General features: G+C 40.0%; 1 protein-coding gene across 1 annotated transcript; it reads left to right on the top strand.

Annotated features, from left to right (window-relative positions):
• Positions 1 to 24793: 24793 nt before the first annotated feature.
• TMEM200C (transmembrane protein 200C) lies at positions 24794 to 40595 on the top strand. Its single transcript, XM_060775075.2, has 2 exons — positions 24794 to 25319; positions 35928 to 40595. Exon 2 carries the CDS (start codon positions 35971 to 35973, stop codon positions 37642 to 37644), a length of 1674 nt encoding a protein of 557 aa, XP_060631058.2. The 5' UTR covers positions 24794 to 25319; positions 35928 to 35970; the 3' UTR covers positions 37645 to 40595.
• Positions 40596 to 72089: the final 31494 nt, after the last annotated feature.

Here is a 72089-nt window from a genome sequence, read left to right as displayed (position 1 = left end):
GATTTAAAAAAATCAGAATAAAGGAGAAAGCAAAATACTACGCTCTAGTTAAAGAGACCAAAAAGGCAGAAAAGGGAAAAGGTATTTCATGGGTATTGAAATGCTACAAAGTTAGGAGCCAGGGGAGTATCTAAAGGGAAAGCATTTCAAAGCTGTATAATTTCAATGATAACACCTTCTCTGATTAGCTGATCATTGCATCTCTTTGGGGAAGGGGAGCAGGGAATTCTGGTAGAATTGTGGTGTCCTACTGTTCACAATATGTATGAAATTTGTATGAGGCTTACACACAGAATTACTATTACCTTATGCATGAGCATTAATGGGCCTCGTTCCTTTAGAACATATCAATGTCCTAGGATGCTTCCAGGATGCTGGAAGCACAGAGCCTGCCAGAGCCCATCAGACAATGTAGGGCTACTTCTGACGGGGCTTTGTGCTTCCAGCGTCTTGGTCATATCCCAGGACACAGCCCAGAGAATAACAAGAGCAGAGAGAGCACAGGAGGAAGCCGGGTGGTGACGTTTCCCCCCATGGGATGGGTAAGGGGATGATGCGGGAAACAGAGAAATCATTTCTCCTGTTGCCCACTGGATTCACCATGCTACTTGGCAAGCGTCCTCCGTCTATCACCTGCTATCACACACTCTTTGGACCTCAGTGTGATAAGGTCCAATGATTTAAGTACAGTATGTAAAATGTATGTTATATTTTCAGGCCTTTATCAGATGGACCAAGGAGTTTCAGGAATCTGCTATAAACCATGAAGAGAAAGATAATTATATACATAAAACAGCTTCTACACAAATATCTCATAAATTCCTACCATTTCTCTCCAAGTGCCTACTCATTTGTGCACAGCAGTTTGTCATAGCATTATTTTTCTATGAACCATAAACAGAAGGAGGTAGCGGAAGTGGTAACAAAAACAACAGACTATCTGCATATTAAGCAAACTGTTCCACACTTGGAGACAGCTACCTGGTGGAGTCAGTTAAATCATCACTTTTTAACCAAAACAGCTAAGATAAAAACCAAAGGAATGGAAAGACATATTGTTAAGGCTGAGCTCATCAGAACAAAAGTAAGCTTCATAAGGTTTATACAGAAAAAGCCATATCACTTAGAAAGATTCCATTTGGTTAAATTTTGCTCCCAGAATTAAGGCAATGTCCATACCAAACTTACTGACAATGAAATGTCAAAAAGATTGGTAGATTTTGCAATGTCTACTAAACTGCGATATTCACTACTTCCCAATTGACTCCCATAAAATCAATGAGATCGTGTGTGAAGCTGAAGTAATACTTAATGGAATAGACTTGGACTGTTTAAGAAGAAAGCAATTAACTAATAGCCTTCAAAAGCTTTAACTCTTCCTTTGGTTGAGATTAATAAGACAGAGGTCCAGCCTGCTTTCAACAGAGAGTATGTATATACATACATATATTGTTCTTACCTCACATTGTGCTACATGCACAATGGAGGACCTCCTTGCAGCAACACCAGAGGCACTCCAAGTGGCCAGATACTGGTCAAAGGACATTTAATAAACTACCAAGCTTGCAAACTTTGTGCTTTGTCTGGTTGCTCCTGACACAATAAAAATAAATAAATAAATAAATACCTCACACAATGTCCTGCTTATTTCTGCAGAATAGCACACAAATCTTTGGGTAACATCTTCCACTGGAAGATTCATGTAAATCATTGTATTAAATTGCTATCCATCAAACAGGAATGAAATTTGGCAGACTCAGCAGCAGGTTTTTTTTTCCTTGACCATATCACAGAGTCATCACTTCCATTTTAAGAAAAGAGTTATCATTGTAAAAGTGTAATATAAGGGCAGTAAGGAAATAAAAATACTTTCTGAGATTTTGATCCAGCCTTCTTTTCTCACTATATTTGGGGAAAAGAAGCAAGGTATATCGATTTTCAAAAATATTACTCAGATTTCATTATACTATTTCATAAATAAGAAACTATTAAATGCAAGATAGGAATGAAAATAGGGAAATTCATATATTAAAAAATTAGACTGGAGGAGTCAACAGAGATGCACACTTTTCCCATGTGCTGTTTACAACTATTGGTCCTCCCAATTAATAATTTCATGAAATCACAGAGATCAAAGAAACCACAAAGACCAATCCTCAAAGAAACCATCCAACAGATGAGACTTGAACCCAAAATCCACGGCTCTGGAGGCTGGTGCCTTATCCATTACGTCACTGGACCAGTCCTTTTTTTTTTCTTTTTCACTAATGTATGAAATGTGAGATATAATTTATTTAGTACAAACAACTAGTTATAGAAAATATGACTGTTCAAAATGAAGTGTCGATATAAAAAAATTAATAAGCTGTGTCTACATTTCAAAGAAGGTGGAGTTCAGCCTAATTCTACAGCTATGGCAGATGAAAATATTTTCTGTCTATATTTCAGATTTCAATATTAATGTCAAAATACGTAGTATGATTTTACATAGGATTTGTGCTACATTAGAACAGTAAAGACAAATATCACTGAAGGTGTAAACACTAAACTAATCTGGGAATGTGCTATTGCAACACATCCAATGACATCCCTGTCTACTTGGAATGCACAAAGCTCATTCTAAGTAAGACTTACACAATGGTTTTTTGTAAGTAGGATCATACATTATATTAGAAGGCAATCAGAAAATTGTTGTAGCTTCTTAACTTAACACAACTATTCATGACATGATGGAGGTGAGTGACATAGTGTACCATTCGTTATATAATTCTCTCTAATGTTTTAGATCACCTTGTCTTGCTAACATCTAATTGCATGAACTTTACGTGTTTTCTAGCATTAAATTTGACAGGAAAAGCCTTCAAAGGAACTGAACATTCATTCTCCATTTTGATTATATGCTTCCCTCTTCCTCACAAAAAGTTGAAAAACAGTCCAACCACTGAGGCTGGATTTACACTGCCCTAAATCCCAGGATCTGATCCCATATTATCTGCTTTGAACTGAGTCTACACTGCCAGATAATCTGGGATAAACAGATAATCTGGGATCAGATCCTGGGAAAATGGACAGTGTAGATCCAGCCTGAGAATCTCACAAGCTCATTTGAAAGAGAGAACAGAAAATCTCTAAGCAGATTTTTGATGCAAAAACAAGAAACAAATTTCATTGGCCTTTCCTGCTTTTCTTGGGGGATAGTATTATGACGTTATGCTAATGTATCCATCCATTATTCAAGAAGCCTGATTTATTTTGTATTTGTGGAGGGAGGCAGCAAAGCAGCAATGCCAACCCCATTTCCCCTGTTTTTCAATGTTTAGCTTCAGGGTGTAGTGAACAGGGTTAAAATAAATAGAGGTTCTACAAATGACTGGCTTGGCCAACCACCAACATTGCAGAACCAGCAGGCTCTTCCTCCCATCACTTCTACCAACTTCTTTATTTTGTTCTATTTTCCCCTCCTTTTCCTTATTACCATTTTTCTTGTCACTACCATAGAGATAATTATGGCGATAAATCCAATGGGAAACCTCTCTCTCTTCCCCCAAAGTCTAGGGCCAATTCAGGATAGTGCCTAATACCTTATAAACCCAATTGGGGAATCTTTAGACTCATTCTCCCATTATTTCACAATATTTCACAATGACTTCTGAACAAATCATGTCCTCCTCCTCACCTGCTTCCTTTGTCTGCTTTTATGTAATATCCTGCCTGAGAAAGAGATCTGGGCTTTTGAATTATGTTGGTGATGTATACAAGTGCAGCCTCCCATTAGAGATGTGTTCTTGTGGTGGTGGTGGGGCAAGGGGAGTGTGGTCCACCAGTTATATAAACCCTTGTACCTCAATTTTGTCCCATTGGATTTTTTAAAAACAATTGGGCATAATTTATGATTCCTCAAAGTCCTCTAACTCCCCCAAACTCCCATGCCTTATCTTCTTTTCCCTTCAAGGGATGCAGTGTCATTTCCGGTCATTATTTTGAATTCAAGATATTTTGGAACGCTGATGGGAGCAACCTGTGGGAGGGAGGATCAGGAATGGAAAGTTAGCCTTTTCTGCTAATACAGCCTACTTTGGTTTAAGGCAATTGTGAAATGATATCTCGCCCCTGTGTAATCTGCCAGTTTCATGCTAATATGTGGCCAGAAGAAAGAGAGGAAAACATGCAGACAACATTGTAGAAGAATATATGAAGAAAGTTGAGATAAATCACCACTCTTATCACAGCTGCATTGACCTTGCATGGAACTTCTTGAAGGCATGAAGTTGGAAAAACACTAGACTCATCAATTCAGCTTTCAAAGTGGCACTGTATCTTTATTTACAAAATATGTACCCTACATTCTCCAGTCATGTCTGTTCACATCTCAGCACACTGCATAGAGCACATTGCAAGACCTTAGAAAGGTTATAGAGACATAAAACTTTGTAAATTTTCTTATGACCTGCCACAGTCAATAATGTTACCATTTTATTCTCATTGTAAATTGTTGGAATTCAACCCCATGCTGCCCAAGTCTGCAGTACTGAATGACAAATAGCTGGACCTTCAGTTCAGCTTTAAAATGGACTATATTCCAGAATATCAAGGCAGAAAATCCACAAAGTCTGCTTTAAATTGGGCTATCTGAGTCCACACTCAGATAATGAGGGATTTTCTGCCTTGATATTCTGGGATATAGGCCTGTGTGGAAAAGCCCCGAGGGAATCCCTTCCCTCCTGAATGACAGTTGGAATGTATCAATTTGTCCTCTTCTCTCTGCTCCCATTCCAGTTGGCTATGTGGAATGAATACTTTGCAGGTGCATGTCTTTTGTCTTTGACTTCTGCATTTACACAGTATGCATTGTGTGTTTTGGGACCTTTCCCTGCTTGTGTGCGTCAGGAGAGATGTGCTTGGAGATTATCCCCTCTCTTTTAAATCCTAGAAGAGATGGAGTATAGAGTAGCTCAGACCCGGTTCTTTACTATCTAGAAATGTAGTTACTATTTTGTAACCTTAAAGATTGAATTCTACTTCTTTGCCTCCTAAGTTCTAAATTATTTTTGGGGCACAACACATCACACTCTGCTTGCTGTGAGCTGAATGCTCAACTATAAGTATCCTGTTTATATTTTGGATGCTTTGCTGCATTTTGGGAGTTTTCCCTAACATAATCCACATTTCTGGATTTACTCTATCTCTGGATTTACACTACCAAACAATGAAGTTTGAACTGCATTCTACAGTGTAGGCCAGTGGATCCCAACCTTTGGGCCTCCAGGTGTTTTGGACTTCAACTCCCAGAAATCCCAGCCATCTTACCAGCTGTTAGGATCTGTGGAAGCTGATGTCCAAAACACCTGGAGACCCAAAGGTTGGGAACCACTAGTATATCATGTCGTTCAATCTGCTTTATTTTTCTGTGTAGAGCCAGCCATAGCAGAAATCCAGAACTGAAATCGTTCTTAAAGATTGATTTTTTATTATTTATTTACTCCACATATATAATTTCACAATGTCTAAATTTATTAAGTATGGCCCTTTAAATGACAGCTCCGTAGTACTATCATTCCACTTCAAATACTATGATTTACTCCTATGATCTTCTGGGACTTGCAGCTTATGGAGAGATGTTGTTTAGCATCCCCTAAAACTACAAACTCTTGAGTTTCCATAGGATGCAACCATGGCAGTAAAAGTGGAATCATAATGCTATAAAAGTGTAGTGTGAAAAAACCCCTACTATTATCTCAAAGTGTTCTCTATGTCAGAAATTACACCTTCCTTCAAAAACAATGACTCACAGTCCCTCTTGACTCTCACCTGGAAGGCATGCTATTTTCTTTGAAGTGATTGACAGTCACACTTTCTCTCAACATTTTGTCATGCTTGTGTTCTGAATGTTGATACAATGAGACTTTTTTATTTTATTTCATGCACTGAATGTAAACATCATGAAGAAGCCTAGATAGAAGAAATCTTTCAGAGTTAAATCCTCCCCCCCCCCCTTTTATTCTACCAGCCAGAAATCATTTTGGTGCTGTATTGTCGAAGGCTTTCATGGCCGAATCACTGGGTTGTTGTAGGTTTTTTCGGGTTATATGGCCATGGTCTAGAGGCATTCTCTCCTGACGTTTTGCCTGCATCTATGGCAAGCATCCTCAGAGGTAGTGAGGTCTGTTGGAACTAGGAAAAGGGGGTTTATATATCTGTGGAATGACCAGGGTGAGACAAAGGACTCTTGTCTGCTGGAGCTAGGTGTGAATGTTTCAACTGACCACCTTGATTAGCATATAATGGCCTGACAGTGCATAGAGCAAACTTTTGTTGAGAGGTGATTAGATGTCCTTGTTTGTTTCTTCTCTGTTGTGCTGTTGTAATTTTAGAGTTTTTTAACACTGGTAGCCAGATTTTGTTCATTTTCATGGTTTCCTCCTTTCTGTTGAAATTGTCCACATGCTTGTGTAATCTGGCTACCAGTATTGTTCAGATGGAATCTCCTTTCTTGTAGTTTGAAGCCATTGTTCCGCATCCTAGTTTCCAGGGCAGCAGAAAACAAGCTTGCTCCCTATGACTTCCTCTCACATATTTATACTTGGCTATCATGTCTCCTCTCAGTCTTCTCTTCTTCAGGCTAAACATGCCCAACTCTTTAAGTTGCTCCTCATAGACCCTTGATCATTTTAGTCACCCTCCTCTGGACACATTCCAGCTTGTCAATATCTCTCTTCAATAACAATAACATATATCATAACATCCACATATGAAAACCAAAGAAATAAAATATGAGTCTAAACAACAAAGGCAGTCAGGCATTTGTAAGGTAATAAGCAACCAATTCAATGCAACTGCAAGAATCAATATTTGATGAAATACAGCAGGGAATACAGCATAACAGTAGATGAAAGGAACTATCAAATACTTTACAAAAGCCAGCATGTTTCAACAGGATCCATCTTCAGTGGCCAGTAAAAAGCCCCTTGCTACAGAAATTTTCCCTGCTTTCATCAGAAATTCAACTGAAAGTCTGAATTCAGTCTTAGAGGAATAGCTTCTGCTTTTAAACCAGCAGGAAAAAGAAAACCCTCTCTCCATCAGCTGCAGCGCTTTAGATGGGCTGAAATGCATCCACTGGTTGAAGAGATGTTTACTTTTCACACTTCAGCTGTATCCTCTGAAGAGCGAAATGACATCTATGCACCACAATGAAGTATGAGCTGGCAGACATCTGACTCCTACACCCATCAATGTGTGAAGGAGGTGTAAAGCCATTCCTTTCAGACATTACACAAACTGTGATTATTTCAACAATCATTATTTATTCAAAGGATGTATAAATCACCTTTGTTCCCAGTCTGGGGTCCCAGGATATTGTACAATAGAATGACAATATAAAAAACATGAAACAGAAACAAACATTCCATAGGAATAAACTTGAAAACAATTTAAAAAGCTGAATACCTTACAACATAACAATATAGAGTATATAGAGTTCTGGTGTAGCTAGAACATCTAATTAAGGAGCAAAACATCATTGGTTCAAGATATAAAGTAAAAGCTTGATTGAAGGCATTCCATTAAAATAGGAAAGTTCTCAATGATGCTAAACTGGTACTTGTAAGGATGATAGGTCCTGCTATGCTGGCCTGTCATATGTTTTGTAACACAGAATGATGAGATATGCTACACAGGGTTGTTGTGAGTTTTCCGGGTTGTATGGCCATGTTCCAGAAGCATTCTCTCCTGACATTTTGCCTGCATCTATGGCATGCATCTTCAGAGATTGTGAGGTCTGTTGGAACCTGGGAACTCTTGTCTGTTGGAGCCATGTGTGAATGTTTCAATTGGTATCTTGATTTGCATTTAATGGTCCAACAGTTTCAAGGTCTGGATTGTTACTGCCTGGGGGAATCCTTTGTTGAGAGGTGATTAACTGGCCCTCATTGTTTCTTGTCTGGAATTCCCGTTTTTGAGTGTTGTTCTTTATTTACTGTTAAGATTTTAGAGTTTTTTAATCCTGGTAGCCAAATTTTGTTCATTTCATTGTTTTTTCCTTTCTGTGATATGCTACACAGCTGGTGATGCTAGGGAATGGAATTGTTTTGCAGCTTTGGATAATGTGAAAATGTGCTTGGAAGGAAAACTGAGCTGCAAAGTTGTTCTTATGAGAAATGTGGGGTATGAGAGGAGGAAGGTAAAGCCTGGGAATGCAGAATGCTTTGAGTTGTTGACAAGTAGCAGGAAAAAAACCATGAAAATGTTTAAACTGCTTTGTGCTTTCAGTATACTGTGTAGCTGAAAGGTTTTCGGTTCTGACAATTGTGTGCTATGATCAATTCTTGTTTCCTGGATAAAGCTATATGAATTTGTTGAAAACTTATGTTTCTGAACTGGAATTTGGCAGTTTTGGAACTAAGCTAGTTTGACTTTTTAAGAGGAAAAGCTTAGAGGAAAGAAGTAGGAAGAGAATGTCTCCAACAGTATCACTTTATCCCACAGATGTCAGGGTAGGCAAACATGAGAAGATATTTTGCTGCATTTAAACTATTTAATTCAGGCATGTAGCCGGGGGGGGGGGGTCTTGAGGGGCTTCAGCCCCCCCCCCCCCGAAATTCTCATGGTGGTTCGCAAAAAGGCCTTACTGGTGCATTATTTAAACTGTTATGTTTATTCATATCATGATCTGATCACCATACTCAATATATCCTATATGCATGGGGGTATTGGGGTCATGATACAAAAGGTTTGCTAGGCTAGACCCTCTTTCACTCAGACTCAGCCCCCCACCCCCCCTAAAAAAATTTAGCCCCCCCCCCAAAACGAAATCCTGGCTACGGGCCTGATTTAATTATATCATTTCCCCCTACTCTGAGATTCTCCAGTACTAAGCATTACTACTAATGCTTCAGGGTACGGGGTTACAGCCTGTGCTGAATGGAGTCACACTCTCCCTAAAGATACAGGTTCACAGTCTGGGGGTGCTTCTGGACTCATTCTTGACCCTGGAACCCAAGGTGTCGGTGATAGCCAGGAGAGCCTTTGTACAGTTAAAACTTATGCGCCATCAGTGCCTGTACCTTAAGATGCCAGACTTTGTCATGGTAGTCTACGCCTTAATCACATCCCACTTGGACTACTGTAATGCTCTCTACATGGGGTTCCCTTTGAAAATGGTTCAGAAACTTCAACTGATGCAGAGATCAGCAGCCAGATTACTAACTGGAGCTCCATACAGGGAGCACACAACTTCCATGTTGCAATGGCTCCACTGGCTGCTGGTCTACTTCTGGGCTAGATACAAAATGCTGGTCATTACCCTTAAAGCTCTTAACAGATCAGATCCAGGCTACTTGAAGAACCACATCTCCTCTTATAGTCCTATTCAAACATTGCGGTCAGTGGAGGAAGTCATACTCTCAATCCCACCCCCATCCCAACTATGGCTGGTGGGAACAAGAGAGAGGCCTTCTCCGCAATCACCTCCCACCTCTGGAATGCCCTCCCTAAAGAGATAAAAATGGTCCCTTCCTTGCTCTCCTTCAAAAACAATTTAAAACCCAGTTGTGTGCTTTAGAATATGGAGAGGAGGAGGACTAGGGAGCAACAATCAGTTAATTTATTTTCAGTTATTATCATTGCTATAGCTAACTTCAAATTTTAAATTTTGTAGAACATTCAGGTGCTCTTCAAGATGAGGCTCATGCTTTTATGGTTATAATTTTTTTGTGTTCATGGTGAGATTTAATTGTATAATGTAACTGTGTAATTTCGGGTTCTCTTAATAATTGATTGCTTGATGTTGAGTTGTTTTGGGATTGGATGGGTCAGGAATATATTTATGTTTTCACTTGTGGTGAGGCATTGAATGTTTGCCTCTATTTTTTTATCTATTGGAATCTGAGTGCCCTTGTAGAGATAGGGCAGAATACAAATAAAGTATTACTACTACTACTACTACTACTACTAAAAGGAAAAAAGCCTTGCATCTTATGTAGTTAGTAAATTCACCTCTAAGGTTGATGGGACACAAAATAGGGCTTCCACTGAAAGTTTCAAACATCTATGTGAACTTCCTAACTATCCATCTTCACCACTTTAGCATAACTTCCAATCAATCTGGTCAAATATTGAGTAATGGGGTGATGAATCATACTTGGCAGGGATATATTCATGTATCCTGAAATATTAAACACACTAGATGGTCATTGCAAATTGTGCCAAAAATAATTTAAACAGCAAAGTGGCAGAAAGAGCTTGACTTGACAGTTAGTGGCTCCCACTGAATTCCATAGGGCAAGTGGATCACCTGCAATCTGCGTACTAGAATATTAGGGGAGTAACAAAACCATTTTCCCCATTTTAGTGGGAAAGTAGCAAGCATTGCAGTAGTGTCTCTGTATTAGCATCATTATTACTCCTGTATAAAAATGTCTGCCATTTCAGTTGGGAAAGTATACCTGAGCAATGCCTCTGTAGATTACCTCCTCATTACCTACCAGGAGAGACCATGTGCTCAGACAAACCATCAACAGTTGTGTTACACAATCAAATTGGGCTCTTGCCGACTATACTGGTCCTGTTCCCTTTTTAAGATTCTTATTTCATATTTTGTCACCTTGACTTTCAAGCCACTCCTTGGCTTTTCACAAAAGTAACTGAGAATAGATTTTAATGCTTTTTATTATTTATTTATTTATTTGCTATATTTATATACCGCCGTTTCTCAGCCTAGCCGGCGACTCAACGCGGTTTACAACATAATATAATAATCAACAGTATACAGTTAAAAGCATAAAAAACGTAAAAAACATAAAAACACAATTCATACATCAATACCAATCCAGTTCGACTCTTAACTAAAAACGTGATCCAGTTCGTCATCCATGTTGCCAGACCTTTAGTCAGTTACCATTCGTTGCATTGGGTTAACCAATATGTTATGCTTTGCGCATAACATATTAGCTAGATGAATGTGTGTGATCCAACCTGCAAATTCTAAATGATTCCATGTGTTTTGGATAGACAACTCTCCAAATGTTAAATCACTTCTCTGCAAATGCAAATTTTTTTCTAATGACAAAGTATTTAAACAGAATATAGTATCAAAATACTTGGAATTTATTGTCACCAAAATAAGTATGAACACAATACATGCTTTGTTTTCCTGAAGAATGAGTTATGATAAAGTGATACATTAACTACAACAACTTTAAAGCACTAAAACTGCCCCCAGATTTGAAACATTTAAGAGAATGAAATGTTAACTGTATTATTTCTAAATCATTACAAGTCTAAGAACTGAAGATTATATAGGTTGAGTATGCTTTATTCAAAATGATCAATGTCAGAAGTGTTTTGAATTTTGTTGAATTTTAGTATACATGTACAGTAGGCCCACATATTATACAAGTTTGTGTTACATGGCTTAAGCATAAAAAAACACTCCTTAAACAAAGGCAAGGGTAAAGGGGGCACTGGGGGGCTGTAATGCACTCCCAAAAAGCAGCCTCCTCCCTGGTGGCCAAATCTGGTAGGAACCTTGGCTGCATGGAGTCATATACCTCTCTCCACCATCTCCATCAAAGAAGAATGTTTACCTCCTTCCTGCTGAGAGAAGCAATGGAAGTCCACCTGTGCTTCTGACCACATCTCTGGCACCCAGATGATCAAATTGTGAGTATTTTGAATTTTGGAATTTTAGACAGTGATGCTCAACCTATCATTCATGTATTGTTAATATTTTTCAAAATCAGGCATATAGAAGCCAAGTGGTGTCCACAGTCATAATTTTCAAGGTCAGTTATATGACCATATAGGCAAAATATGCTTAAGAATATATTATGTTCTGTTTTCAAGGAACATATTACTTTCCTCAATACCATTAAAATTTAAAATAACTGGCCTCCATCACAAATCAAGGGGCTTCAGTGGCACAGCAGGCTAAACCACTAAGCTGCAGAACTTGCCAACTGGAAGGTCAGCATTTCAAATCCACGGGATGGGATAAGCTCCTGTTGTTAGCCCGAACTTCTGCCAACCTAGCAGTTTGAAAACATGCATATGTCATGTGGCTGGCACTCCATGCAGTCATGCCAGCCACATGACATAGGAGGCATCTACGGACAACGTCTGCTCTTCAGCTTACAAGTGGAGATGAGCATCACTCCCCAGAGTTGGACTTGACTAGACTTAATGTCAAATCAAGACATCTTGTACAGGAAATCAATAAGTCTGATATGCTTCTGTTTTAATGCTTGGATAAGGGATGTTTTAAAATGTTTCATAGCTTTTGCTATTGTTATTTGTCACCTTGAACTCTCCCAGCTAATCTACTACAATATCAAGACACAATGTGGAATAAGTTTGGTGCAAAGGTTTTCACTTTAGAACTCACAGAAATCCCAGATGAAGGGATGTTTGTTTTCTTTGACACTTCTGCACTATAACTGCCTTTAGACATGCTTGTCTCTGTAAATGAAACCTAATAAAAGGCAAGTTAACCCTTGGTCATTATGCGGTACATAGTCTTTCACTCCTAGCAGAGAACAGTGTTCATCTTTGTAAAAATGACTTACATCTAGAGGGCACTTTCATGATCCTTCTAAGGTCTTAGGAGAAAATGAAGTCTTGTCATCTAGAGTCAAATGCTCCTTCTTCACTGCTCCCTGGGTCAGACCTTGCTTCTAATCATCCTAGCAAACTATATATAAATAGACATATACAGCTGTCCTAAACAATGGGTTATGCTCCTCTTAAAGCAAAAATACTTGAAAGCTGTGTATATTTTTTCCAATTATCAGCTGACCTCATATGAATGCCATTATAAAGGTTTTACCCTAATAATCTAAAAATGTTGTCACATTATAGAATGTGTAAATTCACTATCCTTACTCACCATTATAAAAAAAGAAATTTATTATGATAAACTGTAGAATGTTTTGTTTATCTTTCCCCTTTCGCCTGAAATCTGTTCTGCTATCTTCAGTTGTGCTGAAATTTTGTTGTTGTGTAACTTCAAATCACTTCTGATATATGGTGACACTAAAATGAACATATTGTCTGCTACATCAATAAAGGAAATTGTTCTTTTAGATAAATTACAATTCTAGTGCAGAAAAATGATCACATGCTGTACATGGACATATTGGTCTGAAGAAAGTAAAGATGATACAGGTGCAAATGTGAAACAGAATGCTGATGTTTACAGCTGGAGAAGATGCTGTGATGTAACTATCCCGGAGTCTAGCAGTGTCCTAGATATAGACTTGGAGACAGAGAAATTGATGTTGCCAACAAAGAGAACATGAACCAAAGCATCATGGTGAAACCAGAGGCCATGGGTATTTTGGACTCTCCAGTCTGAGACCCTTGAGTCTACCAACATCAGCCATTTGGGGGATTAACTCTAGCAGTCTACCAGGATCCTGACCTTAAAGACTTTTATAACTCATGGAGCCAGAGTGCCAAATCCCGCAGTGCAATTCTTAGAGAGATGAATGTGTGTGATCCAACCTGCAATTCCCATCTGCTCTCAGCAGCTCAGCTAAAGGTGAAAAGTTAGATGATTTATAGCCCAAACCATTGTAAGTCAAAGGTATTTCCTTTCACTTTGGAGATAGGGATAGAAAACATCAGGATTGGAGTATAGAGTCATTCAGAACCTCATCATATTGGAATAATGGTGAATCTGGCAGTGCACATCAGAGAACGTGGGGAACCCATCGCCCCATGACCCACATTGCCCGACTTACCAGAAACCCCATTCCATGGGGAAGGGTCTGCTGCCCGGCTTCCTCCCATTGTTGCCAATGCTACACAGGAAACCTCTTGTGTTGTCACCACAACGGCATATGCCAGTTCAGCTGTACTTTAGCCATGGAGTCCCACCAGAAGTAGCTGTATGTCTTGGGATGGGAGCTGGCAGATTCAGTGGCTAAACTACAGTTGAACCAGCGTATGCCACCAAAAATGCTCTGTCTGATGAGGTTGCATGTCTACTATCAAATCTTATAGGAAGCAGTAGTTCACTTACAGTCCCCCTTAGTACTGTGACATCTGGTCTGTCTTGTGAGCTCATCCTTCAGAGCTGAATGTGATATCTGAAAAAAAGAGTAAGTGGCGAGTAATTTCTGTGCTATCAGAGAATGGTGATGTAGCTAGTAGAGGGGAAAGCATTTTATGTGGTTGTAACAGGCATTAATGTCATCACAAAAGAAGGGACTAGAAAGGGTAAAAAGAGAGGTGAATGAACAGCTACAAAATAGAACTGGTGGGAAGTGCCATCCACAATGGGAGCAAGAGTGGTGTAAAAGGTCACAAATTGAGCCAACACATCATTGACTCGCTCTATCTCAATCATACCTGAATTGGCCAAGGAAAGGCTTCGTTAGGAATCACCCCAAGTATTAAATAAAATCTTGTCATATTATGTGTCTTTCAAATTAACCACTGGCCCATATGCTACTTATGACTTGGAAGTCTGGTGAAATAAAATGGACTGCTGAATATGCAGTTCTACTATTTGACAAGTAGGTAAAAATAAAGCATATTCCCCTATCAATAAAAGAAGGACATTCTATTTCTTGATAGGAGATTATGTTTGTTTTGCAGGTTTTTTTATTTCTTTTGGTAGTGGTGGTAGCTGTTGTTATTTAAGATGACAGCTCTGCCAAACACTCCAAAGCTTCTGGGTCTAACGTTACATACAACTGGAAGTCTGTGAAGGTCTGACCTTGAGTTACATTCATTGCTTGGAGGTATGTATCACTCAATTGTACATTTTCTTAGGAGGAGTGATAAACAAGGAGTGCTCTCCAGCCATGTTAATAGGTTTATTTTTCAGAAATGAAAAACATCACTGAGTTTCAACCTACTGGTTCAAAGCAGATCTGCATGATCCCTTTCAGTGAATTTAAATTATTCTAGTAGTTACACTTGGTGAGATCCTGGTGAGGGCTGGGAGAAAAAGTTTTGTCAAACTCTAAAATAATGTTCCAGCTTTTACATATATAGAGCCAAGTGGTGGTTGATTTTAATTTTGTCATTAGTGATATGTGTTAACTCACCCATCACAGTTAGAGCAAAACTAACAATTGCAATTGTATGGCCCACACTTTCCTCAGGCAATCTCATAATGCAAATTACGGTTGACAACTGCAAGCACCCATTTTCTCCTCTGTGTTTAACAGTGTATTTTGGGGAAGAAGGATCAACTCAAATAAAGAAAAAAAAGACAAGTTATTAATTAACTTACACAAGACCTCAGACATGGACTGAATGATAATGAACAAGCATAATGCTATAGATATTTGCTTCTGATTTGAACAATGTCATTAAAGTAGTTTTAGGAACATTGAGAGTATACTTTCAGCTCGAATCTCTGCAGCTCCTCATTTCTGAGGAAGGCAATGGCAATCTATCTACCTCAAACAAATGTCCCTTGACTGTCCCTGAACAAGTCTAAAAATCTGCATTCTAATTTACTAAAACAAAAATATTTACTATATTTTCCATTTGAATATTTTTTCTACTTTCCTCCTCACATAACTAATTTTAAATATTGTTGGGCATAAATAAGGCTTAAAACAATGCAAAAAACAGTAATAAAGTTGATAGTAATTCTTAACTTAGTCACGGAGCACTGAAAATCATTTAAGATATATCTTCTGAATAGTAAATTGATCATCAAAAGATAAAATAAGACTATTATGAAAAGGCTATATTACCATCATGATGTATATTTTCAGCATTACACACTTTCTATCTGAAATCAGATCTGTGATTGCAGCATTGATTTTCTTAGAGGGCACAATCAAAGCCTGCTGTGTTTAGATTCCCAATGTCTTATCTGTTGATGACATTTTCATCTTTGCCAGCACTAAAATACCCTTGCTTGGTGTGATCAGAATGATATCTGTGGAACGAAAGCCATTTAATATCTTGAAACACGGAGAAATAGAAGATGTCAAATGTTGAGGTGTCTGCAGAACCATTGCTTTGATCTAAAGGCAAAAATGTGATTGCTTAGCAGGTGCATCCCCGTAAACCTCTGCTGGTGCTCATCTAAGTCAAGAGCCCTATGGGAATGTCTGGCCATGCTGAATTATTAATGTAATGGAAGTCTCCTATGGAAACAGATGGTTCCAGTTTCTTGTTATATCCTACTCGGCTGAAAAAGAAGCAAATTAAAAACATTTGACGACTGAGTACAGTAAAGCTAGATTTGAAACATCATGTTGGAAAATAAACATGAAACTATGACAAAATACACTGATGTGTGAGACATACTTATTTTCTAAACCAAAGGATACTCAGCATTTTCCTAAGCTAACCATAAATGAAATTAAAACTCGATACACCTAAATATCACTAAAATATACAATGAGTCCTCCACATCCATGAATTCAATCATCCACATTTTTTTTAAAAAAAATAATTACCAAAAGTAAACTTTGGTTGAGGTGTACTGTTTACACTTGGGGAAAAAACAGTTATGGACGTAAGTAGATGAAGTCCTCAAATATATAATTAGATATGACAGGCAGAATGAGCTATAGAATACTATTTCCAGTTTCTATGTATTGTTGTCAAAGCTGAACAGTGAATAGTGTAGTTTTGAAAGATCTTTAATGCAGCTTGACACTAACTGGCACAGTGCAATGCTATGAAATCCTGAGATTTGTAGTTTTGTGAGGCAGCAGATCTCTTTAGCAGAGAAGGCTAAAGATCTTGTAAAGGTACAACTCCCAGTATTACATGACACTGAACCCTGGCAATTAAAGTTGTGCATTAATTCTACAATGCAGATGCACCCTAATTTTTTTCTGACTTTTTGGCCATATTATCCATTGTGATTAACAATTCAGCCTAGGTACACAAAATGGTTAACTATATCTTGTCTTCATTATCCATTTTAGAATTATGTAAATCTTCTTATGTAAATCCAATTTCCAAACAATTTCCTTATATTGTTGATTTAGACACCAAAAACTAGTTAAAAAAACAAAACAAAAAAACAGCAACATCTCATCCTTGTATGCTATAGGGATTTAGATTGTCAACATATTTCATTTGTTCATGTTAAAATTCAATGTTCATTTTTTCTCCTCCCTGGGCAAGATTACAAGAGTTTAAAAACATTTTTGAATTATTGTTCATGTTTTGTGTCTTTTAAAAACATTTTTATGAAAAATTGTGAAATAATAGTGGTTTTTCACTGAAAATATTGCTTTTGCATAAACTATTTACATAACAATAAAATGTGAAGTCAAGATACCTTCTCCTAATGCTTGTCATTATCTCTTGCTCAAGGATGAAAAATCTTGCACAGCTGTAAAATTCAGATAAGGATGCTGCAGGATGCTGACATTGTAGTTATGGTTTCTGTATCTCCCAAAGCAGTTACTCTACTCTCAACTCAAGAATGGAAAATGGAATGTTGGTGGACAGGAAAAGAGATTTAAAGATAAGCTTAAAGCTAACCTTAAAAACTGTGGCTTAGACACCGAGAACTGGGAAGCCCTGGCCTTGAGTGTTCAAACTGGAGGTCAGCTGTTACCAAGAGGAAGGGGCATCAAACCAACCTTGACCAGGACCGCCTACCACCTGGAAAGGATATCCTCATTGCAAAAGAACATGCAGGTCAAGAAGAGGTCTCTACAATCACCTACATATCCACCACCAAGACCCTAGACTTGGAAGGCAATGATACCTGGACACAAGGGATTGCTGATGATTTGTAGTTCTGTATTGCCTGATTCTGATAAATATGTGAGGAAACAATCTTGATCTGGTGCACGAAGAATCAAAAAACGCCAATATAGACATGATGGGTTGGGCACTTGGCTAATAGCTGGAGCTAAGCAATATCCTGGCAGTTGGGCTAAGTCTTCAACCAAAAGTCTGTCTTAGTAAAACAATTTTGGCATACTATGTCCTTGGTTAAACTTTGTATATGTTATTCATTACCTTTTAAATCAATTTCATAGCTCTGATGTATGCTTTAGTCCTATTATGTAAGATGTTGTATTTGCCTTTATGCACCTGATCACAATCACTTTATCACACATGCACACATTGTCCTTGCTAATGTTCTTGTGTTCCTTCAAGTCATTTCCAACTTTATGGTGACCTTTAGGTGAACTGATCACAGGATTTTGGTGGCAAGATTTATTCAGAAGGGGATTTCCATTTCTTTTGCTTTCCTCTGAGATAAAGCATCGCCCAAGGTCCCTTGCTGGATTTACATGGCCAAGTAGGGATTTGAACCTAGGTCACTCAGAGTCCTAATCCAAAACTTAAACCATTGCACCACACTAGCTCATACATGTGCATGGTACTGTTGTAAATTTGCCAGTGAATTTTAAAAATATATAATACAGTAATTCATTGAACTCCAGTGTCCAGGAAAGTGTCATCAGCTTGACATTCAAAGATAAAGGGTTTGTACTACGTTTCCCCATATTACGTTTTTCCATATCTTCAATTGACAGTTTACTAAATAATCCATGGCAGCCTTTCTTAAAGCTGAGTACTCTAAAAAGCCTCACATCCCAGGTGGCTGAATCACCGGCCTTGTGGGAAGAGAGTGCAATTGAACAGACTCTAGAAGTGATTGCTTTTCTATGCTGCAGTGTTTTGCAGGACAAAATGCCAATTTTATTCTTATGGTGCAGATTGTGAGAATTTGGAGGACTTGAAACAGATGTGATTCCTAAAGACTGTTTAAAAAGGCAATGTTGGGACCTCCTTTCTGAGGAACAGATGACCAACACTACTTTAGGTATGAGCAAGTGGTTCTGCTGTTTTGAAATACTACTCCACAAAGTACCATTTCTGTTGATGATACTGCACCAAACAAGCACAAGCAAGCTTTGGTAATTGATCCAGGTAGCCCTGGGAATTTTCAACCCCCACCTCATTAAAACTCTTCTTTCTCCAACAAAAACAATCCAATTTGGATCTGTAGGCTGCACTATTCAATTGGAAAAATCTTGTAGGAAAATCACATGTCAATCTCCCCTCCTTCTCCTCTCGATGCTCTGTGTTCCCCACTTTTTGTTCAATCTATGGTGCTAACAGTGTCTCATCTCTAGGTGCTATCTGGCATTGAATAGCACAGCATGTTTAGAAGCAAGATTCACAAGAGACAGAAAGGAAAAGCAGCCAGAACAGTGGCCTGGATTCTCATCCGTCTGCATGGAAGGAAAATGCAGCCAGCTCTTCTATCTTTTTTTTTTCCCCCAGGAAGCCCTGCTGTTCAGAATAACAGCATAGTGTTTATGGAGATAATCACTGTTCACCTTGTAGGGATCTGTATTTTGCAGGTCAATCAGATGGGCTGGTTAGGCTGCAAGCAATAAGAGAGAAACAATGTTTTCCCATCCCCATCCTATGCTACTGAATCACACTGTAGCTCTAATGAATCCAATCCACTATTACCCTGAAGACTTACTGTATTTGCAATAAACATAAAGCAGCAGCTGTTATGGCCAGTATTTTGTTTCATGAGAGAAATGCTAGCGAACATTTGTTTCAAGAAATCTCCAAAGTAGGTTTCCTAGTGCCTTTATCCCACCGCAAAATAAACTGCACATAGCCCTGCATAAATAAGAACACTCTCATTTTCCAGACTAACTCTCCATCCATTTCTGTAATTGAAGTGCTATTAATATGGTTGTAACTATAGTTAATCATTTCTATAATGATTAATCAGCATCTTCCCGGCATGCAAAGGGTTTTACATTTTTAATCACTCATCATTATGATATGTAGCGGGCCCATAGCTAATTGGGAAGACTTCATGGGGATGCGGGGGAGGGAGGGGAAGGGAGTTGAAGAGCCCTCCTTTCCCGGAAAATCCCCACTGCCACAGAAATAAGATGTGTGCTTTTGATGTTGGAGCCATCCCTTAGATGTATTGTTGGGTATTTCTTGAGCATTTACATATTCTGAATAGATATGCCTTATGCAGAACAATTGCATAAATACCTTATATTTCTCCCATTCTCCTTATCTTGGGTTTCTCAGACAGCATCTTAGTGAAACTGCAGAAACACTGGCAGTGAATTACATTGTTCCCTTTCAAATGCATTCTGCCCTTGGGCCAATTCCTATAGCTTTTGAGCCTTCTTCCCCATATTTATCTACTTTCTTCTGCATCCCTTCAGTGGCTGCTTTGCCCATCATTTGATCCCTTGCCTTTTCACAGTTGTTTTTTTTTTTAATGCTGCTTCTGGTATTTATTTAATCAGTCTCATTTTCATATAAAATAGAATAACATACACACACATACATAAACTTTCTATCTGCTTTGCATCCAGTACATAAAGGCAGCACCAGCCTCTCTTTTCTCTGACATTGTCTCTAGCAGGTATAGATTTGCCCAAATCTATTCACTTTCTCTGTATGGTTCTTTCTTGTGCTGATAATCTTGCTTCTTGTTGAAGGAATTCAAAATACTCTTTTCAGAGCTTAGCTAGCTGGAAGCAGGTCTCCTAACATTAGGTTACTGCACACGTCCCCATAAACTGGTCATAATATGCTACTTATCAAAATGGAAGGCAATTGATCAGGCAGGATCCTCGCTCAGCTGGCACCAGGCAGATAATAATTTGAGTTTCTGAAAGTGGTATGACCGTGCCCTGGAGGGCTGAGGCAGAATAGTGAGATGGAGGAAGGGAATCAAGGTGTTTTCAGACAATCAGTTTAAAAACCTAAACTGTTATTGTAAGTCCCAAGAAAAGTCAGGCAGAATCTCCTAGGGTTTTCAAGTTTTCTCTCTTCTGGGAGAGAAATGAAACTCCTTGGCAATGTCATTGATTTCCAATCCATTTATTTATGTGAACAGGTCAGACTCCATCAACAATGCCATAAACTAGGGCATGTGAAGTGCAATGAACCTGAGTATATACCAGTTTATATCAATCCATTTTCAAACAGTGTGTTTAGGAAAGCAGTCAAAATTAACAAGAGCCCCATGATTGTCTATTGAAACATAAACAATTACTAGACTTGCAAGACTTTAAAGACTAAGACAAAATTGGTTATGTCACAAGATTTCATGGACTGGAATCTATTTAATGATGCAGTTATAAGCATCTGAAGAAGAGAACTTTAATCCATGGAAGCTTATGGGATAATAAACATGATAGCCTTTAACAAGACACTTTTTATTATTATTGCCCTCTGTATTAAGGCTGCATCTACTCTGTAGAATCAATGCAGTTCTACACTGCTTTAACTGTCATAGCTTAGTGCTATGGGATTGTGAGAGTTGTCTTTTGATGAGGCACCTGCATACTTTGGCAGAAAAAGTCAAAGGCCTTGTGAAATGACAACTGCTAGGATTTCATAGCACTGAGCCACAGCAGTGAAAGAGGGGTCAATGTGCATTAATTCTTCAGAGCAGATGCAGCCTAAATGGTGCAAATTAGACTGCACCTGTGTGTGTGTGTGTCCAGAGAAGTTATTAGTTTAGTTTGCTTGGATATGAAAAGCTTTGTTTTGCAAAGGCTGCACACCATTTTGTTAAAAAGAAGAATGCCAAAAGAAGGAGAAGATGTGCATATTCTAAGAAAATCTAGCTTTTATTTATTGAGTTAGAATCTCTAAAGCCTGCACCATAAGAAAAGTTTAAACAAAGAACACCATAACACTATAACACCATAACAACAACAACAACAACAACAACAACCTCCAGAATGAAGACATGTTTTAAGAAAGCCTAGTGTTTATTTATTGAATTAGCTTATGCAAAGACTGCCCCATAAAGGAAGATTAAAAGAATACCATAACAATAACGACATGCTTCATAAGGAAAGAACAGTATAAGAAAACCCAGCATTGACTTAGCTTATGTATTGTCTGCCCTGTAACAAAAGTTTAAAAGAATGCCAGAGGAGGAGGAGGAGGAGGAAGCCCTGAGTCCCCTCGGGGAGATAGGGTGGAATATAAATAAAGTATTATTAAATAAAGAATTATTAAGAAGCTTCAGAAGGAAGGAATACTCTAAGAAAACCTAGTATTTCTTTATTGTCTAAGATGTAATGTTCTATTATCCCGCGGAGGCCAAAAGAGGGTGCTAGACAGAGAAGGATAGTCCATTTTATTTGGGGGGGGGGATGGAAGGAGGAAAACAATTTTCCCAATTTTTGCTGGTTATTCCCCCTCCCCCTCTCCCATATCATAAACAAGAGTTTATGGCATCATGGGTGGGGGGAATAACAGGAAAACAGGGGAAATGGTTTTACTCCCTCAAACCCCGCTCTGCTCCCCCAGAAAACACTATCCTTCTCTGTCTAGTACCCCCTTGTGGCCTCCGCCCGGATAATGGGTCTTAGCTTATCTAGAACTTGCCCTATGACAAAAGTTGAAAACAAGTACATCAAAACAATCATAATAAATTTCGGAAAGAATGCAAATTCTAAGAAAGACTAGTATTTCCTTATTGACAGCTTATCTAGAGCCTGTGGGGCCCCTGGTGGTGCAATGTGTTAAATGCTTGTGCTGGCAGGACTGCTGACCTGTCGAATCTGAGGAGAGTGGGTTGAGCTCCCTCTGTCAGCTCCAGCTCCCCATGTGGGGGCATGAGAGAAGCCTCCCACAAGGATAGTAAAACATCAAACATCCGGGTATCCCCTGGGCAACATCCTTGCAGACAGAATTCTCTCAGACCAGAAGTGACTTGCAGTTTCTCAAGTCAATCCTAACATGAAAAAAAAATCTAGAACCTGCCCCATAACAAAAGTTTAAAATAATACGAGGAGAAGGAAGATAGAACAGTCTAAGAAAGACTAGTATTTCTTTAATAATAATAATAATAATCATCATCATCATCATCATCATCTTTATCTTTGAAGGCTTTCATGTCTGGAATCACTGGATCATTGTAGGTTTTTTGGGCTATATGGCCATGTTCTAAAGGCATTCTCTCCTGACGTTTCACCTGCATCTATGGCAAGCATCCTCAGAGGTTGTTAGGTCAGATCTTACAAGCTCTGAAGAAGCTTGCCATAGATGCAGGCGAAACATCAGGAGAGAATGCCTCTAGAACAGTGGTTTTCAAACTGGGGTCCCCAGATGTTTTTGGCCTACAACTCCCAGAAATCCCAGCCAGTATACCAGCTGTTAGGATTTCTGGGAGTTGAAGGCCAAAAGAGGAGGAGGTTGAGAACCACTGCTCTAGAACATGGCCATATAGCCCAAAAAACCTACAACAACCCAATAATAAACTTTATTTATACCTCGCCACCATCTCCCCAAAGGGGACTCGGGGTGGCTAACATGAGGCCAAGCCCAAAGATACAATACAGCAAAATAAAATACAAAATGCAGGCAACAAAATTTCATCAGAACAAAATACATAAAAGTAGCAAAATAAAATAAACAAAGGAGATTGACATATATAAAATTAGACATAATAGGCAGGCCAAATAGAGGAGGCAAAATGATAAAACCCTGGTTGAGGTACGAATAGAAAAAGCGTCATTGAGAGGAGCCCAAAAAGGATGAACAGTGGGGTTAGGTTTTCAGTTTAATAATAATAATAATAATAATAATAATAACTTTGTTCATACCCCACCCCATCTCCTCAAGGGGACGTATAGGAGCCCCTGGTGGCACAGTGGGTTAAACCTCTGTGCCGGCATGACTGGAGACTGACAGGTCATAGGTTTGAATCCGGGAAGAGCATGGATGAGCTCCCTCTATAGTGGTTCTCCAACTGGGGTCCCCAGATGTTTTTGGCCTACAACTCCCAGAAATCCTAACAAGCTGGTAAACTGGCTGGGATTTCTGGGAGTTGTAGGCCCAAAACATCTGGGGACCCCAGGTTGAGAACCACTGCATCAGCTCCAACTCCCCATTGCAGGGACATGAGAGAAGCCTCCCACAAGGATGGTAAAACATCAAAACATCAGGGCGTCCCGTGGGCAACGTCCTTGCGGACGGCCAATTCTCTGACACCAGAAGCGACTTGCAGTTTCTCAAGTCACTCCTGACACGACAAAAAAGAGCAGTGTAAATAACACAACGATAATGAAAATTGAAAATGATCATAAAACAACAAATCAAGAACCAATTTAAGTAGAATCAACACAAGTGAAAAGTAAACATATTAAATTTTTAAAAATCAGACATAGCTACATAAAATAAATAAGACATCACCACTGTTCAGGTAAATGAGACCAAGGTCCAGTCTAAAAAGTGTAGTCCAATTATTAAAAGTATGGGGAAACTTTGGCCCTCCCTCCAGGGGGTTTGGACTCCAACTCCCACCATTCCTAACAGCCTCAGGCCCTTTCCTTTCCTTTCCTTTCCCCGCTTAAGCGGCTGAGGGGGGAAAGGAAGGGGCCTGAGGCTGTTAGGAATGGTGGGATTTGGAGTCCAAACCCCCTGGAGGGAGGGCCAAAGTTTCCCCATACCTGGGTTAGGTTATCAGGTAGTCCAATGAGGTTATTTATGGACGTAGCTTGTCTAGATCCTGACCCATCGCAAGAGCTTCCAAGACCACCAAACAAGCAATAACAAGGGATGGTGCACTAAAAGAAACTCCCAAATCCTTGAGGAAAGAACTTCGGAGGGCAGATCCACCCAGAACCTGACTCAAACCCCGTCTTCCCGAATCAGGCGGCGACGCGCAGGTTCCAACTTGGATGCTCGGGAGGAGACGAGGCGCTCCGAGCCCTGCCACCCCTTTCTTCCCGCAGGTGGTCTGGTCGGAACGGCGCGCGCCGCCTGTCAAAAGCGGAGACGGGGGCGGAACTAAAGCAAGGAAAAGGGGGGGGGGTTGTGTTGGTCTCCTCTCCTCGAAGAGAGTTTGGAAGGTAAGCGCTTGCCAGCCATCCAGCCAGCCGCCCTGCCGCAATTTCCCTGTGTCATGGCTCCGGTCTCCTAGCAACCGCAGCGAGTCCAGCCAGCAGCAGCGAAGGCTTGTGCGCCCAGAGCCATTCAGGGGCAGAAGAAGCAGCAGCAGCAGGAGGAGGAGAAGCAGCAGCAGCAGCGCGGCAGAGAAGAAGCATCCCGCCACAATCGCCGAGGAAAGCGGCAGCAGAGGGGATCGAGCACCTCTCTCCTGGCCCGGAGCGAAAGGATGCCGAGTTGGGGCGCCGCCGCGTTGAGGGGAAAGCCCTCCTCCTTCTCCTCCTGGGCTCCATGGATCCTACAGCCGCCCCGAGCCGGGCCATCGCTGCTGCCGCTGCTCTTGCTCTAAAAGGGATTTCTTCAGGGTGGTTTCTCCTCCGCCTCGGCTGAAGCTGGCTGCAAAGTTTCTCCATGGTTTCTTTCCGGGCTCCCAGGAACTTCCCTACGGCTCTGAGGTCCTCCGATTTCCCCTGGTAAGGCATCAGAAGGCGCTTCCCCAAAGCTGCCATTTTGAACCCGGCGGAGCCTCCTTCTCGGAAGGTTTCTACGCAGAGGCGGGATGGCCATCTGTCAGGAGTGCTTTGATTGTGCATCCCTGGAGGGGGTTGGACTGGATGGCCCTTGCGGGGTGCCTGTCTTCCACCTCGATTATTCTAATCCTTGCTGCAAAGGGATGAGGTTGCAAGGATGGCCATCTGTCAGGAGTGCTTTGATTGTGCATCCCTGGAGGGGGTTGGACTGGATGGCTTTGCGGGGTGCCTGTCTTCCACCTCGATGATTCAAAAGGATGAGGTTGCAAGGATGGCCATCTGTCAGGAGTACTTTGATTGTGTATCTCAATGTGGCAGGAGGGATTGGACTTAAGGGTGTCTTCCACCTCTATGATTCTAATCCTTGTTGCAAAAGGATGAGGTTGCAAGGATGGCCATCTGTCAGGAGTGCTTTGATTGTGTATTCCTGCGTGGCAGGAGCAGGTTGGACTTGGGGGTGTCTCCCACCTCAATCATTCTAATCCTTGCTGCAAAGTGATGAGGTTGCAAGGATGGCCATCTGTCAGGAGTGCTTTGATTGTGTATGCCTGCATGGCAGGAGGGGGTTGGACTTGGGGGGTGTCTTTCACCTCTATTATTCTAATCCTTGCTGCAAAGGGATGGGGTTGCAAGGATGGCCATCTGCCAGGAGTGCTTTGATTGTGTATCCCTGCATGGCAGGAGGGGGTTGGACTTGGGGGGTGTCTTTCACCTCTATTATTCTAATCCTTGCTGCAAAGGGATGGGGTTGCAAGGATGGCCATCTGCCAGGAGTGCTTTGATTGTGTATTCCTGCATGGCAGAGGGGGTTGGACTTGGGGGGTGTCTTCCACCCTTAGGATTCTAATCCTTGCTGCAAAGGGATGGGGTTGCAAGGATGGCCATCTGCCAGGAGTGCTTTGATTGTGTATTCCTGCATGGCAGAGGGGGTTGGACTTGGGGGGTGTCTTCCACCTCTAGGATTCTAATCCTTGCTGCAAAGGGATGGGGTTGCAGGGCATGCATCCATTCCCATTGTCCTTTGTCGCAGCAAAAAGGGGTTGGGGATCAAAAAAAGAAAAGATGGAGAAGAAGAGAAGAAAGAAGCCAGAATCTCCTGAAGGTTATCAAATAAGGGATGACTGAATGGGGGAGGAGAGGTTGCAAGTCTCCCTCTGATGGATGTCTTTGGCTGCCTCTATGCAATTACATTAATGTAGTTTGACAGCACTTTAACTGCCAGGGCTCAGTGCTGGGGAATTATGAGGGTAGTAAACACAAGGTCTTTTCCCCTTCTCGCCAAACTACAACCCTAAGGTTTCACAGCATTGAGCCATAGCGGTTTAAAGTGGTGTCAGACAGACTGCATTCATTGGGCAGGAGAGATTCACCTTTCCAAAGAGCGAGTTTGGCTTGGGAAAAGTTGGACAGTGCGGCAGTGCCAGCCCTGGCACCGCTCTCCTCTTCTGGCCAGCCTCAGTCCTTTGGTCCCCTGCCAGGCACAGGCTGTGCCCATCAGGCAGGGCTCGTGCCAGCCGCATCTGCCCTGAACTCTCCCCAATATCACCAGCCCCTCATGGCAGGATCTTTGGGACCGTATGGCACTGCAATGCCTCTGGGCATTGCCAGGATGCCTTAAACTCTCATGTGGCTAATTCCTTTTCAAGCAGAGGTGGATCTCTCACACATCTTCCGCACACTTAACTTCAAATAACAGAGGAGAAAACTAGGAAGCAAGTGTCCTCGGGTGCATCTACACCAGACATGGGCCAACTTGGGCCCTCCAGGTGTTTTGGACTTGGAAATGGAAGGGGCCTGAAGCTGTTAGGAATGGTGGGAGCTGAAGTCCAAAAAACCTGGAGGGCCCAAGTTTGCCCAGGTCTGATCTACACTGTAGAATGAATGCAGTTTGACATTGCGATAGCTGCCAAGGCTTAATGTTATGGAATCATGGCATTTGTAGTTTCCTGAGGCAACAGCTCTCTTTGGCAGAAAAGGTGAAATACTTTGCAATACTACATCTTCCAAGATGTCATAGCATCAAACCATGGCAGTTAAAGTGGTGTCAGACTGCATTAATATTAACCTCAACAACAACAACAACAACACAGTCCTAGATACTTGGGAAGTGTTCAACGTGTGATGAAATACAAAAGTCACCATAGTGATTATGTTTGCTGTGTACCTATCTTGTTGTACATCCAATAATAATAATAATAATAATAATAATAATAATAATAATAATAATAATAATAATAATATGAAATCCAGCATATATATCTCATTTGCTGTGTCATACTGTGTTTTGTGTTATAATAACAACAACAACAACAACAACAACAACAACAACACACTTTATTTGTACACTGCCCCATCCACCAAAGGACTCGGAGCAGCTCACAGCCTGAATAAATACAGTAAAATACATAAAAAATAAAATAACAAATAGAAAATAAAAATAAAATAATCAATAGAAAAGCAAACAAGATAAACCAAAACACAAGTAACGAACATTAGCAATAAAAATTATAAACAGATGTAGATGTACCCCTAATCATAGTTTCTGTTATTACGCTTTTGCCTAGAATGGAAAACATTTAAACAATTTCTGGATTTTTTTCTTTCTTTTTGTGTTTCCTTCAAATTGTGATCTTTTCAAAATGAGGGAGTATTTCCTTGTTCAGAGAGGACTAGCTTTGGACTGCGGTGAGTTTTCCAGGCTGTATGGTCATGTTCCAGAAGCATTCTCTCCTGACATTTCACCCACATCTCTGGCAGGCATCCTCAGAGGTTGAGGGGTCTGTTGGAAACTAGGCAAGTGGAGTTTATATATCTGTGGAATAATGTCCAGGGTGGGAGAAAGAGCTCTTGTCTGCTAGAGGCAAGTGTGAATGTTGCAATTGGCTGCCTTGATTAGAAAGGAAGGAATAGCTGCTTCTTCTTTTTTTTTTAAGGAACTCACCACTGGCTCCTGTTTGTTTTTTTTCCTATGCACCACCTTTGTCCTGGTCAAGCTATTCACATATATTTCCCCATCTTAGTTAATACAGATCCTTGCCTATTGGCGTCCTAGGGTGAAATGTAATTACAACAAAAGCGTGATTAAAACTAATCAACATCTCTTGAATTAATCCTTCAACAACAACCATGTTTGAAAAAGGAAGTCCAAGTCCAGTGGCTGAATTTCTTTCAGCACAACATAAGAACCAAGGACATTTCTGCAGGAAACACACAGAATTTAAACAAATCAGAGAATTGCTGAATCCAAGGATATTTGGGAAATGGCGTGATTTAGCTGATGAGAGGAATAAGATTAACCAGGATGCTGACTTAACCAGATTTCAGGGCAAAGGAATTAACTTTATGCTGCATGTCGAACTGATTGCTTTTCTCTTTCTGTCTTATAATCTATTTCAGACACTCTAGGAGAGTAATGAACGACTGTTCGTCATTCCTTTTTTTTCCAGGCTGTTCTAAACAGTTGGCAAGGAATTGTTGAACATTCAGTTGTAGCCTCATTACTTGAATACACAGATTATGAACCTTGTGATGTAAATAAAACCTTGTAGATTATTTCAGGCTCCCTTTGTCAACACGGACAGCACAGTCTATTCCCCCAGTGATTCAAAGTGGTGCTATCCAACCTTTTCTTCTTTTTCTAAGAAATGCCAGGTTTAGCAGAGTAGCATTCTGTTCCCATTACATTCTCACATTGAGGGACTCGTGTTACATAACCAGTTACCTTGAACATCATACATGATTCCAAATCAGGCATATGTCCGGAGGATAAGCCCACATCCGAAGCATGCAGGACGGGTTGTCTGCAGAAAGATGAAAAAGGGAAATGTTTCAAGGGAAGTAATATCTAACGATGTTAGAATGTGTTTATTTCTTGGTGCATGGGTTGCAGCAAATGAAAAACTCTAGGTTTAAATTCCCAACCTGGTCAAGGGGGTTGGCATATGTGTTCATATACAAATATATACCTGTAGTTTCAGCAAAAACAGTGAATGAAGCCTTTTAAAATTTAATTTCCATCATTTTCCTTAAAAAATGCTTTTTTTTAATTTTCCATAACAGATCACCTTTCATAAGCCCCTGGGTAAAGGAACCTTTTGGCCTCATTCTGAGAAAATGGCCTGAGGCTAGAAAACAGTGTAGCAGTTTCTGTAACAAAAACAGGAAGCTATGCATGTATTTAGAATGAAACTATGGGCCCTTCTACACTGCCATATAATCCAGATTATCAAATCAGACAATCCACATAATCTGCTTTATACTGGATTATATGTCTCTACGCTGCCATATAATCCAGTTCAAAGCAGATAACCTGGATTTTATATGGCAGTGTAGAGGGGGCCAGTATTGATTATTAAACTGAGGCAATCTCTCAAGATATGAGTAAAACCTCATCACACACCCCCCCCCCCCCAAATAGACCCCAATTAAAACCAGGCAATAGTGTCACATCTTCATTGTAAAACAGAAGGAGCTGAACACATTGTGACTTAAGGAACTTTGAAGAAAGGATATGTTGTCTCTCTAAACCGATGTTTCTCAACCTGGGGATCAGGGAAACAGTATTTTCCATTTGCCATGGGGGTTCTGTGTGGGAAATTTGGACCAATTCAATTGTGGTGATGGTAGGTGATGGTAGGTGAACTATGAATCCCAGCAACTACAACTCCCAAATGTCAAGGTCTATTTTCACCAAACTTCACCACATTTGGGCATATTGAGAATTTGTGCCAAGTTTGGTCCAGATCCAGCATTGTTTGAGTCCACAGTGCTCTCTGGATGTAAGTGAACTACAACTCCAAATCTCAAGGTCAATGCCCATCAAACCCTTCCAGTATTTTCTGTTAGTCATGGGAGTTCTGCGTGCCAAGTTTGGTTCAGTTCCATAATTGGTGTTCAGAATGCCCTTTGATTGTAGGCGAACTGTAAATCCCAGCAACTACAACTCCCAACTGAAAAATACCCCCCCCCCCCCAAGCCCATCAGTATTCAAATTTGGATGTATCAGGCATTTGTGCCAAATTTGATCCAGTGAAAGAAAATACATCCTACATATCAGATATTTACCTTACAATTCATAACAATAGCAAAATTACAGTTATGAAATAGCAACTAAAATAAATTTATGGTTGGGGGGGGGGTCACCACAACATGAGGAACTGTATTAAGGAGTCACTGCATTAGGAAGGTTGAGCATCACGGCTCTAAACTGTTGTCTCTGTAAATTGCTTCAAGCATGTTTACAAAACAGTTTTGGACCCATTCCCCCCCCCCTTTTTTTTTTTTAGTCAGGTGATGCCTCCTCTTCTGAATAAAATCTCTCATATTTCTTTCCATATTGTATGAATTCCTAAAAGTACAGAAACAAAAGATCCATTCCAGAAGCAGCATGCTTTTCCATCTGTCTCTAATATGTGCATTTAGGAGTACTTGTTCGGATTATACTTTAAGCCGTTTGAAATTTGTCAGTGAATACAGAGGAGAGGAAAGGAATATGGACAGTATGACTTTCCTATCCATGCAGTATCCATGGCTTCACATACCCCCTTCCTCAGGAAGTGTTTGTGGGCTTCTCTGGGTCGTCCAGGGTGATTTTATGGTATGCTTCCTACATAAATATAATCCAGATATAGGGCTGGCTATTATTCACAGTTTCAGGTATTTGCAGAAGTCTTGGAATGTATCCACTGTGGATACATTCATACTGTACAGTATATCTTCAAAGCCTATTCCTGACCCATGTATTGAAATATAATTAGAGCTCTGCAAGATCAGAGGCCTGTCTAGACCACCAGTCTGGCCCTATGCTGATCAACCATCTGGCAAGGTCACAATCAGGACATGAGCAAAACAGTTATGGAGTTGAACCTGCTATTCACTTTACCCCACAACTGATGTATCCAGGCACCCTGCCTTCAATTGTGTGTATGTGTGTGTGTGTGTAGTCATCCATCCTCACTAATATTCATTGATTAGGAATGTCAATCATTACTTATTTAAAACGTTTGCTCCTTCTTGTGTAAGAACTCTAGGTTTAAATTCAACTTTAAATTCAATTAAATTCATCTTTCAACCTCTTTTTCACATTTCAGGAATTTGTATGGAAATTATTTTTGCACACAATGCACCATATTTTAGATTTTAAAAAGCACAATATTGCATTATTTTCAAAAATTAAATATGCATTCTCCCACATTGAGGAAACACCATTTGCAAATAAGCTTCACATCTTTAAATGGGAAGAGGAAAAAATGAGGCATCCCCTTGTAAACTAATTGGGTTTTATTTTTGTATGAGGTTTCATTGGCATAAACCCATTTCTTTGGGCCCCTTCTGCAGAGCTGTATAAAATCCAGATTATCTGCTTTGACGTGGATTATCTGGCAGTGTAGACTAAGATAATCCAGTTCAAAGCAGATAAAGTAGATTATCTGCCTTGATATTCTGGATTACATGGCAGTGTAGAAAGGTCCTTGCATGCAGTACTGTATTAAGGTCTAAATCTGGATCTACACTGCCATAAAATCCAAATTATCAAATCAGATAATCCGGATTATCTGTTTTAGATTGGATTATATGAATCCAGTTCAAAGCAGATAATATGAATTTTTATGACAGTGTAGATGAGACCTTAAGTATAAAGCATATTTGTACTGTTGCAGGAGTGTGAGAGAACATAACAGAGCCCAAAAAGATACAAAATATGGTCCTTTTTCTAACTCCCTTCCTTTCTCCTTTTTATGCTGCAAGAGACTAACACAGTTAATTCTTTGAAAACTTCACAACTTTATCACGGATACTAAATCTGATCAATGTCTCTGTTCCCCTTTAAAACCACACAAACTGGCAACCATCACTACATCTTATGGTAATGAATTTCACAGTTTACCTCTGTAGTTGTATTAGGTACCTCTTTTTATCTGTCCTGGGGCCCTTCCAGACAGCCCTATATCCTAGAATATCAAGGCAGAAAATCCCACAATATCTGCTTTGAACTGGGTTATCTGAGTCTACACTCAGACAATGTGGGATTTCCTGCTGTGTGAAAGGGCCCTTGAACATCCCGCCATTCAAATGCAGGTTCTATTATTATGAAAATTGGGGAACCTCTACCTACCTAGATGTTTCTTTAAACCATTTATACTTTACTGCATTCCTCTTTGTTAAAGCGTTGTTGTTGTTGTTGTTTATTCGTTCAGTCACTTCCGACTCTTCGTGACCTCATGGACCAGCCCTTCTGGCTGTTGCCACCCCCAGCTCCTTCAGAGTCAAGCCAGTCACTTCAAGGATACCATCCATCCATCTTGCCCTTCGTCGGCCCCTCTTCCTTTTTCCTTCCATTTTCCCCAGCATCATTATCTTCTCCAAGCTTTCCTGTCTTCTCATTATGTGAGTTCTTCATCTTTGCCTCTAATATCCTTCCCTCCAGTGAGCAGTGGGGCTTTATTTCCTGAAGTATGGACTGGTTGTTTTTTAAAGCTAATGAACTCCAAACATTGAATTTCAATTTTCCTTACTGGGGACCTCCAGCTACTTGATAATTCTAGTTGTTCTATTTGGCACATTATTTTTGAGGTGTGGTTTCTGGAACTGTACACAGTATTTCAAGTGTGGTTGAATCATCAATTTGTAGCATGTGGTAGTTTTATTTGCAGTTAAGAATAAGACCAATATGACATTTACAGGTTTCAAAGCAGCTATCACCGGGTTAACATTTTCATCCAATAGGGCACAATAACCTTCAAATCTGTCATGAGTCCCCATGGGGAGAAAGGGCGGAATATAAATAAAGTTTTATTATTATGTATTATTAACCTTAACATCTTTTTCTCCCTCAGTCCACACCTGCTCAGATTGCTGTAAATGTGCAGTTGGGATTTTGTGCTACAGCATGCATCACATTATGCAGTGAGCTGAATTTGCATTTACATGGCACTTCATTCCCCCTTTTATACCCATATCCCCCACCTTGGAAATTTTGAGCAGATATGTCTTACCTGGAGGAAATTAAACTGTGAAGTTGTTTTGTTTCAAGTGGCCTGTGGGTGTCTGCTGACCCCATTAATTTCATAGGGTTTCTTAGGCAAGTACTACTCAGTGGTGATTTGTCAGTTCTTTTCTCTGAAATACAGCTTAACTTGATGGTATTCACTGATGATCTTTCATCCAGGACATAACCAGGTACTTGTTCAGCTTCAAAGATTTAATGGGATCTGGTGTCTTTAGGCTATGACTCAGTGCTAAATGCCATTGAAAATTATTTCCTTCTCAAGAGTAAATACATCCCTTCAGTTGACCTTCATATATTTTGGAATGCATTTCTGACATATCTGTATCTGGTAATGTGAGGGTTGAGGCAATAGAATCATAGAATCAGTGAGTTGGAAGAGACTTCATGGGCCATCCAGTCCAACCCCCTGCCAAGAACCAGGAAAATCACATTCAAGGCACCCCCAACAGCTGGCCATGCGGCCTCTGTTTAAAAGCCTCCAAAGAAGGAGCCTCCACCACAGTCCAGAGCAGAGAGTTCCACTGTTGAAGAGCTCTCACAGTTAGGAATTCTTCCTAATGTTCGGGTGGAATCTCCTTTCCTGTAGTTTGAAGCTATTGTTCTGCGTCCTAGTCTCCAGTGCAGCAGAAAACAAGCCTTTCCCTCCTCCCTATGACTTCCCCTCACATATTTATACTTGGCCATCATGTTTCCTCTCAGCCTTCTCTTCTGCAGGCTAAACAGAAGGGCTTGTTTTCCAGATCTTTGATTAGTTGCTCTCCTCTGGACACATTCCAGAATAGTGGGATTCCTTTTCCAAATCCCAGTTTATATATGTGAATAGAGCCTAGCAAACATACCTGGTTTGTGAAAGTGAATGCATGCATACATCTGTTTGTATTCACTATGTGAAATTGGTTTCAGCCTCACCAATTCTGAGAAACATCATAGTGAGGCTCTTCTGCTTGCTGGTATTTTGTCCAGCACACCACAGGGAATGTTGTGCTGGACAAAATACCATGAAACAGAAATTGACCTGGACTTTAAGTCCCAAGTCCCATGAGAAACCTGTATGTTCCATGGCTGTAGACAAGGGCTGGGACTCATGTTCTCCTCCTGATGTTGCTGGATTGAAATTCCCATCAGCCCTATCCATGAGGAATTTGGTGAAATGTAGTTCAGCATGATTTTTCCTAACAATACCGTATTCACCAAAACTTTGACTCCAAATGTGTGAATGCCTCATTTATTTGCTTCTTTGAACTTTGCCTAGTCAAAGTGCATGGAGAACAGGTCAAGTGGGCCAAAAGAACTAGAACAAATGTTTCAGCTCTTCTTCTCCAAGATGGTGCTTAGAGAGAGGGAGGGAAAGCAAAATGGCAACTTGTTTTGTAAAATGAAGCTATCTTCACCACACACCTGACCATGAGAAAAAAGAATATACCCAATAGAAACATGCACCATTGTGGAGCTACCACTACAAGAAGAGCTGCACTATATAAATCACGAATCCAGAGTAGGCGATCCTGGCAAAATGTCCACTGGAGCTGTCTCAAGGTTTTAGCAGGTTTACATGATTAAAAGCTAATGTTGTTCTGGTTTGTTAGCAATTTTAAAACATCAGTACAAGCAGTTTAAATGGGATTCAGGAATTGATTGAGAATCAATGCAACTAGTCTATTTACATTCCTTCACACTTATCAGCATCCAGGCAGCAGCCTTTTGCATCAGCTGCAGGTTCTGGACTACCTTTAAGGGCACTTCCACATAGAGAATGGGTCTGTATTTAAGTCATTGGAATATCAATTTACATCCATTTACATTTGCAGCCATGGCTGGCAAAATACTCCCTAAACTACTTTTGCTATCTACACATCCAGAGAGAACATCAGGTCCAGGAGCACTTGCAGATTGGTATTTTTGCTTCCTTCCTGTACAGCCCCATAAATGGCAGAATCCCCAACAGTTCCATCTTGTCTGAATTTCATTTTAGACTATTGGCCCAGAACAGACTCTGAACACCAGTTTACCAAGCAGACTCCCAAACTATTAAATTTTAAGTAAGGTTGCAGTAGTTTCAGTTGGGAGCAAGATAATTTCTATACTCCTTTCAAGTTCACAACAGTTTCTCTCTCTCTCCATTTTTTTCCTCTCCTCTTTCTCTTTTTTTGGCAAAAGAACTCAAGAGTCTTACTAGTTACATTCAAATTGCAGCCATGCTACTTTTGTTCCCCTGCCAAGGTTCATGCCCAATCCTTATTCAGTGAATATAAGAATGGTATAGTTAAAGTATGACGTCAGTGGCATTCTGTTTGCAGCCAGTGATACAGAAATCTGCAAGCTATTGTGAGACATTTCTTCTCCTCTCCCACACAAACAAAATGAATTAGCTATGCTGGAACTTGTGTCTCACACATGCCTCCTTATGTGGAAGTGATTCGTCATTGGTGACTGAGCAAATTTCAGAAAAACTGAGAAAAATTGCCATTTGTAAATGAAAATGGGTCTTTGCAGACTGAATTCTGCTCTGGGCTCTCATGTTCTTTTTCTCCCTTCTGTTACAGGAGCCGGAGTCACTGTGGGGAGCGGTGCCCAGGGTAGCCAGCCATGATCGCCACTGGAGGCCTCTTGCGGATCTCAGCCAGAAAACAGGATCCCCTGAGGCCTCAGAGCGACGTCCCCAAACGCAAGCGCAAAGCCAAAAAGAAACGCAAGAACGATGTGGTGGTGGTGAAGGGAAAGCTCAAGCTCTGCTCCATCTCAGGCCTCATTGCTCTCTGTGGCATCCTAGTATTGCTTGTGGGAATTGCCTTGGCAGTCATGGGGTACTGGCCAAAGCCATTTTACCGGGCAGGGAGGCTTGGGGACAGGCATCATTCACCACATGGGAGTGCCATCATAAGCCATTCCAGGAACCAAACAGAAGGCCAAGCAGACTTTCCTTTGGAAGAGTTGGGGACCAATTCCTCTTTTATGAACAGTAAGAAGAGTCTGCTCCCTTCCTCGCCAGCCCCTTCACCCTCTTCAAAAAGCTTCCTAATTGAGCTTTTCTCACAATGTCTGCATTCTGACAAACTAAAGGTGCTTGGTCCCCTCATCATGGGCATTGGCATCTTCCTCTTCATTTGTGCCAATGCAGTGCTCCATGAGAACCGTGACAAAAAGACCAAAATTATCAATCTGAGGGACTTGTACTCCACCGTCATAGATGCACACAGCCTTCGGACCAAGGATGGGCCGCCCTCTGCTTCTGTGGCCCCAGTTCCCATTAATGGCTTTGTTAACTATGTACAGCCAAGAGGCCTGGAGTTGAAACCTGGTAGCAGTTCTGGGGAAACTTTAACAAAGACTGCCTGGCACTCAGTGGTAAGTGCTCCCCTCTCTCCTCCAGACTTGGCTTCATCCCCGCGCCGCTGCTCCTCCTCCTCTCCTCAACAACAGCAGCAACACCCACCCCCCAGCTTGGCTGAGGCTGTATACAGTATCTATCGGGAGAGAGCAGCCTTGGCTAGGACTACTGGTAGTTCACCTTGTAGCCCCCCAAATGGCTGGGACCAACATAGCACTGCCAGTTCCATTGTGGGTTCCTCGCTCAGCACTTTTACTTTGCTGCCTCTGGCTCAAGGAGAAGTGGCAGAGCGAGACCGCGGTGGCTGGCGAAGGCCCCTGGGAGAACGAGGGGCCAGGGAAATCCCTCGAGGGGAGTTTGAGCTCAGCCTGACGGATCTCAGGAGCAGCTATATAGACTCAGAGCGAGGGCATATAGTGGTACCCAGGATGGGCAAGAGGAAGCCTGTTCTCCGACGCCAAAGCACAAGTTGCCTCCCTGATGCCAGGAGATCCCTCACCCCTGAACCCTCTCAGACTTTGGATAGTAGCACAGACCTAGACTCCAGCCTTTTAGTTAAAGATTCATCTTCCAAATCCCTTGATCTGGGAGACTCTCCCCCTCTGACGCCAGCAGCAGCTAGGAAAGATTCCCAGGGCTCTCAGTGTGATCAGTACCGAAGCAATAAGGGCTACACCCCACTGGAGGAGACGGGCACTTCTTTGGAATCTGTTGCCAATACGCCGGCCCATAAAATCCAGGACTGCAAAGGAAACTCCAGTGGGTACACAGCTTCCTCAAAGGATACCAGCAGAGAACAAACAGATAAACGCCCTTTGAGAATTCAGAGGCAGTATACAAATAAAGAGAAACTTTTCATGATCTCCAGGTCAGACACCACTGTCGGGCTGGAGGAAGTAGACCTGGAAAACACTGAAGTTTCAGTCAAGTAAACTAAAATGGAGATAAGCATCAGAACAACTTGTAATCCTTCTGCCCCCTTGTGGATCTAGGAAACCAGTCAATATCCAAAGCGCTGGTGTGTGTTCCTTTTGAATTGCATCAATAAATTCCTGAAGAAGTCTTCAGGAAAAAAAATGAAAACTCAAAGCAGGAGTTTGTTCTGTTCAGCTGTCAGTCTGTATTCCATGCAAGCCGAATTGTATTTCATACTGACAGTCCAGTAAATTCTTTGGATCAAAGGAAAGAGAACATGTTGACAATAATTGTGCACTTTACTGATTTTTTTATATCCTGGTTGCCCCTTTCTCTCTCTCTCTCTTTCTCTCTCTCTGTGTCTGTGTGTGTCTTGGCTTTTGCCATGGCATGAACTGCACCCTCGTTCCCAGGCTTCAGACAGAAATGGATTTCAAGTCAGGAAGATTGATCTCTTTTGTAATGTTTGGCTAGATCAGAGTACCATTTTGCAGAGATTAACAGATGAAGTATTGTGACAAAAGATGAGGGGGAAATTCAGAGCTTTAATTTCTGAAGTGTCAGGAAGAAAGATGGGAGATGGATAGCACTGTGGCCAACTTGCTGAAGTTCCTACATTCCTAAATTCAAATAATGAATACTTTCTTAAGTATGATTGCACATGTATAAACTAAGAGCATTAATAGCAATTTTTAATTAAATAAAATATGTTTACAATAACAATGTATATTTAGGTAATGTTTCATTTCCTGCTAAATTCTTATAAATGACATAAATCTTGTTTTCAATTACTGTCTCCAAAGGGTTTTCCCCATTTAGGCAGAAACATTAATTACATGGGTTGAAATCAGGGCAGTAACCATCAAAGATTTCTTATAATATAGAAAACTAAAGTAAGCTAATCTTACTTATCTGCTCATAAGCAAGTCCTGCTGATATTGGTGGGCTTTATTCCCAGGTAAGTGAGCATGAAATTGAGGCCATAGTTAAATTTAGAAGAAATAAAAGAAAGAAATGATCATGAGATACATTTAAACAGGGGGGAAAGTTACATTTGTGTAAAATTCTAATGAAAGAAATGAAACAATCCTGTGCATGCTTACTTCCAAAGTAAAGGCAGAACAAGACATGTTAATTGTGTAAATACAATTAATGAATTCTTTAATTTTAAAAAATGTAAATAGCAGCAGCAACAGCATCTGGAACACAGAGGTGGAAAGATCATGTTTAACCCTTCTCTCTATTCCATGGATCCAGTAAAAATATTGCCACCAGTAGTTGCTATTTGCATCAGTTGATAGGATCTTTCTCTCTCCCCCTGTTTCTTGCAGTCCTGATGCTGCTCAGGGACCCTGACTTATTCTTCAAAATGCACATTGGTGCATTAAAACAATTACATTTGGCCTAAGGTACATTGTTGAATGGGGCATCCTTTAGATTACAGACTCTAAAGATGTTTGAATCAGATTGTAATGTGAGCATTGTATTTGCTTCTAAACAAGACTATTTTGAAATCTACTGAAGGAAATTTGCAGATACTTGTAGGTACTTGCATACTTGTAGGTACTTGATTTGTAGGTATCTGCATACAAGTTGCACAAGATTGCCTAGTTCAATCCTGATATAGCATTAATTGAGGGTGTTTTTTTTACTATCACTTTAATCCATTTCATCCACTCATATATTCATGAAATCAAAGGAAAGGCTTGAGAAGTCTGATTTGTATCAAGCTTCCAGTTGTTGTCAATAACAATTTGCCCCATTATTGCACTGAGTTTACAAGAAATATTAGTAATGAGGCAAACTTGTATAATGATTTTGGTTTATTAGAAATTAATGTGGTGCTTAGTCCTGATTTCCATAGGCTTATTCATCCCTTACTACTTTACTCAGTGATACATTTGATGGCTGTCACCTGACTATGTGCAATACTGTCATTGGAAAGCAAAACATCTAATGTTATATTTGGCAATTTGGAAGTAATGTCTTTGGTATTTGGTTCTTAATGACCACTTTGGACATGCCAGACATTTCTTGATATCACAGTCTGAATGATAGATGTGTATGCATAAAATCAACCTTAGCTGATGCCACTGTTATGGTGCTAAACAATGCAGCAAAAGATATACAGCTTGACTGTAACAAGTCAATAATCCACGCTGTCGTATTTTCAAAGTACTTAGAACAAGAAAGAAAAATATTTTGTCCTCCAGATATTTTGGGCTAGAATTTCTATCAGCACACCAAGAATGGTCCATGATAAGTGATTGTAGTCCCGGACATCTGGCAGATCAACCATTTCACCTCATTTAAATGTAAGCTTTGTTAAAATGATTGAAATCAGGGTGTTTAAACTAGATGTATGCATAGTCAACTCATGCCAGTCTATATACAGGATTGGATTAAATTCAGGTGCTTACTATTAATGTAACTAACTATGAATTGGGGGATCACACACTATGTGTTTTGGCTTTATAGCTGGATTTTAAAACATTGCCATTTAAACTTATAAAAGTTACAAGCAATAATGTGTGAATTGAAAAAAATCATTGATGTTCCAGAACTGAACATTAACAAATTAATTTGAGATCTTTTCTTTTAGTAATTTTTTTCATAACCTGCATTTTTAACTACTGAAGAATATGAGAATTAAGGAAAGTTCTGAGACAACTGGAGCCCACTGTGTTCTGTATGAGTCAGCACCACGTGGTAGTATTAATATGGGAAAGAACTTGCTTTGATTATGAAAAGGATTTCTGTGCTTGTCTCAGCCATCACCAAAGATATGCAGGTGACTGGCATGATACATTAATTGCTTTTGCATGCTATGGTAGCCCTATGGAGCTGTCAGTATACAGAAGCATTTCTAGCAGCTTCACTCCATGACTGTAACCTGAGAACTGGCCCTCAACTGAATAGCTTCTATGACTAGAAGTTGATAAAAAAATAAATAATCTCAGCAATAGTATGCTAAGTTGTTGTTTCTGAGGTTTTGCTTCATGGGGAGCCCCTTTCTCTGACAAGGATAGACCAATCAAACCTCATTTCATTTGAGCATATGGACAATTACTTTCAATGAAATTTACATCCATGTAAGTTCTATGTAAGTTCTGTGTAATAACATTACAAATCAGTCAGTGTCAACACAACAAGATGATTTACTACTATTTCAAGGCATGGTTAACCCATAGTTCTAAATGGTTCTAAAGTACTTACAAAACTAGGGGGCGCTGGTGCTTTGCTTCTACAGTGTTGCTAAAGTTCTGGTGGTGAAAATGTCAAAACTCTAACAAAACTTTCAAACTTTCAATTTTTTGTTATTGGTGATTTTTTATGACAGAACCAATTAGGAACTGCCAATTATAATGAAATTTTGAACGTTTAGTTAGAGTTGTGAAATTTTCACCAGAACTTTAGCTACAGTGTAGAAGCAAAGCACACACACCCCGTAGAACCATGGATTGCCTATGCCTATTAGCTATCATTGCAATGAAATCAAGCAATGCTATGACATGTAATGAGAAACATAGTTGACTGAGCTATGACTATGGATGCCCTCATTTGTCAAGGCCACATCTGTAGTCTTCATCCTTTGCCCACTTCAGCATTCATTGGTAACTACCTTCCAGGTTCCTTTTTACAGGACATTCCCTTGGCTTATTTTATTTAAGTCTTAGAAGTTTTGTGTCTTATGTTTCATATCGTGTTCACTGTTGTCATTAAATATAGCAAAGTTGGGAATTGAGGAGTGCCCCTTCCCCCACCTGAAGCAGTAGCCAGCATATCCAATGGTGAAGTATGATAGCAGTTGTGTTTCATCAATCTATGAAGGGCTACATAAGTTCTATTCATGGATTAAAAGAGGTCTTATTGCATACATTTAAAATGTGCACCCTCATGCACACTTTTACCTGCTACTCAGTAATGTTGACATTCCAGAATGCAACTGTTCAATCCACATAAAAATTCCACAAGAGTAGAGTCTTCACCCTTTCCTATCTATGACTCATATGAGAGCATTTCAATTGAAGAGACTTCTGTAGCAGTCTCTTCAATTCAATGGAGACCAAAACAGAAGTTTAAGCAACCTGCATTCAACCAAACTATGATTCTGGTCTAAATCCTAAGGTTCTGAGATACTGCAGCATGTTATGGTCTACTTAATATCAGCATCCATGTCTTAAGTAAGTACCTGTTTTGAAGGAGAAGGAGGGAGAGTTTTATGGGTTCTAGTTAATATTCTTAGCTCTTTGAAGTAGAATGAGAGTCCGAACAAAATTTTAAACAAATATGAAAGCATCATGTAGCCAACGAATAAATATTTTAATTCTGACATTACATCCTTTAGACCAGTGATTTCCAAATGTGTGCTGTTTTGCACAAATTTCAAATGCTTCAGCCGGATTGACTCGCAGGAATTCTGGGAGCTGAAGCCCAAAACACCTGGAGGACCAAAGTTTGGGATCCATTACTTTAGACTAAGCCTGCACAACCTGTGATCCCCCAGGTGCTTGGGACTCCCAACTATCAAAAGCTCTAGCCAATGGTTAGTAATTCTGGGAACTAAAATCCAAAACACCCAAAGGGCCACATGTTTGCAAGTCTGTTTTAGACCTGTTTTAGACCTTTCATTGCAAATACAGACAATTCTGTGTTGATGTCACTGTGAATAGTTTGATTCCCTCCCCTCCTACTGACCCCACCAAACATACTTTCAGTATTTCAGTAACTGCATAGACAGTGAGCAATCTGAATAACTAAGAAAAAAATCCATTAACATTATATTTAAATTTCACGAGGCCCATGCATTGCTCTCACTGTTTTTAAAATGCAAACATAAATAACATCAGTGCTACTGGTGCTTGACTGAGAATTGGATTCAGCAAATTCATTTTCCAGGGGAGAATAATATGACAGAGAAAACTCATTATAGTCTGAGCTCAATAGCACAATACAGAGCCTATCCACCTAATAATATAATTGAGAACATTGAGAGCTGAAAGCCTTTTCTTCCACTCTTCCCTTTTGTTCCCTTGAACCTTGCCTAGTGATTACAGCAATATGATTCTTCAAGCCTTCAATTCCCCTCTACTGCCCATTCTCCTGAACATCTCAGCATCCCAGGTGCAGAGAACGCTGGGAAATATTCACCCAGCCAATCTGATTTTTAAGAGCCCTTCTACACAGCCATATAACCCAGAATATCATGACGAATAACCCACAATATCTGCTTTGAATTGGAATATCTGAGTCCACAATGCCATATATTCCAGTTCAAAGCAGAAAATGTGGGATTTTTGTCATCTTTGTGGAAGGGGCTTAAGTAAGGATGCCATGGGAACCTCTTCACCTGAAAGATAAGTGAGAAGGTAATGGTGGTTTCCCTGGGAACTTCCATCAAGACATCCTTTAATTGTGCATAGTGAACCTGATGTAGCATGATTTGTGTAAGAAACATAGAAGTAGCAAGATTTGGACCTCAAGCACTGCTCATATCTCAAGCATTGCAGCCAGATGAGCTAGCCAGGACCTACTGAAAGACCTCAGAGGATGAAGAAGCCATCAGAGGATATTTTTGCTTGGAATTCCTGAAATCATGCCTGAGATCCTGTACCAAAGAAATGCAGAGTAAATTTCTGCTCGGCAGAAATCTGCTCGGCAGATCATAGCTCCTTATCCCCCCTCCCTGAAAGCCCATTTTTTTTTATTCTGGTCTTCCAACACAGCCATATAGCAACTGGAGAGCAAGGAGTGACTGTTAAGGGGAAAGCAATTTAGAATTTTCAGCCAGAGAGCTCCAATAACCAATTAAACCACAATAGAACATTGTCATAGCAGTTAAAATAAAATCATAACACTCTAATTGTGTAATGTGAGAGGGCCCACGATCTCCAGAGGATCAGGAGGTCCTAGAGCAGTATTTCTCAACCTGTGGGTCCCCCAGTGTTTTGGCCTACAACTCCCAGAAATCCCAGCCAGTCTACCAGCTGTTAGGATTTATGGGAGTTGAAGGCCAAAACATCTGGAGACCCACAGGTTGAAAACAATTTTCCTAGAGGATGATATCACCTTTGTGTGTCTGGTTATAGACACATAGCTTGATGTGTCTCGGCTGACTTCTTTTCTCCAGTAAGAACTATGTGCTTGTGTCAGGGGAGAAATATGGAAAACATAGTTTTTCAAGGGGTTTGGGTTATTTCACAATGAAAACAGAATATTCTTATTTTAAATATATCTTTATTGAGAATACAACTCGCTCCTCAGGAGTAGGAGCTTAAAAGGAAAAACTGTTACACATCTTATTTTTCCATTGTTTTACATAAAAAGAGTGGGAACAATTCATTAAGGAAAGTCAGAAAGGAAATAGAAAAAGAGAAAGGGGGGGAGGGGAAAAAAGTAAGAGCAAACTTCCAGGTCTCCCCAAGTTGAAAATCTTCTCACTTAATAATGATCTGATTATTGTTATTTTTTATCTCCAGTTTCTTATTGATATTTCCTTTGAGTTTCTTTTATAATTCACTAATATAGATTTCCTTATTTTCCTTTTTAATGAAATCTATAAATTCTGACTTTTGAAACAACCCAAAGGAGAGCCATACATAGTTATAAGTTTGATTTAGCCTGCCAATGTCATAGCTTTTGTCTCAGTCTTGAGATTTTGATATTGTTCTTCAAGTTATTTCTAACTAAAGGCAACCTCAAAGTGAACCTTATTCAGAGGGCTTTTGTTGTCCTTTGAGGTTGGGAGACTGTGATTTGTTCAAAGTCACCCAATGGGTTTCCATGGCTAAGCAAGGATTTGGATCCTAGGGTCCTTCGACACAGCCATATAACCCAGACTATCAAGGAAGAAAATCCCACAATATCTGAGTTTTCTGAGTCCACACTGCCATATATTCCAGTTCAAAGCAGAAAATGTGGGATTTTATTCAGCTCCAAAGTATATTTCAGAACTCAAAGTACTACAACACTCTGAAGTCTTGTTCAGTCTAAAGACATCCTTGAAAACGAAAAGTTGCACCCACCCTTGACAGTTCTATTTCCTCTAGACCAGTGGTTCCCAACCTTTGGGACTCCAGGTGTTTTGGACATCAACTTCCAGAAATCCCAGCCATCTTACCAACTGTTAGGATTTGTCCTAGACTCTTGGAAAATATGTCTATGTGGAGAGGGAAATGAAGTGTCTCATTTGTCTATCTTAGGCAATCTGTAGCATTGGCCTAATGATGTTGAGGCATAGCTTTGAAAATTTACATACTCTAAGTTTTGAAATAAATATTCAAATTATCTTATGTTTATCTTTCCAAGACAGAACACACATATAAAAAACGGAACACTGGAACAAGGCAGAATGGTGCTTTGTCACATTATATATCACATATCAACAGAAAGTGTCACCGACAAAGTAATTTCGTTCGGGCAGTCTGTGGTGCTGTGTTTCAATGAAGAGACACAAAGCCACAATTTGCACTCATTAGCGCACTAACCAATATGCTTGGGACAGTTTCATTTTCACCCTTTTCAGGCTATTTGCTCTGGAGGGACTTTGCTTCCACGCAGAACTGTGGCATTTAGAGATTGCACTGGCTGTCCTGAAGGGAGTTAGTGGGCAGATGGTCCAGTTCTGAAGCAGGGAGTAATATTGCATAATGGCCATCTGGCCCCTTACAGTTCTTTTTATGAGGCTATGAAGTGAATTGCTCAAGAAACAAAGCTTGATGGCCTGGAACCGAAAGTTGCAGTGTCAACACATTCATTCTCAGAACAGTGCCTGCTGAACTGCAAAGTCACAAATAATGCCACAATAGCAAAGCAAGAATGTTAAGATGGATACAAAATGTAGTGCTACAACATAAATCTTTACCCATGTGCCCAAAATATTTTTGTTTATTTGTTTTACACTATCTGAGTCATATTATTCTTTAGAACTGGCTAGATAAGGATCGGCTCACAGTTTCCATAGATTCTGTATCCAGGAATTAAACTGTTCAAGACTTGATACCAAAGACCCACTCTAGAATGAAAAGTTTTGCCTTTGTGTTGCAGAAGGAAAATGTATATTCCTTTCAGCAAAATGTATATCCCTTTCAGCAACCTATCGTTTGGTAAGCAATGATGAATTCTCTTCACTGTCTTCCTTTTCGTCTTACTTATTCTGGTCTTCTGCAAGGTGTCTATATGTAACTGTTCTGCTCCCTGGCTATCTTAACTACTTGAAAGGTGAACTGGCTGTGTAGGAAACCGATCAGAGACTATAAAGTTGAATCAAACAAGAATTTATTAACTGACAAGAATTTTAGACTTTCTCTTCTCCTGAGTCTCACTACAAAGTCTTTATGAGGACACATAAAGTCTTTGAGAGAGACACAGTTCTGGCCAAACTGAAGCTCCTGAATCTTTATTTCTTCTTAATGTCTCTTTCTTGTATGGTGTTCAACTGTCTCTGACATGGTCTCAATATTTAACTCTAACTGGACTTGATTACAGCTCCAACTGAACATACTATTTGTAGATCCTCTGCCCTTTCTCTCTCTTCACCTTCCAATAACAAAAAGGCTGACTCTTCCAATAACCAGAAATGCCTTGCCTGGGGCTCCACCTCTAAAAGGATTCTTAAGGGGGCAGGGTGATGGAGGCTTCAAATGCAAAGAGGCTGTCTAGACTGACCCCCCATAAAATATTAATCTCTCTTAAATAAAAAGGGCTTAACTAGGAGTAAACAGTAAGGGCCTTCATGGGGCATGACAGTAACTACATTTTCAAAAAAGATTAAAACTTGTTTTTTAATAATAATAATAATAATAATAATAATAATGGGAATGCAGTCTATTGTGGTCTTTGTTTGCAAGAACAGGACCCAGAGGTATTCTTAGAAAATGAAATAGTGAGCAGCTGCAGCTGAACACTTTCTTTTGAAGTGTGTCCAGACTCTGACAAAAGAAAAAAAAAAGCATTCTGGGAGAGGCAGATAGCATCCTTAGAACTAAGAAGAGTGCCAAGGTGAGAGAAATGTGTTTCGTTAGTTCCTTTCTTTTAATGTTCTAATTTGCCCCTGGTTTTTCATTTGAGTTTGGATTGGTGTCCATGCCCTCCACTCCACTGTGTATGTGCTCATTTGTGCATTTCCCTCAGCACCACCAGTTTGATTTTGTTACCATGCTTTGTACTGGCAATACACAATTTGGCATTGGGGGCACAGAGATACCACCTCTACTTCATTCTCTGTTTTTTGGCCCAGTTACATATATCTGAGCCTCATTAGCTCACCTTATATGAAATGAGATCTTGTCAAATCACTGTTCAAATTCATCAAGGTTTTAAAAGAGAGAATGACAAAATGATGCATCAATCCCTTTAAAACTTCTTTTTTTTCCCTGCAGAGAGTGACTCAGATGTTCTGCTCTGATACGCACGAGTTGTTCTAAGGCAACCCTAAATATGCTTATATCATATTAACAGAGAACAAACCCCTTTAAAAGTTGAATAATCAGAAGAAGGTTTGTGCTGTTGACCCTAATTCAGGGTGGGGATCATACAGCCCACCAAGCCCTTATTAATGGCCTTCCACTGCCTCCACAGTCCTCCACAAAAAAAATGGCCTTCCACTGCCTCCACAGTCTCCTGGTGTCTATGAGGGGTAAATCTCTAGTTTAAATAGACTTTTCTTCTGCTGCTATGCTTTGCCACTGAATGTTGGCAGTAACATTGCAGCACTGGCAACAAGCTGCCTTTCACAACAGAGCCCAGAAAGGTTGTACTGAGAAGCTACTCAAGATAGACTCCTGTTTCCATTCAGCATCTTCCCAGTTTCTCTTCTGTTGTGACCTCTGTAACCAAACTAAGCCAAGCACTTTCCCCACTTCTCTGCTACAATTCTATTTCACTGCCATTTAGATCCAGCAAAAGTAAATCCACCCAACCGGTGGGAATTTGATAAATGAACACTTAATTGGCATTAAAAATTGGATTCAGGTCTAAGACTTGAATAAGTATATCATAAATATATTTTAAAGTTCTTTAAAGCAGGGCAGATAATATGCAGAGAGGATTGTGACAGTTGTTAGGTTTGTTTCGAAAAGGTACCAAATCTATCTGAACAAGTTTTATAGGAATTGAATTTTTTGTTGTTGAGGATGTGTATTCTTTTGCTATTCAAATGTAATATTTCAAGCCCTGTACCAAAGTGATTTGACACATTTTGATAGTGTTTATTTGTACATAATATCCCACTGCTAGCAAACAATATGTCGCCACCAGTGATTCATTTGTCTTTTTTTCTTTTTTGATTGGTTATCTTTTGGAAACAAACTATGCAATTGCTTCTCCCCACATCAGCCCAATGGACCTCAAAGATGCATTTCAGTGTACAGAAACTGACAAAAAATAATTTCCAGGTACAATTTTGGACTTTTTTTTTCCCTAAGGTTCATACAGTTAGGAGAGCAAAACATTGCATTTGGGTTGTTTGAAGGAGATTTGGGGTAATTTTCAATATTTTTGGAGTGGGGGGGGGGTTGGATTGCTCAGGACCACACTTGGATGTTCCACTCACTACATGTGGGTCATGAGCTGCACTTTGCCCATTCTGACTTTACAGGATACACAAAGCAATACATTGCCCTTGTCAAAGAAAAGGCAACAATAATCCCTACCATAAAAAGAAACATGCTTAGATTTGTTGGGAGCAGTGATCGATCTAAGACTCCATGCCTTTGATATCAAGTTGAAAACACGGGGCAAGGTACAAGAAGTGTTTGCCAAGGATAATTCCTTCTTGTCCATATAGATCAGCTTTAAGATAAGGCATACTACAGAAAGGACAATTAAACCATATGTCCATGAGAGCAAAGAAAGGTGCTTGCTGATTACATTGCCTTTCATGCCCACCGAGACACCCTTGCCTCTTCAGGCTACAGGCAGCTAAGCCAGAATCTGCTATATGGCAATAAATGTAGAAGATGAGAAAATACTTTTTCAGGAAATTAATTGCTCTAGTTGTAGAATGACTGGTGAGAAATTGATGGAGACTTGAAACTTTGGGGGAACTTAATTGAAGAGGATTTTGTGGGCTTAATGTTTGTAACATATTCTCTCCTCCCCTTCCTCAGTTCATGCCTTTGGGCAAGTTACATTCATGTATGTAGTCATTTATTTATCAACCAAAACAAATGTTGCCCATCAGCATTTGTTTTCTGGGTCCCTTATGGAGCTGAGAATAAAACACAGCATGAAAATATGATACAATTTAGTATTCCATCAAATAGTAAAATTTAGCCTTTCCACACACAAAAAACTTCCTTCTAAACAGGAGAAAAATAAGACCTCATTAGCGACCTATTACCAACACTTTGAAAAAGCATTGAGAGTGGTTCCAAACGCCTGTTCCAAAAAGGTTGCAACAGAAAGACAAAAAAAGAAGACACCAGGGGAAATATATAATCAAATACCAAAATCAGGATAATTGTATTTTCAAGGTCTATGTATGAGTATGAAAGTTGGATAGTAAAAAATGTAGCAGTTAGAGAATCAGCTTATTTGAAATGAGGAACTGGAGAAGACTTCTACGGATCATTTGTGTATGTGCCTTCAAGTCACCTGTCAACTTATGGTGACCCCATGGATTTCATAGGACTTTCTTAGGCAAGAAATACTCAGAGGTGGGTGTGCCAGTTCCTTCCTCTGAAATATAACCAACAGCACCTGGTATTCATCAGTGGTGTCCCATCCAAATACTAGCCAAGACTGACCCTGCTTAGCTTCTGGGATGCAATGGGATGGGATCTCATGCCTTTAGTTCTCCAAGTGTTTTGGACTTCTCCCACAATTCCTAGTAAACGTCCCCTGACAACGTCTAGTCATGTCCGACTTTGGGGGTTGGTGCTCATCTCCATTTCTAAGCCGAAGAGCCAGCATTGTCCATAGACACCTCCAAGGTCATGTGGCCAGCATGACTGCATGGAGTGCTGTTACCTTTCTGCCGGAGTGGTACCTATTGATCTACTCACATTTGCATATTTTCAAACTGCTAGGTTGGACTGACAGTGGAAGTTCATGCTGCTCCCCGGATTTGAACCTGCGACCTTTTGGTCAACAAGCTCAGCAGCTCAACGGTTTAACCCACTGTGCTACCAGGGACTCCCACAATTCCTAACAGCTGATAAACTGGTTGGGATTTCTGGGAGTTGAAGTCCAAAACAATTGGAAGACTAAAGGTTGAGAATTACTGCCTTAGGGTATTTTTAGGCTAACACACATTATTTGTCAGTGGTGTCTGCAGGAGGTTATTCAAAATGATACTAATTATGGAAAACTGGCTCCACTGCAACAACCAGTATTAAAAGAAGAACAGAGGGACTGTGGTCCTGCTGATTCTCCCACTAGCTTTTGGCCGTGGAATCTTTCTTGATAGGATTTCTGAGTTGCTGAATGGTAAATAAATTCTACTGATTCGCTTTTCTAGTTGGGACCATTTTTAATGAATTTCTTCTTATCTCCATTGATAGCATAACCTCACCAAATGTAAGGTCTTTTATTAGAAAAAGACAAGATGAATAACTCTGACAAAAATCAGAGGCATTGCTGGTATTTCTAAGGAGGTTATAAAAATAGAATCAACAGCAATTCCTCTGATTTTGTCTGTCTAGTCTCATGGGGAACAGAAAGCTGGAGTAGGCAGGCCTTTATTCAAATCTGACAGAGCTCGTGTTGATGTGCTAAAAAAAAGAATACTCCTTATTTCTTAGTTTTTTTGTTCAGGTACAGAACCCTCCAACTGTAATGTGAATACCGAGAAATGGAATGAACCTGGTGATGACTCTTTGCCCTACACAAATTGTCATGTCAACTGACCTACAGTAAGTGCATTCAGAAGGTTAATTCGGTGACCTAACTCTAATTCAATGCTGCTAAAATGGCACATGTCTCAGGCCTCTTCTCAGCGGAGCTGTAAATTCAGCCTCTGCGCCAGGTCTCTTTGCAGATTTGTTTCACAACAGGGATGGAAAAACTGTATAATTAAATTGAACTTATCTGCTTCAGAACATTTCCTGATTTATTAGTCCTGCGTTAGCACTGGCTGAGAAAGATGTGTTATGAGACTCGAGAGCTATTTAAAGCAAAAGAAGAATCCTTTTTGGGCATTTCACTAACAACATGATAGATATATACCATGCTGCTGACTTTTATTTTAATCACCTGCCAGAATGCAGAAGCACGCTGAAAATTGATGCTTCACGAAAGAAAGTCTACGATTTCAAAACACTATTAGAAATCCCTCAAGCCCACAAATAATACAATCAGGGGAGTGGAGAAAGATTTATGCAAGAAGCAAAAGTTCGCTGTTATCATTCTTTTAATCATGAAAACAATTATCTTTCTCTTTCTAAGTTTATTGTATGATAGAAACACAAATCTAGAAAAGATTTTTAATGATTTTGTTGAAGTTAACTAAAGATCATGGCCTTTGAATATACACTTGTTCAGATGTTCATAACTCACATGATTCCAGTAATTACAAGGAGGCAAAGCAGGACTAAGCTCAGAGGTCTTGGTCTCATGTCCACTGATACCCAACCCCTGCAAATGAGCTAAAGTTGTGCCTTGTACATAAAGGCATCTTATGTGATTTAAAACCTGGCATCCTGTTTCTCACATGTACAACAAGCACACCATTTTACAGTGTCAGCTCTAGCATATGAAGAGAACAAGAGAGAACAAGGCAGTAAGTTTGGTCCTAGTCTCCCTCTTTCCTAGTTTAAATTATTTGAATAATGAATACCAAAGTAAAACTTTAATGAAATGTGACACATTTTCCACATGCGCTATCCTCCAATTGGCTGTGAATTCTCCTGTTCTCCATGAATTTTCAAATATTATTGCCAGTACTTATGAGATTACTTCTTCTGATTGTTTTAATGCCCTTGGATAGAACTTATTTAACCTAACGTTTGAAATTATTTAGAATAGCCAGGTATTCTTGTGCTGCCTTTTTATTTATTCTGTGCTGCATTTCCTCCACTTTATCATCTGCCCCATTTTCCTCAGGCTGAAGACTGGACAAAGAAAAATTGAGTAGTTGTGAATTTTCTTTATTCCCTTTTCATATTTCATTATCTTCTTCACTCAGGGCGCAGCCAGACAGCCCCCTTATTGCAGTAACTCCTGCAATAAAGAAGGGGCTGTCCAGATGACATCTGGGACAATCCCAAATTAATTTGCCACAAACCAGAAAAACCCTGGTTCGTAGCAAATTAATTAGATAGTGGGTTTATTCCGTGCCTTCTTGGAAGGCACGGGATAAACCCACTATTTCTGGTTCTGGACTAAATTAGTCCAGAAAACTGTGGGAATACCCCCCCTCCCCCACAACCCCCAACCCCCTTTGAAAAGTAAGGAAAACTTATCGGGCCTCCAGTAGACTGTGGCTGGAACTCTTCCAGTGTGTAGAAATGATGCACCAGGGGAGTGGGGGGGGGGGGGGGAGGAGGAGGAGGAAAATCAGTTCTACATGCCAGGAGAGCTCTGGCTACAGTCTACTGGAGGCCCAGTAAGTTTTACTTACTTTTCAAAGGGGTTTGTGGACTGTGGGGGTGGGGGGCAGGGCCTCCACATGTTATTGCAAGCCAGTCCCATGAGAGCATCTGGACACCCACCTCAGAAAGCACGCGCTTTCTGGGTGGATGAAGACAGACCCCCAGGAACAACCGCGCTTTTAAAACACGAATGATTCTGGGATAATCATTTGCGTTTTAGGGCTCTCTGGAACTGCCCTCAGTGGGCTTTCCATGATCTTGGTTTTTTTTCCTTTTGCCACAGATATAACAAAAAAGCCACCCCTATTTTTACTGTTTTTAACCTCTATAACAAGCCCAAGTTCATTCTCTGCTTTAGCTTTTCTGACTTTCTCTCCACATATGCTGGGTAGTCATTTGAATTTCTCCTTGGACTTTCCTCTTTTTCCATTTCTTGGAATTGCATAAAACAATGTAGAACACAATACTTAAAAACAGCAAGTAGTTTAAAAACAGTACTGCATTAGAGGACCTTTCTCTACAAATATCCATTTCGCCAAAATTTGTTAAGATCTTTAATAAGTCTTTGCCAAAGGACCTCATCATTTGAAAGCAAAGAAAGAAGGGGAAAGTGGAGAGAACCGCTTTCTTTCTTTTCTCACATGCTTTGCCATCTTCAAGGATGGCAACCACCCCATGCCCTTTCCCTGCCTCCATTTGACTTCTCTCCAGCTTCTGTCATTGGAACCAGGAAGCACCTGATTCAAATGGACTCTTTCCTCTGTTTTCCCAAGCTGCTGCAATGGATTTCCACAAGCAATAGATTTTAGAAAATGAGACTATTGTTAGGTGAGCTTGTTTTGACTAACATTTCTAGTTAGCACATACACTGCTAAGCACTTACTTTGTCAACAAGGTGAGCTGTTTACTATCTCGAGTGATAGATTGCCATATCATCTAACATGTAAAACAAGTTGAATAAAATTAATATTTCACATCAAAAATTCTTTTCAGATGCAGCAAAAGGACTGTATCTTCAGTACACATTTTCTATAGTCTACTGCCATTTATCTATACAAAGTTAATTAATGAGTTTTAATAAAACAATAGCTGCTTGGTAAGATGCTTATTAATGGGTCATGTAATCCAGTTACATTACGGAAAACGTAATGCTGGCAGACAGGAAAAGAGATTTAAAGGTGGGGTTAAAGCCAACCTTAAAAACTGTGGCATAGACACTGAGAACTGGGAAGCCTGGCCTTTGAGCTCTCTGCCTGGAGGTCAGCTGTGACGGGCAGTGCTGCAGAATTCAAAGAGATGTGAATGAAGGGCAAAAAGGAAAAACGTGCCAAGAGGAAGGCACATCAAACCAATCCTGACCAGAAACTGATGTCCTCACTGCGGGAGAACATGCAGAAAAAGAATAGGGCTCCACAGCCACTTACAGACCCACCGCCAAGACACTGCACATGGAGGACCAACATCCTTGAGCTACGAGGGATCGCCTATGTAAGTATAATTAAATGGATGAAGAATAATTAAAGATACCACCTTTCAGTTATTCTTCTGATTTATAGCAAAACACGTAAAAAGTGTTTTGAGAAAGCTAGTTTGTGCTGCATTTGAATGGGATTGAGCCACATAGCTAAAAATTAAAGTAAATACACTTGCCTCCCCTTTGTGATGACAGCTTTCCAAATAAATTGCATTGGACCCGAAACAAATCATAGGTTACATTCTGGTAAAGTATGGGACCCCAATATTTGAGTAAACAGATAAGCATCATTGTCCAATTTGATCTGCCATCTATTTAGTTAGTGAATAGATGTGCACCGATAACCTTTCATTGACTCACTGTTGTATATCCATTTGTCTGGGCTGGAGCCAGGCTTTTTCTTGAAAACAAACTGCAAAACAATATCACACATCTATCTCATGGTGTTAGAAAAGCAATGTTTTGTCTACTTTTTGTTTTACTCTAGCAAAGAAACAGTTCTGAGAAATACCTGGACAGTAAACCTATTTCACTCATTTGGGAATAAATTCCTTTTAAAAAATCTCATAAGGCTTATTTCAGCCTGCTAGTCTAGAGCAATCGGTTTCTTTAATTGCTTTTCAGAGCTCCCAGAGATTCCTTGAAAGCCAAACCAAGTTTCTTCAAGGACAGGGGGGTCAGAAGTGTATTGTCCTCTACCCGTTTTTCCATTCCAGTCCCCAATAGATCCAATCAGCTTGGCTAATAGCTAGGAGGTAATAGGAATAGCGTAGCAGTTCATAAACTTCTAGAGCTCGCCCTATATTTGTGGTGAAGAATAGTAACAAAGAATTAGCTAACCTCAACCCATCACTATAGCAGGTGTGTTTAATATAATGCCATAAATATTACATTTTAGTTCTTTTTTTTGTCCTTTAGTCACCTCATCTGAATTTAGAGTTCACATACTAGAATGCAGTTAATAATGTGCAACTAATCCAAATTCTTTCCAATGTGAGATATCCTCTGTTATAACATTCTGGTAAGTGACCATACAGGCCCCTTGTACACAGCTGCATAAAATCCAGATTATCTGCTTTGAACTGAATTATATGCCAGTGTAGACTCATGTAATCCAGTTCAAAGCAGAGAACATAGATTATCTGATGTGATAATCTGGATTTTATGAAAGTGTAGAAGCGCCATCAGTCTTCTTTAAAGAACCCTACAAATACATCACCAGAACGTCCTGTAGTGTGCAAGGTCTCAAAAGAAGAAGTGTTGATATTGCATGATAGATAGATTAATTAATGATAGATAATCCACTGGGAAGGAGGCAGCCATCAAGGTACACCTAAATCATGTCTTGTACATTACATAAAACAATCCAAGGATGTCCTCAATGGCAGAAGAGTTGAATGATAACATAGTACATGTTACAATGACTGTGAGGGCAGACAAATCACCTATGATATTTATTTTATTTATTTATTTGGGGTGCTTTTACCCCGCCCTTCTCAACCCCCTAGGGGGGGTCTCAGGGCGGCTTACAAAAGGCACAATTCGATGCCTAACAGTTACAACATACCATGGAATATACAATACACAAATTTACCATATAAAATCACAGTTATCACTAATTAAAACAATTACAATATACTAGCAGCAGTAAAACATCTTATGGTCAGTGTTCACCAAATCCAGTCCGTAAACCATTTAGCGTTGTCATTGTCCTTTCCTACTCTGGTCATTATTGGTTGTCTTTGTCCATCTGCCAGTTTACCCGAAAGCCTGATCCCACATCCAGGTTTTTAGCTTCTTCCTGAAGGAGAGGAGGGATGTTGATGTCCTACTTTCCCCGGGGAGTGCATTCCACAGGCGAGGGGCCACCACCGAGAAGGCCCTGTCCCTCGTCCCCAGCAGTCTCGCTTGTGATAAAAGTGGGGCCGAGAGCAGGGCCCCCTCAGCAGATCTTAAATTCCGAGGTGGGACGTAGAAGGAGATACGTTCGGACAGGTACGCTGGGCTGGAACCATAAAAGGTTTTGTAGGTCAAAACCAGCACTTTGAATTGTGCTCGGAACTGGATCGGCAGCCAGTGGAGCTGACATAGCAGGGGGGTGGTATGCTCCCTGTATGACGCTCCGGTGAGTAATCTAGCTGCCGCCCGTTGGACTAATTGAAGTTTCCGAACAGTCTTCAAAGGCAACCCCACGTAGAGCGCGTTGCAGTAATCTATTCGAGATGTAACAAGAGCGTGGACCACCGTGGCCAGATCCAACTTCCCAAGGTACGGGCGCAGCTGGTGCACAAGTTTGTGCAAAAGCTCTCCCAGCCACTGCTGAGACCTGGGGTTCCAGGCTCAGCAATGAGTCCAGGATCACTCCCAAGCTGCGAACCTGCGTCTTCAGGGGGAGTGTAACCCCGTCTAACACAGGCTGTAACCCTATACCCTGTTCGGCCTTACGACTGACCAGTAGGACCTCTGTCTTGTCTGGATTCAATTTGTTAGCTCTCATCCAGTCCGATACAGCGGCCAAACACCAGTTCAAGGTCTGGACAGCCTCCTTGGTGGCAGGTGAGAAGGAGTGACAGATTTGGACATCATCTGCGTAGATCCATTATCATCTGATAACGGATGAATGTAAAAAAGCTCACTGAATCTGAAAATTGGGAGACTATTAATAATTTTGATGATAATAGTGAAAGTCTGTTGTGGTTTAACGATTTGTAAGTTGTGAGCTATGTATGTCTAGATTGCAAGGACTAGGCCAAGTCTCTCCAACCCTAAACAAATTGTTGGAGCCCTTTAATTTTTTTTCTACTTTGATTTACCAAGTTTTTACATTTGTGCCATCTGCTGGTCAAACTATGTGACTACATTTTGTATCTTAAAATTGAAAAATTCAGCTTATCACTGCTGCTCAAAGTGCTCCCTGAACCAATGCCACTCTTTAGTGAGTTTTTGGGAAACAAAAACAATACAAAACAAAAAACACTTGTAGCCATTAGACACAAATAGAGTGCCTGTTCTTTTGCATTTGGGGTGAAATGATTGTCGCTTCTTCACATCTCATAGCTAAAGAAGTATTGGTGTAGATCTGTTTTTTCCAAACTTTAGTCTGGACTTTCAGAATTACTGATAGGCCAAGCTGTGTGAGCTTTCTGGGGGGTTGAATTAAAAAAACAACTGGAGGACCAATGTTTGAGAATCATTTACATAGCTAAAACAACTAATAATATATAGATAATATTAACAATTTTATAATCTATTTTTTGCAAATCATTGTTTGTATGAGACTAATATGACTTTGTTTACATAGTTTACATATAATTTAAAAATTGTTTGAACATAAAATATGCCCAAGCATAGTTACACCAATAGAAAGGAAATAAATGCAGGATTTTTGTTTTGCTTCATTCTGTTAATGGTGGCACAGCGGGTTAAACCACTGAGCTGCTGAACTTGCTGACCAAAAAGTTGGTGGTTTGAATCCAGGAAGTGAGGTAAGCTCCTGCTATTAGGCCCAGATTCTGCCAACCTAGCAGTTCGAAAACATGCAAATATGAATAAATTATGAACCAAACCCAGCACTTTATTTGCTCAGCCATGATATAGCTTTTAATTGTTTTTATAATGTTTTCTGGTTTTCTGTTTATTGATGTTTGATATTGCTTGTTTTTCAATGCTTACTTTAACCTGTTTTTTTGGGCATGTCCCTTTGTAAGCTGCCCCAAGTTCCTTCAGGGAAATGGAGGCAGGGTATATAAAAAGTTATCATATATCAATAGGTACCTCTTCTGTAGGAAGGTAACGGTGCTCTATGCAGTCATGCTAGCCCCATGACCTAGGAGGTGTCTATGGACAACGCCAGCTCTTCAGCTTAGAAATGGAGATGAGCACCACTCCCCAAAGTCGGACACAGCTATACTTAATGTCAGGGGAAAGTTTTACCTTTTTATTATTGCACATACCAAAAAAGAACATAATGATATTCTAATAGCTGCTTGAACAAAGTATTTTAAGAATCTGGTGATTTCAATTACTATTTTAGCCTCTGCTGTTAACATGCCATTTCCATGCAATGCTGACATTTTTAAACAAAACGTTTCCTTCCTGAATATAAAGATGAAAACATCCTAAGAGTAAGCATCTCCTTAAAAAGACAAAAAAATACTCATTTAATCTCAAAATAAATTAAAGCAATTGCAATGTTTTACATGATGCTTACATACAAGATGCTGAAGCTTTTCATGTGTAAACATGTACTTATTGTGTTCAGAATATGACCACTGTTTTTATACATTTTTTACAAATAAAAATCTGTATTAACAGTTGCCAGCATTTGCTTTTTTGTTTTGTTTTTCTTCTGTTGAAATATTGTCAAATGCTCCACAATGTTTTTGCACTGATTGACATCACTGGTGGCAGTTTGCATCTGCTTGTAGTGGAAGAACACTTTGTACCTTTGTACCGCAATGGCTAGCTGCTGAAGTGCTTTTCCTTCTTGCTCCAACTTCTCCCGAGTCACCATCTGTCATCATTGTTTTTCCTTCATCTTTCATGCTTCTGGGTTTGCTGGCAACAGTTCATCTACTGACTCTCCATCTCCAGTAAAATGTTTCACTCTTGGCTAGCTTTTGTATGTCAAGCTCATATCTTTCTTTTCTTTTTTTTGCTTCCGCTTATGGATGAAACATCCTCCTCAAGATTTCCACCTACTTCATAATGACATTGAGCTGCAGACTATTTCTCTCCACATTTTGCTCTACTATGGATAGATGTGACATCATTTAAAAGAGCCTCACCATGAACTTCCTCTTTGAGATCATTTATTGGCTCTTCTTTACTGTCATCGTCTTCTGAACATGTTGGCCCTACATCAGTCGTTCCCAACCTTTTTTGACCAGGGACCTCTCTCTCACTATTCTTCAAATGTTATGATTTAATGAGGTCATTCAGATGCTACCAGCCTTGTTTATGTGTGTGTATTTGCAAGCATCAAAGAGAATGTTTGAAAATACTTATATTGTTTTTGTTTCAGAACTTTAAGAGTTGGCCCCAACAATGTCCTTCCACCAAAAAAGCAGGCACTGTTATTGAATCGACTTCTGCTTCCATCTGCTGTCCCTTGTAGACTCTGTTATTCATTCTTCAGAAATTTGTATATACTTTGGAGCCTATTTGCAGCAAAGTGTTCTTCCGCTATTTGCAGCATATCTTAGGAACTACTGTGGTAAACAATAGACAAAAAAAATCACCTCATGGGTGAGGGATTTCTTGAGTAGCTTGGAATTAAATTGCTAAATAAGAATTTATCCATTATTTTGAAACTAGGAATCTGTCCTTTATTGAAATCAAGCAATTGTGAATGACCTATCACGGTGTCTAGGTCAGGGAATTGTCCAAAGTGGTGGGATTATGAAATCACCACCTGAGAAAGGGGAAATGGCATCTTAGAAAGCAGGACAGGACCCTTTTGGTATCAGAGAAGAGTGTCAGGTGATTAATATTCTTTTTGTGTCCATGTGGCTGAACAAAGGAAGGGTCCAATCACTCATGGCCCTGTTATCCCTTGTACAGCTGGTTTTATGGGAATCAATAGCAATGGATTGATTCCAGAGGTTATGGGTTCTTGAGTCCATTGTTGGTGTGATGACTGGGAAAACACTAGAGAAAATCTCAGGATCAAGAGGTGCCGGTGAAAGGTTACCTGAATCTTTATCAGTGGCTTCATATCTCCAAAAGTTTATATAAAACATAAAACATGATATATTACACACACAAGGGGGTCTGTGGATACCGGGGCACTAAATCGTGATGGCCGGAGTACTCACGGGGGTGAGGGTTGACTTGGGGTTACTTACTAGTAAAGGGGATTAATATTCTAGGAAGAATGAGAGAGGAAGCTCCGCTCCTAGGGCTGTGGGGGCCAAGCAGTTACCAAGGTAAGCTGTAAGAGGCAAAGAGGAGAGAAAAAGACACAGGAGGAAAAAAGGGCACAAAGAATCAGAAGTTAGAATAACACACCTAAGAGTAAGTTTACTGAGGGGTTACGCTGTAAGAAAGGCGATTTCAATAAAAAGTATCCTTGGTTCTGGTAGCTGCTGCAAGACTCCTCTGCTCTTCCAATCGACCAACCAGCTGGGCTCAGGACTCCCACTAGTCTCTCCAACACGGTTCCAATTTCATATCTTTACTACTTTGACACCGGGGGGGGGGGGGTAGTGCTTGACACATTTTTATTTTTCAGGCTACAAGTGTTTTAATAGGTTAGGTAAAGTCCAGTCATGTCCAACTCTGGGGTGTGGTGCTCATCTCCATTTCTAAGCCGAAGAGCCGGCATTGTCTGTAAACACCTCCAAGGTCATGTGGCCAGCATGACTGCATGGAGTGCTGTTACCTTCCCACCAGAGAGGTATCTATTGATCTACTTACATTTGCATGTTTTTGAACTGCTAGGTTGGCAGAAGCTGGGGCTGACAGTGGAAGCTTATGCCGCTCCCCGGATTCAAACCTGCGACCTTTCGGTCAACAAGCTTAGCAGCTCAGTGGTTTAATCCACTGTGCCACCGGAGGCTCCGGGTTTTAGTAGTACCTCATAAATCCAACTTCCCCAAACCTACAGTTTTTATAAAATTATAAAATCAAGAGGTAAGAGGTTTATGAAGAGAGCTAAGGTTGTTTAAGTGTTGGATAAATATGGAGATCACAGCTTGTATCTCTGCTAGGACATGAAAACCCACTGGGGAAGGAAACGGCAAATGTTCTCTGAATGAATCTTGCCACAAAAATACCATGATAGTTCACTTTAGGGTTGCCATAAGTCAAAAGTGATTTCAGAGCACACAACAACAACAAATAGTTATATACAATGTAATTCACATTTTCATCTTTTTCATGCTTTCTGGGTAAAATAAAAAATCATTCAGTTCTCCTATACCATCTCTTTTACAGGTACTTTGGATTACAGTAATTGGTGTAAAAAGTTTTCAACAATATAATAGAGCAACTTTGAGCAATATTTCTCTTTCAGCTTTGCTCAATTTTATTTCTACCTTCTTTCACTTTGTTTTCCTTCCCTTTCATGTTAATAATGCAGCTCTTTTTGCACTTTATAATGGTATTCTTTAGGCAGAAATAAAGAGAACATTAAGTGAGTCAAACTCTGTGGCATGCCATGAAAGAAAGCTCACTTCAGGGACTGAAAACAAAAGGAGAGACAAATACCAGAAGTTATGCCCTTTGGTTGGCTGCTTAACACCAACAGTAAATTTGGCAGCTTAGTCTTACAGCTGCTTCAATGTGCAAAGTAAAATGTCAAAGTAGAACACCTTTTAATAAATATGTTTCATTCTAACACATATTAATGCACGAAATACTGTCATTGAGTCATCATAGTCTAGACTTTATGTTCAGTGATCTTTGTCATTTTGGAATTGAAAAGCATAACCACTTCTCATGCCTCACGCTTCTGCATCGCACTGCTGCATTACAGGTCCCTTGTTCAGTCCTTACACAATGAACTGAAATATTTCAAGGTCTTTTAATAGACAGATATAAGCGCACAGCACATTGGATTAATGTGTCAACCCTCACTCTTGATAAGAATAAGAAGACACTCACTACATACCAGCAATTCCAATGGCAGTTGGATATTGCATTACTTTACTGTGACTTACCACTTCATCACAAAGGGATAAAATCGGAACATATCACATTATCTGCTTTGAACTGGATTACCTGAGTCTACACTGCCATATAATCCAGTTCAAGGCAGATAATCTGGAATGTATATGGCAATGTAGAATGGGCCTCATATAATCCAGTTCAAAGCAGATAATGTGGATTATCTACTTTGATAATATGGATTATATGGCAGTGTGATGATTTGAGAAGAGACATCATGATACGGTGGGTTAACTGGAAAGACATGTGTTGGCAGCTGATTGACTGAGCATGCCAGGGGGCAGAGTTCTGATTGACTGCTGTCTCTGGCTTGCTGCTTAGACAAACGGTTTTAACTGTCACTTTCACTTTGGAGAGTGAAGAGAGCGCTGTCTGGAAACAGCCAAGAAGGAAATGGCTGCCAACTCTCTGAAGTCTAATCATTTTAAAGGCATGAAGCGTAATTTAAAGACTGTTTAAAAGGACTGTTCATTCCCTCTGTTCTTTGTGTGAACTCAGAGAGACCGCTGCATATGTTGTTGTCCTGTTTGACTTCTGAATTGAAATAAAGATACTGGTACTTCTTGCACAAGCCCGAGTGACACTTTATTATACTGCAAGGTATAGCTTGGTTCAAAAACTCTGGTAAAGCTTCTGTTTATTTATATCTACAACCCCCAACAGAAGGGACCTCAGAATGACAATGGGAGAAATGAGGACCATAATCATCTTCTGTTCTTGTTTTCCAGCAACTAGTATTCAGCAGTATGCTGCACTCATACTGTTATATAAGCACATGGAGAGCCTTGTCCATCATGAGAATAATGAACTACTTCATAAATTATTTTGGAGGTAGGAAGCTCGGCTCATATGTCCTCTCTGGAGTTTGAAGGTTGATTTCCTATTTATCTGCTGCCCTAGTGAACCTCAAACCTTTTTTAAGATATTCTATTTATAGTGAGTTTAGATGAGAAGTACCATCTGTGGGCATACCCAAATCCCCAACATCTCAATTAAAATAATAGATGGGGATTATTATATTGTGTTCCCAGAGAAGTAATGCCATTATGGGTGTGTGCATGGTAATCATTAATTGGGTGATGAGGAGAGTGGGCTGTATGATGGACTGGTGAAAGTGTTGCATATAGGAAGCCTGCAGCTTCAAACCCTCTTTTGTAGTTGACAGCCCTCCACAAGATCTCACAACCTCCCATTTTAATTTTAATCTCCCAAACATTCCATTTTTAATTCCCTCAACAATTTAAAAACAGCAGCCACTCCACCCACACAAACACATGGAAATTGCCACAAATTAAAAATCAAAAGCAGACTTCTGGTCCCTTCTAGGTCACATTTAAAGCCAACACTGCAGCAATGCAGCTTGTCAAAGGAGATTTGAATGAAAATAGGCTGTGCCACAGTTGCCTACCCTGCCCTATGACTTGCCTTGCAAACGTGTCTTAATGAATCTATCTGAAACTTGGCAGCATGGGAAATATACATTTAAGGGTGTTTGGTGCTAATCTTTAAGGTCTAATGAGTAAGAAAGAGCTTCTTAATAAAGGGTCTAAACATGATACATACACAGGCGATACCAGCAGTTGACCTGAAAAAAGATGAATTATGAACCTCCCTGACATAAGGGAAGTACTGAATTTTCACAATTTTCAAGGAGAGATTAGATATCAATACCAAATAGATATCAGTAATGGCAAGTTGATAGTGTGACACCTTTCTTACTTTTTCTGCTGTTTTATGATTGGCTAGATCAGCCGCTGAACTATCATTTTTGCGACTGGTGAGCCAGTGTCATTTTCAGCTCTCTCTCAAGAGTGGAAAGTTTGATAACCCACTCTAGAAAGTGTTATGATAACAGCAAGGAGTATCTTATACAGGCAACTTTAGCTAGCTGAAAAGAAAAGATTCCATTTGATGTATTTTAAAAAAATATTTAAAAGTGTAACAAAAATGTTACAAATTTCAAGGTTTGTCTTTCCAGATTTTTTATTTATTTTATGTAGGTGATTTTAGTTGCCAACCGGGTGACTGGTTTCGTTTCTGTAGCTTCTCTGGCTACAATTTCCTATCTTTATCTTGTGGATACATCTAGGACTTGGCTCCACCACTCTGCCACAAAAATAATTGTTTATTGCAGCAGCTCTTTGAAAAGATATTGCTCAGGGGGAAAGGGCCTTTTGGAATATATTGTACCATTTTTTAATGGTCATACTTTTAACTGATTTTAAATCATTTGATATTACAATTATAATTTTACCTTCCTATGGCATGAATTTTCTAGCTGTATCGGTTTTAACTTTTATAAGATGTCTTGAATTCATGGGGTGGAGAAAAGCCTGGATAGAAATATAAAGATAATGAATACAGATATTAAACACACTGGTTTGGTGTCTATGAGTACAAACTGTAAATATAACACTTAAAACATGGACTGGAAATCTAGCTTCTTGCATAATTGTCTCTCTCTTTCATACATATCAGTCTGTAATTTAAAGCAAAATCTTATCACATACACCAACATATAAATCAACTTCATGTATAAGTCAAGAGGAGGTTTTAGTACCAAAAATATGGATTTTGATATGAACTATAGATAAGTCAAAGGAAAATCACTAAGGCTGTGTCAGGGGTCCAGCCAACCCTGGAAGCCACTGCTATTTTCCAACCCAAGGATTTAAAATGACCAGAAGTGGTGCCATGACAGAGATTGTTGAGGGGGTTAGTGCTTCTTCTAGGTTCTGTTGTAGTCTAGCAAGCATCAGAGCATATTTCTGAATGTTCAGAAGATGAAGGGGGTTCCAAAATGAGGAGTCTGTGAGTGTTCAGGGAGCAGTGCAGGCAGGCGAGGCTGATGTTTGGAATTCCTCACCTGGTTCCCAGGCAAAAGAGGAAATTGAAAGTACCAGCTCCCTTGAGAAAAGGCCTTGGGAAACTGAGGAGTTTTCAAGGGAGTGTAGCGTAGACCTGAGAATGCAGGGCATGAAAAGCAGGCAAACTAATATTCTCAGAGAATTTGTAATAAGACTTTGAAGTCCAGATGTGCTAGGTATGATGTCTTGGGTGCCTGGAAGGCTTAAATTAAGTGGCTTGGTTCCAGGCCACTTAATTTAACGTTACTATTGGGGATCAGTCTCCTATTCATGATTCCAAGTTCATGGTTCCTGTGTTGTCAAGATTTCTGGTTCATGTTCCTGTTTATGTTTATAAACCTTTGGAGAAGTTATATTGGAGAGGTTCCTGTTTTCATGTTCATGGATATAACTTTGGATTAATTCTGTGATTTTAGATTCCTTGGTTTTGGTTTTCAACCTAGCATTTTTTGATTACTGCTACTGAATTCTGGCCTCTTTTATGTATTGCATTTTATATTTTGACTGTCACTTTCCCCCCTTTTTATATGCTTTCTTTAATAAACATTATTGTATTGGATCACTGGACTCTGTTCCAATGCTAGGGTACAACAAGTTCTTCTGGGACAATGAAGCTCTTGCTTTTTGCTGCTTTATTCAGAGAAAAGGATGGTCCCTTTTAAAATATATGTATGTAAGTGTTAAGGAATATTGACATTGACCCATGGATAACTTGACAGGCTTTTGGGGTTGATATTTTGACCAAAATGCCTAGACTTATACATGAGTTGATAGAATAATTTCCTGCATGAATGGACAAAAATCTAGAAATTGCCTCTCTGTTAATACAGTACTGTTTATGCATCTGCACATACTGCCAGGGCAGATTCTCATATTATATATTTTATGAGGCCAGCACTTATGGAGAATGACAGGGTATCTTTATGACACAAAAATTGGTGTTTACGTTATTTGTTGTAGGGTTCTCTCTCTGAATACATATACTAGGATTGTCAGTGTGCTTCAGCATTTTTGCATGGGCAATGTAAGGCAAAAAACAAAAACAAAAAAAAACCAAATTAGATGGGGCTATTTATCTGCTCAATTCTAGTGGTATTCTTAAACAGCCTCAGGAGTCTGTAACTGCATAAACAGCAAGCATATCATTTTGACTGTTTGACAAGACGTGACTACTTGATGCAGCTTATTCTGTTTATTGTGCATTGTTAATAAGTGGGTGGTGGTGAGAAAAAGGAAAGTAATTAAGCATAATTGACACATACACTAAAAGCATTCAGCCAAAACCACCCAACATCCAGCGCACAATTGCTCAGTGGTCCTAAATAACAGACAGCTAACTCACTTAGTTTGCTTCCATGGTCTTTAATTATATGATCACATTTTTGCAGAGCTCAGGGTTGGTGCATGCAAAAGTGTTTAATTTAGAAGATAAAAAGTTAATCTTTCTTGCTTTAAATAGCAACTGAGTCCTTAATCTTTTTTTGAAAGGCATCCAAGTTCTAGAACTGTTCAACTTCTTCATTGCTGTCCCTCTGAAATATTCTCTAGATGTGTAGGTTCTAAAGAGCAAAAGAAATCCAGAACCTTTAAAAGTCTTAATGCAATAACTGAATTTTAACAAGTGAATACAGATATTAAAGAGGAGCTCTTAACCGGTGAAAATATCACATAAATCAAAATTATATATACACATATATGTTGCCAGTAGATGGCATCAGAATAGCTGCTAGAAGGAATATGTCTGTTATTTCCACTGAATGTCTCTTTTGAGTTGTCACATCTTTTCGTAAAGTAGCCTAAATATTTTCTTTTCTTTGTGCTGTACATTTGCATTCAACAAAAGAGAAATTTACTGCAACTTATGCACTAAATCAGCATCATAGCATCTCTAAAGGAAGTGACCCAATCTATCAAAAAATAAAAGTAATTAACTTAATTTAGTTTTGTTTTGTTATAACAGGCTATGGAAAAGAGGACTATCTTAAGGCAGAAAAGTTAGTTTTTTGAAATATTAGCCAGAAATTTTTCTGGGGCTTGGGGCACAAAATCCCGTCCCCCTCAAACTCTGTTTAATAGTAGTGAGCCTCTGAATGTTCATTCAGCAGTATACTTTCATATGAAACAACAAGCTTCCTCTATCAACTCAGATTCAAAATGTGCAACATTTTAGTTTTACAGATGACTATTTTCTCCCAAAAAAGAATGGGGGGGGGGCAATCAAATGTAGAGCTAGGAGTTTATCACACTAGTCTATAAAATGTATTGGAGGTTCTCTAGAATCATAGAGTTAGAAGAGACCTCGTGGGCCATCCAGTCCAACCCCCTGCCAAGAAGCAGGAAAATCATATTCAAAGCACTCCCAACAGATGGCCATCCAGCCTTTGTTTAAAAACCTTCACCACAGAGAGTTCCACTGCTGAACAGCTCTCACATTTAGGAAATTCTTCCTAATTTTCAGGTGGAATCTCCTCTAGACATGAATATTTACCACATGATATTCTATCTCATTCCAAACCAAGCTTCAAGTCATCTCAAACTTGTATTTAATGAGAACGAATTACCTCTGCCTTTTGGCTTCTGAACCCAACTTTTATCCAGCTTTACAAGGCACATTTTATTGTGTGATGAGAGAAATGTATCTTTGCTATTGGTTTGAAGGGTGGGCTGCCCTTCCTTGCCATAAAAGAAAAAACTTAACTCCCCCCCCCCCACACACACACACACAAACACACCCGATTGGCTGCAAAAGAAAAACTGGACCCCCCCCCCCCTCCAAGTCATCCTGATTACTTCCATTAAAAATAATAAATAAAGTGCTGGTCCTTACCTGAAACAAACAATTTCCCTCCTTTAATGAACAAAATCATTTTCTTTTAAGGCTACAACATTTTTTTCAGAACTTTCCACACATGCAAGCTTTTGCCTTGTTACAAAAGCTGAAAAAACCTTTAACATACACCTTCCAAATGCTAAATAAACACAATACCAAAAGTTTTAACAGTTCAACGTGCCTTAAAAAATGAAGATGCATATGCCTGGAGTTTTGAAACTGATAATACAAGAATTAAGAGGGTGCATGGCTTCAAGCCTGTGAACTATCAAAGTTGAGCAGTTCCTATATTAAAGCAAAGGGGGGCATGTCTGAAAAAAGGGATATAACAAAATAAGGGAAGTCACATCCTTACACATATGGTCAAGGCAACGTGCTCAAAGCATGTCTTAAAAGGAGTTGTGCAGTAAGATGAGGGGTTAGGCAGGCATGCTCTATCTCAGTAGAGATGGATTTATTCCAAGAGAACCCATTTTATGAGACACAAGTGGTAACATCCTCAGATAGCATTTTTAATATACCTTCTGAGTGAGCATGCTCTAAAGCAGGGGTCTTCAAACTAAGGCCCGAGGGCCGGATATGGCCCTCTAAGGTCATTTACCTAGCCCTCGGTCAGGGTCAACCTAAGTCTGAAATGACTTGAAAGCACACAACAACAACAACAACAACAACAACAACAACAATCCTATCTCATCAGCCGAAAGCAGGACCACACTTACCACTGAAATACTAATAAGTTTATATTTGTTAAAATTGTTCTTCATTTTAATTATTGTATTGTTTTTAAGTGTTTCTTGCACTACAAATAAAATATGTGCTGTGTGCATAGGAATTCATTCATGTTTTTTTCTAAAATTATAATCCAGCCCTCCAACAGTTTGAGGGACTGTGACCCGGCCCTCTGTTTAAAACGTTTGAGGGCCCCTGCTCTAAAGCTTGTGTAATGTAGTGATTTAAATGTTGGCCCAGAACTTTGGAAGACATGGGTTTGAATCCTCATTGAGCCACGGAAACACACTGATTGACCCTTTCAGCCTCACACCCTTGTGCCAGGAGGACTGCTGACCAATAGATCAGCGGTTTGAATCTAGGGAGAGCAGGTTGAGCTCCCTCTGTCAGCTCTAGCACCCATGTGGGGACATGAGAGAAGCCTCTCACAAGGATGGTAAAACATCAAACATCCAGGCATCCCCTGGGCAACGTCCCTGCAGATGGCCAATTCTCTCACACCAGAAGCGACTTGCAGTTTCTCAAGTCACTCCTGACACACAAAAAAGCCTCAGAGAAAGGCAATGACATATTTAATCTGATGCAATCTTGGCTACAAAACTCTGTTAGCATCACTTTAATCTGGGGTCATCTTGAAGGCAATTGTAACATAAGCTATGAGTAAGTGAAATCCCCAGAGCGTGTGGCTTCGATCTATTTAGTGGTATACAGCAAAAGAACTGCCACTTCTAAGGTGACCTTAGCATGTACACCTCACTCTTTTTTTGAGTCTATTAAACACAGCAGGACTTCACATGCATGAAGGAAGGATTAATGAGTAGAGGGCAGATACATATTTGTGGATTACGGCTGTTCCAGAAGGAAAATTTCCATTATGTCAGATCAGCATTCTGAAACAGCTGTTGAACCCTTCCATCGTTCCAACATCATAGGGCTCGCCACTCTATGACGTAGGAGATCAGTGACCAGAATCTCTCACTATTTAATTTAAAAATAAACTTCAAAGCACAACATGTATTGGGCTGCTAATTTCATTGAGGAGGTAGCCTGGGGAAAAGAGGTTTTGCCATTTCCTCCCATGCTGTTCTCTCAATTTAAATTTCTCTCCTTCTGAAGCTTCTATTTGTGGCAGTGTGTTTTCTCCTGGGGAAATGGCAACACCAAAAGGATTTTGACTGGGAAAATGGCACAGGAGGAAGGACATAAGCTCCCACATTGCCCCCACAGCCACTTCCTCAATCAAATTAGCAGTGGCTTTGAACTTCTAAATCACAAGAGAAACTGATCATTAATCTTATGTGCCACATCTAGGTCTGCTTATTGACTCTGGGAATTCAGAGTTATGTATTGCACTCTTTCTTCTCCACCAATGTATCTAGTTAATATTATAGGAACTCAAATGTAACGTATCTCAGGGCCTTAACCCATGTAAATCCAGTCCAGTACATAATCGATGTGCCCAGTCAAAAAACAAAAAGTTGTGGCTATATGTGCCTTCAAGCCACACGTTGACTTATGGCATCTCTGTGAATTTCAAAAGTTTTTCTTAGGCAAGGACTACTCAAGATATAGTTTTATGGGTTTCTTTCTCTAAAATACAGACTGTTGGTGGCCTCCCATTGAAGTACTGATCATGGTCTGCTGAGTTTCCAAGGTCATATGAGAGCTGATGCCTTAGGACAGTGGTTCTCAACCTGTGGGTCCCCAGGTGTTTTGGCCTACAACTCCCAGAAATCCCAGCCAGTTTACCAGCTGTTAGGATTTCTGGGAGTTGAAGGCCAAAACATCTGGGGACCCACAGGTTGAGAACCACTGCTTCAGGACATTTTGACTAACAGGATATTCACATGATGGGAAAGCTATAAATTAGGAAGTGATAAACTAAGTGTTGGAATATTTCTCATTTGAACTATAACTCCAATATGTACCTGCAACATGGAGGATTTTGAGAACTGAAGTCCCATCCAAGGAACTTATCCAGCATCTGATCAAGCCCTAGTTCTCTGCCAAGCAGCTATTCTCAATGTGGGGAGCTGCTTTGCAAACACTGCCTAATATTTATCATAAGGACCATTTTATCCCACCATTCTACCAGATTGGTAGTAATAGATTTGTTTGAAAGCTACTGCTATTAAGGTGAGGTGTGAACATATAATCCACAGAATTAAAATGTCCTAAATGTGAATTTCCAAAATCACAAGGAGTAAAACATGATTGTAAATAGTGTTATATTTTCCAATGACTGTAGCTGCTCATGGGAGTAACAACTACAATTGAGGGAACAGCTGTAGTTGAATTGGTGTATTTCTCCATTCATATCAAAATCCTCTCATTTAGTTATGGGCACAAGCTTAAAACTGAGGTGCCATAAAATCACACTATGTTAGTTCTAACCCAGAGGGACTAAAAAACAAATGCTAGTAGCATATGAATTGAAGCAAGAAGTGCAAGAAATCCTTTCAGTTTGTGACATGATGGTAGAACATAAACTACCAGCAAGAAGAGATAACAGATCACATTACTCCGTTGCTGAAACAGCTTCACTAGCTGCCTATCAGTTTCTGGGACCAATTCAAGGTGCTGGTTCTGTCCTTTAAAGCCTTACATGGCCTTGGTCCAGGCTACCTGAGACAGCGTGTTCTGGGAGATCTCTTAGATCCAGTGAGGAGATCCTGGTGTCGACAATAGCCTCTTCCAATTTACACCTTGAGCTTTCATGGGAAGGTTCTTTTTCTGGTGCTGTGCTCCGGAAGGGGAATGTCCTCCCAAGGGAGAAAAGATCTGCCCACACCTTCCTCGGAATCAGAAAAAGTCTGAAAACATTCTTTTTAAAGAAAGCTTTTGTCTGATTGGATTTATTGATATAAATATATGATGGCATGCAGATGGCTTTTAGGAACCTTTGATTTTAGGATTTTATAGTTATATGCTAATATACAGGTTTAAATGTTTTTCAGTACTGTCAAATAACTGGTTTTTAATGTATTGTTTTTAATGTTTGTATTGTTTGTATTTTATAAATGCTGTTGCAGCTGCCTTGGGCCCTTGAGTGAGAAAGGTGGGATAAAAATTGTCTAAATAAAAGGGGAAACCCTTGGCCTATCCACAGCACATGAATTTATAATCCTAGGAAATATTACACAATTGGCTTTCAGAAGGTTAAAGAGGTACCAAGGCTGAGCCAAGGCTCACCATGGAGAAAGAAAGGCATCTTGTTATTTATAAGTAAAGAATATTTCAAAATTTATTTATTTATTTATTTATTTACAGTTCTTATATTCCGCCCTTCTCACCCCGCAGGGGACTCAGGGCGGATTACAGTCAACACATATATGGCAAACATTCAATGCCAGTTTGACAAACAACATTTAACGACAAATACACCAAGGCTATTTAACTTTTTTCTGGCCGCCAGGGGAGCTGCTGCTTTGCATCGTCCATCAACAACACCGATGAAGTTCTTCCGCATTCCACATTCCCCGGAGTCTTTTTTCTTTATGGCCTCATAAATTAGTTAAATTTAAGATTTTGTATTCGTGTCAGGAGCAACTTGAGAAACTGCAAGTCACTTCTGGTGTGAGAGAATTGGCCATCTCAAAGGACATTGCCCAGGGGACCCGGATGTTTTGATGTTTGACCATCCTTGTGAGAGTCTTCTCTCATGTCCCTGCGTGGGGAGCCGAAGCTGACAGAGGGAGCTCATCCATGCTCTCCCCAGATTCAAACCTCCGACCTGATAATAATCAGTCCTGCTGGCACAAGAGTTGAGAGGATGGTGGAGATTAGCCTAGTAACCCAATGTTTTATTTTTCATGAATATATTTTGCTCTCTTGGCCATACTGTTTTGATTGTGCTTTGATGTGGTTTGGCTACATGTGTCCTGGTTTTCATTTTTGAAATGGAGCCCCCAGTGCTGCAATGGGTTATTCTCCCTCCTACTGATTTAATTGAGTACAAGCTACGTTTTCTCTTTGAACTGAGTTTGCAGCAATTGAATTAAGCTGGAGACCAAGGAAGGAAATGGGAGGAGAGAGAAACCAGGGCATTTAAAAGCCACTCCCAATGTGGGAGAACAGAACAATAACTGAGGCTGCCTCTGCCAAAAGGGAACAGTTAGAGGATATGAATATATACAGGAGGAAAAATTTAGATGGGTTTTGACAAAGATCCAAGACAGTGGGACCACAACGAGTTCAGCTACTTTCTGCTCGTATCATATTATTTATAAATTGAGAAGAATAGATGAGCCTAAGTAATTTTAAAAGCTCTAGAAAATGATGCCTCATTTCTACACAGCAGCATTTTATGATAAGCTCTTTTTTTGCAGTCTCATTCTCTGCAATGAAGAAGCGCCTTCTCCTG

The sequence above is a fragment of the Anolis sagrei genome, chromosome 4 (genome assembly GCF_037176765.1).
Source record: "Anolis sagrei isolate rAnoSag1 chromosome 4, rAnoSag1.mat, whole genome shotgun sequence".
NCBI classification, from domain to species: Eukaryota; Metazoa; Chordata; class Lepidosauria; order Squamata; family Dactyloidae; genus Anolis; species Anolis sagrei.
This window is presented reverse-complemented; position numbering and strand designations above follow the sequence as displayed.

Excerpts from the sequence above, each read along its gene's own strand:
- TMEM200C (XM_060775075.2), top strand. The coding sequence starts at position 35,971 with ATGATCGCCACTGGAGGCCTCTTGCGGATCTCAGCCAGAAAACAGGAT.